The 72089-nt window shown below is 38.8% G+C and overlaps 2 protein-coding genes across 2 annotated transcripts in view; both read right to left on the bottom strand.

The window, feature by feature from the left end:
• Nucleotides 1–17804: 17804 nt before the first annotated feature.
• On the bottom strand, nucleotides 17805–31726 carry dera (deoxyribose-phosphate aldolase (putative)). The gene is made up of 9 exons (XM_026363406.1): nucleotides 31588–31726; nucleotides 28759–28856; nucleotides 26724–26871; nucleotides 24989–25078; nucleotides 24740–24874; nucleotides 23167–23295; nucleotides 19531–19643; nucleotides 18106–18255; nucleotides 17805–18010 (listed from the first exon to the last, which is right to left on the bottom strand). The coding sequence occupies exons 1-9, from the start codon at nucleotides 31616–31618 to the stop codon at nucleotides 17954–17956; spliced, it is 951 nt and encodes a 316-aa protein (XP_026219191.1). The 5' UTR covers nucleotides 31619–31726; the 3' UTR covers nucleotides 17805–17953.
• A 26579-nt stretch (nucleotides 31727–58305) lies between these two features.
• Nucleotides 58306–72089, bottom strand: part of LOC113164892 (protein bicaudal D homolog 1-like) — a 28408-nt gene continuing 14624 nt past the window's right edge. The window contains exons 2-11 of the mRNA XM_026364426.1: nucleotides 70940–71152; nucleotides 70572–70724; nucleotides 69873–70177; nucleotides 67815–67989; nucleotides 65754–66269; nucleotides 65484–65662; nucleotides 64338–64728; nucleotides 63985–64179; nucleotides 62142–62293; nucleotides 58306–60281 (exon numbers count right to left, since the gene is read on the bottom strand). Coding sequence (XP_026220211.1) covers nucleotides 59261–60281; nucleotides 62142–62293; nucleotides 63985–64179; nucleotides 64338–64728; nucleotides 65484–65662; nucleotides 65754–66269; nucleotides 67815–67989; nucleotides 69873–70177; nucleotides 70572–70724; nucleotides 70940–71152 — 3300 coding nt within the window. The 3' untranslated portion in view covers nucleotides 58306–59260. The remainder of the gene's footprint in view (nucleotides 60282–62141; nucleotides 62294–63984; nucleotides 64180–64337; nucleotides 64729–65483; nucleotides 65663–65753; nucleotides 66270–67814; nucleotides 67990–69872; nucleotides 70178–70571; nucleotides 70725–70939; nucleotides 71153–72089) is intronic.

The following is a 72089-nucleotide window of genomic DNA, read 5'->3' on the forward strand; positions in this document are numbered from 1 at the left end:
TTTTCCACTAGTTGTTTCCACTAGTGCATTTGGCTAGGGTCAGTGTCAATACTGGTAGCATGAGGCGATACCTGGACCCTACAGGGGAACAGGCAGTCCAACTCCCCCAGGATAGCACATCAATATGTACCATTGTCAGAGGGTTTGCTGTGTCTCCCAGCACAGTTTCAAGATTGCAAAAGACAGGCAGTTACTCTAGGAGAGCTGGACAGGCCCATAGAAGCTTGAGCTCAATTGGCATTTGCCATAAAACACTAGAATTGGCAGGTCTGCCACTGGCCCTCTGTGCTTTTTTACAGATAAGAGCAGGTTCACCCTAAACACATGTGACAGACATGAAAGGTTCAGAGAAGTCATGGAGAATGTTATGCATGTTATTACATTGTTTTGCATGGCCAGTTTGGTGGTGGGTCAATGATGGTCTGGGCAGGCATACCAATAGGTATAGGACACACAGACCTGTATAGGCTAGACAACAGCATGGCATGGTGCACGACAATGCCTGGCCTCATGTGCGGAGAGTATGCTGGCAGTTCCTGGAGGATGAAGGAATTGATACCATTGACTGACCCCCACACTTGCCTTACCTAAATCCAATAGAACACCTCTAGGATCTTATGTTTTGGTCCAGCCAATGCCGTCAGGTTGCACCTCAGATTGCCCGGAAGCTCTGTGATGCCTTGGACCAGATCTAAGAGAAGATACCCCTGGCATCACCGGTCGTCTCATTAGGAGCATGCCCCAATGTTTTCAGGCATGCATAAAAGCACGTGGGGGCCATGCAAAGTACTGAGTACCATTTTGAGATGCTGGAATAAACTTTAATTAAAATAAACTAACTTGCTGCATCATTTTTGCACTTGGATTTTCAGGGTGTCTTTTAATTCAGCTCTCTGTTAATTGATAATTTTAATTTCCATCAAATGACGTGGAGTTCTTTCATTCCTAACACATCACTCAGGACCATATCAGTATAAATATGCAGCATGATTTTTTTCCTACACTGAATTCTGATGGGTTTTGAGCAGTGTACAACATAAATACCTGTTTTTTAACAGTGCTAGGAGAAAAGTTTATGTCATTATCAGATGGTATCATTAATGTTTGTCCTGTCAAACACGGAATTTGTTTGGTAAGATATGATTTAAGTTGAAGCCTTTCTTTTTCTTCAAGTAAATTGAATTGGTGTATCTGGGATAAACTGTGATGCTGTTTTATGTGCAGAAATCCATAGGTTTCCTCTATACACACACACACACACACACATTCAAGAACCTTTTGAAACTTTATTTCTAAATAGCAAAATAACATATCCCACAGGTCAGCTTCTATAACAAGATATTAACAGCATGTGCAAGACTGTACAAACAGGTACTGACTCCCTATGTTAGGTAATTGAATACATTTTTCAGAATGGTGCCTTTTGCATGGCAGCCACTTATAGTAATCTCATGGTAATCATGCCGATTATCATCTCTTTCTGTGTTGTTTTTGGTAGTTTTAGAAGGTTTTTGTTGGCTATCTTCTCAAACATATGTTGTGTGATTTTCTGAGGTGATGGGTAGAAGTGAATTTACTGGGATTTTTCTTATCCCCTGTGTTTGTCAGAGGACTTCTGGTGACTTTGTTGGGAGGCACACATTACCATAGATACAGCTTTGTTTTTTTACTAGTGCTACCAGGCCATTAAAATAAATGTAATTAATTACCTGTTCTGTCTTTCAGCTCAGACCTCATGAGTTTGCATGGATAAATTGATTTACTTTTAAATGCTTTGCTGAACTGATTACCAAGTGTCGGCCCCAGGTACATCACACGACACCCCTATTTTTTATATATGGCAACAACTAGCCTGCTACTAGGCTACTAGCTATTAGCCCTGGAAAAAGGGCTCGATCCAAGGAGAGAGACATAACATCCCCCAGTCCCCAGCACTTTTAAACACCATCATAAAGACATGTACCAGAACCGTAGCTTTAGCACTAGTCGTTTGATGTAATGTGTAAGACACACATTGGGTATCACCTTCACAACATTACTAGTGAATAAACTGTAATTTGCAAAACACACTTATGCAAGTACAAAAACAATTATGGCCACCAATTCAGGTTCCAGTAGTAATGTGTGGGTAATGAGAAGTGGTTCTGAAAAGGAACATGATGGATTAGTTCAATTGCAATGCCAGACACATGTCCTATGTCTAAATCATTCTTTGCAAATGCATTGATGGCTCTTTGCTCATTCCTTCAGTGATATGCGTCTTAAGCTGTTTGGAAATATGACCAGATCCAAATACCCAGTATTTTTATCAGTTATGGGACAAAATTAGCAAAATTAGTCATAAATAGAATATTAACTCAACTGTTTCTGAAATCCCTGAGCAATTACAAGGTTAGCACATGTCTTGTTAACCAGTAAAAAGCCCACTGCAAGGTCAGAAGCTCTCTACCAATCAGCGCTCATATAACATCACATGGACATCCCCATCATTAACTAACCCTGCACGTCTCACTCTGCTGACTTCTGCAAGCTCTAGCTAGTGAGTGTACTGAGAAGGCTGTGGACTGAGTTGATCCTAACAACCACAGTGAGCTCTACAAATGAGTGGGCTTAGCTGGAATTGTGCGGTGAAAACTGCACAGGGGTTGGCATTAGGTCTCCGTCCTAATAGGTCCTCTAGAGACTGGGGCCAGTGTCTCCTGCCTAACCAAAGTTGTTCTCCCCACACTAAAGGATGTTGACAGGGGCTAGGACCTCACTGTAATTACTGTTCGCCGTCCTGTTACAGTACCTGAGACACCTAATACCCAGTCTGAAAGGCCAAGGTGGCCCACAGAAGCCTACAGAGGATAAGGGAGTTTATTTTCAATTGTAGGATACAGGAACAGAGAAAATGAGTTGGCTTGTGGTGCTGTCATAGAGATAACCTCTATGTCAGAAACTGTGTTTAGCTTTTATTAACACTGAATTCAACTGTTATTTAGTAATAACTATTGTAGCAGTTTGTGATTGTATTCAGAAAGGGGGGGAATCATTCTTTCCATCCTCTCCTCTGTTGCCTAAAGCTTGCTCAGATGTGATTGTTGGGTTTTCTATGTAATTTTCTACACAATTATATACTGTAAGGTCTTAAACCTTACACTGTAAAGTGCCTTTAGATGATGATTAACTAATGATTAACCACAAAATTTGGAATTGAAATTGAAGTTGTTAAAATAAATGGAAATTCTACTAAAATTATCATTTAAATTTACATATAATTACAACCAGACTTTTAACACTAATGTAATACCATAATTGAATAACAATGTAGTTGGGGTAATTTGGACTACACTGTAGTTCTTGCTAGAAAATTCATTAAATGATAATTGTGTATTACAACAAAGTATCCACAGTACAGACCATATTATTATGAAATTCTTCTGGTTATACCATTTTGGAATAACCATGACCTGGATGACTGAGAATCTTCACTCTAGATTCTACTGGTACTCCAGTGGGTCTTCCAGTCTACCAAAATTGGATTCCCTCATGTAATGCTGTACCTTAACTGTGGCATCAGCTATAACATTTTTTGTTCTGTTTTGCACTACATTGTCATCTAGATGATGTCACAGACTGTTGCCTAAATATTAATCTGGTCTCTGTTTCTGCCTAAAACAGAAACAGAGGGTTGTAAGTTACAGTAGTTAAAACACAAACACACATTACTTTGGGTCACAGACTGAGAACATTCACATAAAAGCAGAACATTTGAAAGTAAGCCTCATCACTGCCTCTGCTGCTTTGCTGGGGCTAAAAAAGTGAATGCTAATAAATGGAGGGTCAAGAAGTGTATACAGTGACTGTAGTGTTTGAAGTCTCTCTTTTAACTGCCTCAGATGGTCCGCTATTGAATTGCTGACATGCATTAAAGCATTTCCCACTTTTTCCTCCAGTGATTGAACATTAAAAGAAGTAGAATTACCTTGGAACCAGAAACCCTCTTCTCCTCTGAGAGCTCCACAGTGGCATCATTAAAGCAAGAATTAGAGCAAGAATCTGCAGACACCCAGTAATAATGTCATACTCCACCAATGAGAGGTGATAGGATGTCAGTATGTAGGCTGGCCTAAGCTGCTCCCACAGGTTCTCTGAGGTCAAAAACTCTTCTGTGCACGTGATAGGTGCTGTTCCACTGTGTCTCCACCTCTTGTATTAATTTGAAGTTTGGTCTCCCTATTTACTCCTGTACCTTTGTGAGCCTCTCCTTTAAAAACTCTTTTGACAAAAAGACCGCTGACCACTTAGGAGCTGCTGACTGATGACAAGTTATCAGTTCTAAAAGCAGTTATCTTATCTAAAAGCATCTGAAAAAACATCACATAGAAAAGTTAAGAAAGAGTAAAAGTTCACGAAAAGGAAAAAGTTGTCAAACAGAAGTTCATAAAGATAAAAAGCTCACCACGGACAGACAAAGCGGTACAAAAAGAAAGACAGCGTTAGGAAGAAGTTAAAATAAAAGACATAAACCAGTGAACAACAAAAAGTAAAAATTAAATCATAGAAAAATGAGAAACAAAAATGATTGAGTAACAGGAATTTTGACATTTCATATTCTTTCAGTTTCAAAATTTAGCCTAGTTGACACTGTCATGTAGCACACATCATGTAGCACTAACTGTCACTTTAAGTCTTTTCTTTTAGATTTTAGGAATGAAGGCTTTTGTTGTGGAAACAGGACTCTTACTTTGAAAGTTCACTTTCAGGTGGCGGCATGTATTATCATAAGTGAGTCATGTTTAGGCATAGGTTGAGGAGTCGAGGGGTAGTCCTGACATCTACTGGAGTAGTTGAGGACAAATATAATGGGATGGAGAGAGACAGACACACACTGTTAGTAGAGACACATATGCAACTCATTAAAGGTAAATGTGATTTAAAAACAAAACAATGCAAGATAAGTTGACTAAGATAAAATGTTGATAAAGACAAACAGTGACAAACAGAAAGAATGCAGAAAGCATGAATGAAAAAAAGAAATAGAAAGTTAAAGTTCAAGAGAAGTTAGCATAAAAGGGAGAAAGCTGAAAAGTAAAAAAAACAGCGTAGAGACAAATACAATGGAAAAATATGTATTAGAAGAAACAGTGATTCAGAGTACAGGGGTTTCAGTGTCTTGTCCAAGGACACCTCAGCAAGTAGCCAGGAGGAACCGGGAATCAAAGCACTCACCCTGGGGTTCATAGGCAACTGCTCCACCACCTGAGCTACTGCCGCCCCAGAGCCAGTCCAGAAGTAGATTTCTCCCAGGGTACTCTGAATACTCTGTCATGTAAATGATTAACTGGGTTTCTAATCAGCTTTTTAGGAGCAGAGCTCATGTGCATAACAAATGCTGCAGACACTCGCCACTCTACTACTTTTAGCTGAGAGAAACAGATGGATGAATGGAGAGATCATTACATGGAGCAATGTCGCAGTGTGACTTAACACCTGGTTGACCCTTCTTTGGCAGCAATAACCTCAACCAAACGTTTCCTGTAGTTGCAGATCAGACCTGCACAATGATCTGGAGTAATTTTAGACCACTCCTCTTTACAAAACTGTTTCAGTGTAGCAATATTCTTGGGATGTCTGGTGTGAATGGCTCTCTTAAGGTCATGCCACAGCATTTCAATGCGGTTGAGGTCAGGACTCTGACTGGGCCACTCCAGAAGGCGTATTTTGTTCTGTTGAAGCTATTCTTTTGTTGAATTACTTGTATGCTTTGGATCATTGTCCTGTTGCATCACCCATCCTCTGTGGAGCTTCAGTTGGCGACAGATGGTCTTACGTTTTCCTGCAAAATGTCTTGGATCCGTCCAGGCCCTGAGGCAGTAAAGCAGCCCCAAACCATGATGATCCCTCTGCCATGTTTTACAGTGGGGATGAGGTTTTGATGTTGGTGTGCTGTGCCTTTTTTTCTCCACACATAGTGTTGTGCGTTTTTTCCAAACAACTCAAATTTGGTTTCATCTGTCCACAGAATATTTTGCCAGTAGTGCTGTGGAACATCCAGGTGCTCTTTTGCAAACTTTAAACGTGCTGCAATTTTTTGGACAGCAATGACTTCCTCCGTGGTGTCCTCCCATGTACTCCATTCTTGTTTGATGTTTTCCTTATTGTAGACGTGTCAACAAAAATGTTAGCATGTGCCAGAGATTTCTGTCAGTCTTTAGCTGACACTCTAGGATTCTTCTTTACCTCATTCAGCATTCTGCGCTGTGCTCTTGCAGTCATCTTTACAGGACAACCACGCCTAGGGAGACTAGCAACAGTGCTGCAACAGTAAACCCAAAACTGGTGTGTGTTTTTAAAGGGCAGGACAGCTTTCAGCAACACATCCAATATCATCACACTGATTGGACTCAAGGTTGGCTCACTCCTGGCTCCAATTAGCTCTTGGAGAAGTCATTAGGCTAGGGGTTCACATACATTTTACACCCTGCACTGTGAATGTTTACATGTTATGTTCAATAAAGGCATGAAAACATATAATGTTTGTGTAGTATTATTTTCAGCAGACTGCGTTTTTGTATTGTTGTGAGTTAGATGAAAATCGGAGCACATTTTATGACCAATTCATGCAAAACTCCACGTAATCCCAACTGCAACTGTATACTCAAATTTACAGTGCCCAGGTTTCCTGTGTGCATGTAAACTTGTTCTTCAATTACCTTAGAAACCTGGTTTCTCTCAGTAACTTGGTTACTTGAGTGCATGTAAACGCACTGATTTTTTGTAAGAACGTGAGAAACTCCAGTTGTTTCTGTTCCTCAGTTTGTTTCAAGCCATATGTCTTATTGCCTTTAAACAGAGGGGTATTGTTATCGATGTAATACTTGTAGTGGCTGTGTTATGTTAATGCTTTATGTAGTATGCATGTGATATATTATGTCTCGTTATCATTTATAAAAAGTAAATAAATACATTCATGAGAAAAAAAATTGTTGATGAGTAATAATTAGGGGTGGCTTAATACTACTTCTTAATGTCTGTTACTGATCCTGATACCACAGCCTGAGTATTCTGAGATACCAGTATCAATCCAATATCTTTTTTTCCCCCTCTGAAATGATGAAGATAATAAAAAACACTTTTCTAGTCCATTTACATGGTGGTAGCAAAACCATGACAGGTCCCCTAAACACTGTTTTTGCGTACTCTCATAATCTGGCCGCGCATTACGACATGAGAGCGCGTTTGTTCAAAGGCTGCTACATCATGAACAAGAAGAGAGAAATTCACTATTACCAGAGAGAGGAACTAATCTTCCTCACTTGCAATAGGAGCAATATAGAGGCTAAGCTTAAGGGTTAGTGAGGTCGCAATGAGATGCTGCTGCTGTTATAACTACTCCAACTGCGCTTTCTATTGTTTTACTATTTATTACAGGTGCCACCCAGATGTCATTAGGCAGTAATATTACAGTTTTAACAAAACCTTCAGCAGAACCAGGGTGCCTGTCTGCAGCGAACTGAATCCGTTTGGATTATACTTTCCTTCTCATAACAATATCCAATTCACAAATTTGGTATGGTGGCTGTGGCTCAATAGGTAGAGCAGTTATTTGCTAATCATAGGATCGGTGGTTCAATTCCCAGCTCCTTCTATCACATGCTGAAATTGAGAAGTTGGTGAACTCGGTCATTGGTGTGTAAGTATGCTAGCTAGAAAAGCTCTATATAAGTGCAGACCATTTACAATAATGATAAGTCTGATACTGAATGAGATCAGTGGACCCTTACAATTGCTTCATAATATTACTGTAATTATTATTAGAATGTATTGTTGTAATTGTTGTTAGAATGTAACATCATGTTGAGCCCTGACCCGCATGAGATATGTCAACATGTTTTCATTTTACTGGAGGCCTTTACTTCACAGCCAATCGAAAGTCCACAACCACCGCAGTAGCAACCCTTGTACCTCAATGAAATATGCCAGAGAATAAGTCCAGAGAATATTTAATGTGCTTAGAGGTCTTCACCCAGCATAGACAAAAGGAATAAAACATCCTGGGACTACATTGTTGATATTTCAGAAAACAAGTGTTCTCAACACAGCACCCAGCCAGAAATACAAAAAAATGAGTGGACAGATACTTGAACTAGTTTTTATCAATATGTGTGAACACACCATAAGCACTAAGCAATTTGTACTGCCTGAACTAATCACTCAAACTGAGTTTTAGCAGCCCAGTCTTCCATCTAAGAAAGCCAACAGATGAAATATGGCGGTTGAACCCCCCTACTCAGCTGCTACTGTGGTGTGACCATTGACACAAAGCATAAATTACATTAATAGAATTTAATAAAAAAACACTTTATTCCAAAGGTTTCACTACTTTGATATGTCAAGATGATCTACTGTGCTACCTGGAGAAAATTCTAAAGCTTAAGTTAGAACACTAAAATATTAAAACATGAAATTGTGATTCCTCATGAGGAATGGCAGACCATAATGAAAAATGGAAAATGCACAAATGTGTCTCGCAGGTGGAGTTTTCTCCAATTATTAATTGATCACATACTGAATCTAGTCCTTCATTATGGCTCTGTATAATGAAGAAGATATGAAAAAGATTTGGGAATATTTTAATGAAAGAAATGCCGGTATAATTTTTTTGTCAATTCCACTCTGTAAATTACAGTCGTACTGTCCTTGTTATTTAAAAACACCACAATTCTAATTATGTATGAAATTGGGCTTTTGTGTTAAGGCTGGGTATTAGTAATGATGGTCTATTGAAGAGCTGAATTATCAAAAAATTATTCTAATGGATATATATATGAATAGAAAAAACTGTCTCTGTCCCTCGCCAATCTACTATACACACACACACACACACACACACAGATACAGACACACAGACACACACACACACACACACACACACACACATACACACACACTCAGAGTTCTACCTATCCAGTCAGCTGACTTCTCTTTAAATGTTTAATCTATGGCAGAATATGGCTGTAGTGTAATTTATGCTGCTCCTATTAATTGAAGTGCAGTTGATTGACTAACATTTAACTACCTGCATGCTTTTATTAAACACCATATGCAAGAAAATTTAACCACATAGGTGTAGGTTGCAGTTATTTTTTTTCATTGTGCTCTACTGCTCTTCTCTGCTATTTTTAGCTCCCATCTTTCAACTAAACTAGAGATTCATAATCAACAAAAACTAAACACAATTCAATTCAGTTCAGTTTAAAGTTCAAAAGTAATTTCAATGCACTTTATAATGTAAGGTTTAAGACCTTGCAAAATATAACACTATATACAGTTATGTAGAAAACCTAGCAATCCCACTTGAGCAAGCACTAGGCGACAATGGAGACGAAAAACTCCCTTTAAAGGAAGAAACCTCCAGCAAAACCAGGCTGAGCAGCCATCTGCCTCAGTCGGTTAGAGTGGGTGGGAAGATGATAGAGAAAACACCAGTAACTGCATACTGGAAACATACAGCTTTGAGGCCATCAGAAAAATATAGATAGAGGGAGACAGAGAGATGAGGAAGAACAACTAGAAGAGGAGGAGAGGAGCTTAGTGTATCAAGGGAGGTCCCTCAGCAAACTAGGTCTGTAGCAGCATTACTAAGAGATGCTTTACCTGAGCCAGCTCTAACTATAAGCTTTATCAAAAAGGAAAGTCCTGATTTTTTTTTTTTTCGTTTGTTTTTTTGTTTTCAAATTGTCACACTTATATTAATCAGATAAAAAAAATAAATAGAAAAATAACAAAGAAAACCTGAGTAAATACAAAATGCTGTTTTTAAATGATAGATTAATTTATGATTATCTGAATCATTTAAGTGTCGTAAAAAAAAAGCTGCACTGTATGCAGAGAGGGTGTCTGCTTCTCAAAGCTGAACTGGGAGCTGATTCTTGAGAGGAGTTTGCTATCCAACAGTTCTGCCTTTTACTCTCTATTTGGTAACACTAGAAACTACAAGTAACCCTGCATTCTGAAAGCCAATTGTTCTACTGGGACAAGTTTATATTATAATGTCTTAAAGATAGAGCTGGATTTTATTCTAAATTTTACAGGTAGTCTATGGAGAGAAATGTAATCTCTCTCACTGGTCAAAACTCTGGCTGCAGCATTTTGGATTAACCTAAAGTTTTAAAACATTACATTACAGTCATTTAGCAGATGCTTTTATCCAAAGCGACTTACAAGTCATTACAAGTTACAATGGTAGGCAGGGCAGCGTGAGGAGGTCTTGCCTAAGGACCCATACTGGAGGTAGCCATAGCTGGGATTTGAACCCCAGTCTCCCACATGGGAGGCGGTGATGTTACCACTACACTAACCAGCCGTCAAAAGACTTACTGACAAAAGCTATTAATAGGAAGTTACATTAATCTTGTCAAAAACTATGTTTTCAGCATTGCTTTCAGAAGGAAGGCTTCTAATTTTAGCAATCTTCCTCAGGTGAGAAGGAGATCTAGAGATCTCCTGTGTATGCAAGGTAAACAAGATATCCTGGTCAAAAAATAGTTTTTTAGGTCAATGCTTTCTAAGATAACTAGAATGTCTTTCTTTCTTGTCTAGTGGAAAATTACACGAGATCCAGGCCTTTATATTTTAACTAATTCATTTGTTTTACAAATGACTAGCTAATCTGAGGAATCAGGGTCTCAAACAAATAAGGGCCTATAAAATTCTTGTACTTACAAAAGGAGCAGCATTAGACCTGAAAATATCTTTTCATCTGGCTATGTTATAGCAGACTTATGTTTGATTAGAAATTAAATAAAAGTTGTATTGTGGTAAAATATTTCAGCAAAGGTAATAAAACTAATAGCTTCAGCTAACACACTTAGCTTTTTACTATTATCAGCTGCCCCTGGTACATGAATAACCTCAAATGAAGAGATACTCTGTTGTCTTTTAAAATGCCTCCCTCTAGTGGAAGATTTAACAGCATCACAGTCGAATCTTTTGTGTGCAAACAGACCTTGAACAAATTTTATATGAATTCTCCGACATCTCTGAATGTAGAAAAATGTGTGAAGTAATTAGCACATAAACACCTGTACCTTTAAATTTAAGACCACCCTATTTACATAAAGGAGGGAGCCAAAACATTATAAACATTACTACCCACAGTGGTGGGTCACCTTTCAACCAAAACTAAGATATTAATACCTTGAAAAAGTAGAATTCATGGGGGAGCTACTATATTAGATTGCATTAGATTAGACTGATGGACCTAGTGAGAGTATAGAAAGAGGTCTTACATTTCTCCTAATCCCATGGCTTCATTCTTTGTTTTATTAGTTGGCAGCACATTATTACACATTATTCATTCTGAGCCCCTCAGTATTCAAAATTATGTTTTAGTCAAATTAAATGAATCAAAAAGTTATTACATTATAAAAAGTACAGATAAAACATACTAATTTCTAATAAGATTATATTATTAAACAGAAAATTAATATTTGTCGCCCGAGTGAGCCATCTGCCTCAACTGGCTGGGGCGAGGGGAAAGAGGACAGATACAGCGCCTATAAAAAGTATTCACTCCCTTGGATGTTTCACCTGTTTATTGAAAAGAGGTTTCTACAAAGTAATGTTAATTAAATTAAATTATGTAAGGTGAAATGAGTGTTTGCATTAATATTCACCCCCTTCAGGTCAGTATTTAGTAGATGCACCTTTGGCTGCCTTCACCTTGTTGTCGGTAAACCATATCTGTGTAGCTTTCACCATATGCTTTGGGTCATAGTCTTGCTGGAAAAACAATTCTCCCAAGCCGTAGTTGTCTTGCCAACTGAATAAGATTGTCCTCCAGGACTGTCCTGTATTTTTGACGCATTCATCCTACCATCTATCTTAACAAGCCTTCCAAGGCCGGCTTTCTACTACACCACTTCCACTACTACTACTAGCACCAAATATCTGGACCCCTGTTGGGCTAGGTCAGTCAGAGAATATTAATGCAAACACTGATTTCACCATAAATATTTGTATGTAATTGACATTACTTTGTAGAAAACTATTATCACTTTGACATTAGTGACTTTTTTTCTCAAAGTCGTCAACTTTTATTGACCATGATTGATTTATAATGTCAATAAAAGGATAAAACACCCAGTGGATGGATACTTTTTATAGGCACTGCACCGAATGGCAGGCAAAAGAAACAAACACACACACACAAAAAAAAAAAAAAACAGGCAAACAGCAGATTAATCTATAGCAGCATAACTAAAAGGTGGTTCAGAGTCACCTGATCCAGCTCTGACTATAAGTTTTATCAAAAAGGAAAGTTTTAGGACTAGTCTTGTAGAGAGGGTGTCTGACTCCCAAAACTTAACTGGGAGCTGACTCCACAGGAGAGGAGTTTGATAGCTAAAGGCAAGGCAACAAAAAGATGACAACATGCAGCAAAAACACTGGGCAGGTAGGTAGGGCCACTGCAATCTGGAGATATACAGCTCCAAGGCCAAGATACCTGCAGAGGAGAACAGAGAGAGAGAGACAGAGAGGAGGAAGCACAAATACTGGAGAGAGAAATGACAAAGTCAATGACATGCAATGGTAGCATTTAAACGGATAGAGGAGAGGAGAGGAGAGGAGAGGAGAGGAGAGGAGAGGAGCTCAGTGTATCAGTAGAGGTCCCTCAGCAGAATAATCTATATCAGCATAACTAAGAGATGGTTCAGAGTCACCTGATCCATCTCTAACTATATACTTTAAAAAAAAAGGAAAGTTTTAACCCTAGTCTTAAATATGGAGAGGGTGTCTGCCTCCCGAACCTGAACTGGGAGCTGGTTCCATATTTAAAAACTCTAGGAACCACAAGTAGACCTGCACTCTGAGAGCCAAGTGTTCTGCTGGGAAAGTATGCATTGTGCAGTCTCTGGAAATGACACCAAACTAATATATAAGACCATTGTTCGCAGTTTTATCTCAAATTCCCCCATAGTTTTTATAGTAGTCTAACATAAACATCAGGAGATATGGTGTTTAAATCTTTAGATTAAGTCTTTTTATTATCATGGTGCTTTGGTAAGGAGCTTTTTCTAATTTCCTGAGTATCCTTAATTGTTTATTTTGGTAATACTTGATGTTTTGAGTTGGGACTCTTCAGGAAACTCAAAAACAATCTCCACTCTCATTCCTTTTTCTCACCCTCTATTTCAAGTAAGCGCATTGGTTGAGGCCCAGTGGCAGGTTGCCACACTTTGCTATTTTATACAGGGGCAGAGAGCATTTACACAAGAGAAACCGTTTAGTTGTCATTTTTCTTCCATTACAGGTATGTAGGTTTACACATCGTTCTGTTTTGTTGTTGTATTGTATTATTTCTTTGTGAAAGACAATTATTTATTTATTTATTTTTTAAGTTATTCTACTCTTTTGTGTATAATATTAAATAGGCATTTCCATGCTCCTTGAATATGCACTACCAACTAAAAAGGGGCTGAGAGCATTTATGCAAGAGAAACCCTATAAATGTTTAATTTTCCGCCATTACAGGTGGTGTCAGGAATGAATTGTTCAAAGACAGTATTGGAAGGTGTGTGTCTCATTTTCTCTTTCTTTTCACACTGCGAAGAAAAGCAACATAGATGTCCCTAACACCAATCCACAGTTCTGGTAAAACAATCCTCTTCACAAACAGAGAAGTCATGAAAGTCAGGAATCCAGAATGCAGGAAGGCATGGTCCTAACACTGAGCAGTGCCACAGAGGGAAGTCAGAGATCCATAAGAACGAGATTAGAGGTTTGGAACCAGAGCAGGAGAATAATCAGAATTAGACATGTTAGTCTGAATGGGCTTCAGACAGAGGAGGGCCAGAATGAGCAGGAGTCGCCCGCCTAGAGATAACCACACCCAACTCCCCAGGAGAAAGAGGAGCAGTCACTGGTGCCAGAGCAGACATACCCCAGGGAAGGGAGGAGCAAACACTCCCCCCAGTGCAAGGACCAACTCCAATGATCTGAGCCTGTGCACCCACAGCCCTGGGTCCAAGGTCCATTTGTAGGACCTACTCACTGCCTTTTTGGTTGGATTGTTGTTTTGAGCGGCCCCATTCTTCTGGAAAATACAAATGCCTGATTGTCATTTGAAATTAGAACGTAAGCTTCTATTCTGAGTTGCGTGTACCCCCCAGTGGGGGATGTGGAACTGAGAAAAACCTGCTCTAATTCTGTCATTGTCAAACTTTGACATAAGCAGTTGTTCTTGCCTTTGTTGAGTGATACAATGGGTGACAGTGTCCCAGTTCCTCAATATTAATTTTTTAAAGAAAGTGCAAGACATGTATTCCTTGAAGAAATGTTAGGCACTGCTTATGTTAAATATTAACATCCAGACAGTGATGTCTTTTGTTTTTCTCTTTAATATCCTCTTTTCCACAGGAGCCTTTTACCTTTGCTATTGGGCCCCTGCGAAAGCATCTTAGGAATTATTTAAGTAGCCTTTAAAAAAATAAATAATAATAATAATAAGACAATTCAGATTCAAGATCAAAGTGTGCAGTTTCTCTGCAGCAAGAGCAAGGGCTGACTTTCTCCAGATTCTTCTCCGACAGCACATAGTCAAATACACAGTTTTATTCAAAGGCTTGTCCTGGATTCCACATTACATATACAATTGCAAGAAATGTATGTGAACCCATTGGAATTTCATGGTTTTCTGCATGAATTGGTCATAAAATAAATCTGATCTGTTCTTCATCTAAGTCGAGTGTATTGACAAATTCAGATTTTATGACCAATTAATGCAGAAAACCATGAACTTCCAAAGGGTTCACACACTTTTTATTTTAGCATATTTACCAGCATGCGTGCAAACAGACACTTGTTAAGTTGAATCACATTACCTGATGACAGAAGCCATACTATTACACTATCACAGTGAGTTCTGCCACAGCGCTATGGCAGATTTGCTATATAGTAGTATCAAATGATCATTTGTTGGCATGTAACCACTTTTTTAAATTTATGTTAAAATTGACTTCTGTTGGACCATCTACATTGTGTAGCTGAGACGAGGATGCTCTCCAAACTCCTCTTTCAATCCTGGACAATCCCTCCCACCCACTACACAGTGTGCTGGCTGGACAAAAGAGCATGTTCAGCCAGAAACTGAACATTAAGTGCTTCACAGAACATCACAGGAGATCCTTTCTACCTGTGGCTATAAATCTTTACAATTCCCCCCTCTGTAAGGGGAAGGGGAACTGACAATTTCTTTTCATGTATCTGTTGTCATTCCACCCTGTACTACAATTATTGACATATTTTTATGCATCTTATATATTCTGTATATAAGTACTTTTGAGTTTTCTGTATTGATGTTTTTCTGTATTTGTATTGGTGCTGATCTTTTCTGGTTTTTCTTCTTTCTGACTTGAATTTCCTGGAAGATGACATGCTGGAATCATATTGCTTGTTACAGTCAAGCAAGTCACAACTAAATTTACAATGCTCAAAAAAAAATTATGTGAACATTTGAATGACACGTTGGCTCTTGATGAACAGATTATAGGAAATTCTGCTGGGTTGTGTCTTTGCACCGACTCTTTTCATTCTATATATAAATCCCCCTATACTTTGTATATTTCTATTGCTATGCAAATGATGCCAGCTATTTATTTATGAAACCAGAAGAAACACATCAATTAATCAAACCAAAATCAAATCACTCCTCTTTCTCTTTTTTTTCCAACAGTTAACTGAGTAAAATGGATTGGTCTGCATCTCTGCTGATGGTGCTGGCATGTTATCTGGCTCAGGTATGGTGCACATATTCATCCCCTCCAAAAATAAAATAGAGACTTTTTTCTTCAGCATGATCATCCACCAAACCATACACCACCGCATGATTTTGTCTCCCCTAATTTTGAATTCGAGTCCAAAAGTAAACTGAGAAAAGGAGAGGGGATGTGTGCCAGCAAGTGAGACAGCAGCCCTTGTCATGCGTTCCCCTGACTTCTATCATCTTAATTACTACCCGAATCTTCGATTGGCCCTAATGACCTGCCCAGAGTTTTTGCTGCTTGTTATTGTTTTTTGTTGCCTGTTGTTCTTTTCTCTTACCTCTTTCCATTCACTCCAACCAGTTGAAGCAGATGGCCGTCCACCCTGAGCCTGATTTGGCTGGAGGCTTCTTCTGAGTTTTTTTTCTCTCCACTGATGCCCAGAGCTTACTCAAGGAGTTTTGGGGTTTTTTATACTATACTAATTCTGTATATTTATATTTTGAAAGGTCTTAAACCTTACACTGTAAAGTGCCTTGAAATTACATCTAAATGTATACAATTTTAATTATATTATTTGTTATTGTTGTTTTTTGTTCCCTGCTGTATATTGTTATAATATAGCAGCAAATTACAACAGAAGTCACCTGAAGGCACAAAATAAAAAATTTAAATGGAACTTGGCAAAACAATATCCATGTTATATGTCTTCTTTGTAGCACACCCTTGATTTTCAGTTTACGTGATATAGTGAAAGTAGAGATCATTAGAGGTATAGTAGGATAGAGACAAATGTACAGCATGTTGAAGAGTATGCCTCCAAAAGCAGGATTAATAAAACACTGACATACAACACCATTCATTTTGTGCAACTGTAGGGCACTGTATCTTCTTTATTTAAAGTGCACTATCATGTTTTCTTACTTGTGGGAGTGTTTTTCAGGGCCTGCAATATTTTAGGAAGACTTTATGCAAAAGGACTTAATGTTTGCTTTGTCGTAGGCACTTCAAGGTACTTCATCAAGTTTGCTTTACTGTGAGGGCACCTTAGAAGGCAATCTCCCTTACTCTCCCTTTGAGTCCATGAACTCTGTATTAACTATTTGATAGTTAACTAATGGAGTGTGTTTTTGATCACTCACCTGTTTTTTGTGGTCTTCCAGGCCTTTTGACGTTCTTGAAGTAAACAGTGTGGTATATCTTTTGAATAATGTATCAAAAGTTTCATTTGACCACACCAAATACTTTTACTATCAATTTATTTAATTTGGTATTTCATCATAATGGCAGCTGCCCTTTTGATTTCATATTGACAATCAACAACAACATTAATTAACAAAACAAATAACAAATAGCAAAACTCAACTCTAGACCCATTATGTGCTTACTTTTGAATGAATTAATGAGAAAATACACACTTGGGCCATGGAACTCCCAAGCAGCTGCCTGTCGAAATAAATTTGTATAACTAAAATTAGGACTTGAGCTCTTTCAATAAAAAATACCTGTAATACGTACACAGTTTATCTAATATTGGGTGGCATGGTGGTGTAGTGGTTAGCAATGAGGCCTCACAGCAAGAAGAAACCCAGTCTGCATGTGGTCCTGTGTCTGTGTAGGTTTTCTCCAGGCTTCCTCCAACCATCCACAGACATGCATGTTAGATTAATTAATTGTGAATGTGATTGTGTATGTTTGTTTGTCTGTGTATGTCAGCTCTGTGATAATCTGGCAACCTGTCCAGGGTTTACCCCCGTGTAAACCCTTAAGAGGACAAACGGTTATGTCTGAATGGAAAAGTTGTCACTGTCCAAATATATAGAGATCTGACTGTACATATTGTCTTTTGTTTTCTGTAATCATCTTGTGATGTTAGGCTGGAGGCTGGTGTATCACAATTTGATGATGTCAATGCTGATGTATTTTTTCATTTGTTTATGGGAAATGTGTTTTCTGAAAACTGAATTGCATCTTAATTAACATAAACTGTGTCTAAACAATATTTTATATTTTTTGCAACCATTTGCATTTCTTCATATGCACAGTACACCAACGTGCTATCGTGTGCTTTATTAATCAGTGTTTTAAATTATACAGAGTAATATAAACAGTCTTCTTTCTGTCACACTTAATGGTCCCAGTCTTCAAATTATAGATATAAGTGTGCTGTATTAATGATCACTGTTCACAGGAAGTCCATAACTTCAGGCAATGGGCAGCTCATTATAGGCTGCATATTGTCCAGTGACATAATGGTAGATCTGTACACAGAAAAACAAATACAATTAATATAACCACTGCAACAAAAAGGTAAGACATGGAAACATTACTGTATGTATTTATGATGACCCCTCACCTGTCTCTCAATGTCAGCCAATAGGCTGCTGGCTCCCAGACGGAACAGATGAGGACTAAGCCAGTCGTTGCCCAGCTCTTCTTTAATCAGAGCAAGCCACACCAGGCATTCTTGAGCTGTACGGATTCCCCCTGCTGGTTTAAAGCCCACCTATGGGAAAACACAAGCCTCTATTAAGTGGACATACACTTTACTTAAAGCATAATGAAACTGCTTGAAACTGTAAGTTTAATAGTTAAGTTGCTGTGAATAGAATAGATTTTTGTTTGCTCAATGTACTTCATATGATGGCATGTTAGGCAAAGTCACCCAGTTGGGCGACCTAAAGAAGCATTTTTGCAAACACAGCGTGAAACCATGCACTAATCAAACACAGCTCAAATAGCGACTAACTAAATAAATATCAAACTTCTTACCACCCTGCATTTCATTTGTGCTTTGTGCCATCTTTATTTACTCTTCCCCCATAACACATATACTCATATTTATACATCTTAACAAATCTCACAAGTGTTCCCTTTACTATGTTACCAAAATTATTCAAATAGACCTTGTGGTTGCAGAGATATATACTCGTTTTATTATGGGTACGTGATTTTCAAACTAATAAGCTTTGGCTTTAAAAGGTTAAAATTAACCATATAAATGTGACTTAATAACCTTTGTGGCTCAGCTCTCACAAAGAGCTGCTCTGCACAACCTAAGCCTTGAACAATCGCTCCCACTATCTTGCACGCTTTTGGCATTACAGTGTGCTACAAAATTGGAAACTGGAGAAGTTAAATTCCGGTAGATGCACCAGTTACCTTTTACATTAAAGGTAAAATATAAAGCCACATTAAAGCTGCAATAACTAATATTTTACACATTTCTAGGAAATGAAGCGATAATGAGACAAGACGAGTTGCCTCTCAGCTGTTGTAGTCTAATGGGTTTCTGCTAACTTGAAGACAAGCAGATTAAATATGTCGCACAAGTAAGCGAGTTTTGCTACCCATTCTGCGTGACTAAAATGTTCTGCCAGTTGTCACCTACCAGATGCAAATATAACACTAAGAACATCCTCCAGGCCTCTCATCCGCTTAATTAGTCATGGAGAAACATGCCACTCTTGGCCATACAACTGCTTGTCAGCCATTTGTTTTATTATTTATAAGCCCTCCAAAATAGTGTGACAGACTGTGTGTCTGAAAATAGTTGGATGGTTAATGCCACAGTTTTGTCAAACCCCAGGAATTGAATTACATTATTTCAAATTCAATGTGGTGGAGTGCAGAGGACATATTTTAAAAGATGTATCTTTATTCCATTACTTATTGGCCTACCTGTAGTTAATGTACCATGTAGTAAATCTGTAGTGTACAGGACACTTTCCATTGTCTTTATTAAGACAACGTAAACAAAGACAGGTGTTAATTACTGTACCTTGTGGCCTGTGCGCAAGAAGTAGTTACGGATGGCTCTTGCCATCACTATGGCAACTGGGTAAGTAGCATTGACAGCCTCCTTTCCTGTGGACGTTTTGATGAAGTCTGATCCTGTCGGATTTAAAAGAAACATACAGCAACATATATATGTTTATAATACAGCTTAGAAAACATAGATTCTATACAACTGCTTCACAGTCTGACCTGTGAAGCTTTAACATGTCATAAGCTGCTAATAAAAGGACACAGAGTAAGTGACAATGTATTGCTAAACGGTGAATACAGAAGATGAACACAGAATGTTACTCTGACCTGTCCTGCAAAGACAATAATATACACTCCCCTGTATTGGAACACTGAGGCCAGTTCCTTTATGTTTTCTGGAGACTGAAAACAATTGCCAAATGACTAAATGTAAATGTAAACCCTGTAAGGCCTAAGGACCCCTAGTGGAGGTAATTAGGCAGTTTAGAGGTGTAACCAACATGAAAACCAGAGAGCTCTCTATGGGTGAAAAACAAGCAATTGTGAAGCTAAGAGAAGATGAAAAATCAATCAGAGCCATTGCACAAACATTGGCCATAGCCAGTGCAACCATTTGGAAAAACCCTGAAGAAGAACAAAACCACTGGTGTGCTAAGTAATAGACGTCAAACAAGTAGACTAAAAAAACAAAAGATGATTGATAACAAAAAACATTGTAAGACCTGTAAAGATCATAAACAAATGACATCAGAAGCAGAAACCATCATTCCTGCCCTGTGAAGTCTTCCGTGAAATATAGATGGTGATCTATATTTCACGGAAGACTTCATAAACAAAGTACAGACACCATAGTATGCAAACCACTCATTAGCCAGATGGCTGGATTTAGCCAAAACCTACAGAGATAAGCCTCAACAATTTCCAAAAAAATCTGTGCAATGTCATGGCTTGGGCTTGCATAGCTTCAGTCTTCAATGATGCTGTAACACATGGTGGCAGCAGCAAAATGAACACAGAAGTCTTCCATAACATTTTGCCTGCCAATTTAAAGAAAGATGCAACAAAACTGATTGGGAGATCCTTTATCGTGCAGCAAGACAATGACTGAAAACACACTGCCAAAACAACAAAGGAGTTCATCGGGAGCAAGAAGTGGAAGGTTTTATACGGACCATGTCAGGCTCTACACTTAAACTTTATAGAGCATGCATTTCACCTGAAGAGGAGATTGTAGGGCGTAACCACCCAAAACAAACAACTGAAATAGGCTGCAGTGAAAGCCAAAAAAAGCATCACAAAAGTAGAATGCAAGTTTGGTGTTGTCAGTGGGTCATCTATTCCAATACTTTTGATCACATGAAAACTGAGGTCAAACAAAAGGTACTATCTTTTAGGTTGTGTATCTGATCCAGATGTAAACACCTGGAAATAAAAGCTGAAATGTTGAACTGGCTTCACTGTTCCAATACTTTTGGAGGGGAGTGTATGCTTGATGGCTACTGGGGATTTAGTTACATGCTTATCAATAAAATTCTTAATATTTCTTCCATCATACTCTACTTTATGAGCATTAACGATAAAAATAGAACAAGAAATTAAGCTCTTTAATAGATTGCCCACATTCTGGAGACTAAAAGAAAGGAAAAAATCACCCCTTCTGTCTTCATGGTGTATTATGACTTTTCATTACTGAAGAGAACAAGATGAACATTTTCTAGTTCATTAAAGACATGTTCTATGTATTGTATGTCTTCCAGTCAGTTCTTTTTTCAGCCTCTCTCCCCTCTTCCTCAAACTGGCATAATCCTTGGGAGTCTTTATGGTGAGTCTTAATTACGTGATAACGGATAATGGTTATTAAATGTGGGTGGCAGTAATGAAGCTTTATTCATTTGCATTGGCACGGGAATACTAGTGAGGGAACAGCAGGGTAAAATAGACTGCAACAGAGACTAATGGGTGAAATTGTCATGCAATTTCAGGAATCTCATATGCAATTCATGTGAACAAGGGGAGATTAAGAGGGAGTGTGGCGACAAAAGCAATGCATTTTATTAATGACCTCTATCAGAGCCCATGACAATTTGGTTCTGTAATCAGCTTAATATATGATGGCTAGTTAAGCATACATATGTGTATGTATAAATCTGCTCATGAGGGGCTGAGAGGTCAATTGTACAAGACTGCCTTTTCAAAAGGCAAAAGGAAATGCTAAGCAGCAGCGCCACAAGCAGGGTGACAGCAGGAATTACATCATCTGGCCAACTTCTACTTTGAATTCAAACACCTTTAGCAACATAGACTATAGGCAAATGAAACAGAGAAAAAAAAAGTCACCAGATTTTTCTGTTTTTCTGTTCAGAGAACAATACACATCACTGAATTACTTACTGTACACCTTACTGTACACCTATTATGATTAAAAAATGAGCCATTGTATGATCCGTGTGGACAGCTCCATAATGACTGCTCTGTCAGATATGACACCACATTAGGAACATTAAGAATCTTATATAAGCTATTCTGATTGGGTGGGGTTTATACACACCACACCCAACTCGGTGTGTGTAGTTCTGTAAATGCATGAGTGTGGAGAAAGGTCACAGTGACTTGGCTAATAACCGGAGAGGATAGTGTGACTTCATTACAATCCATGCAACATAAACAACAACAAGGTTTTGGAAGAAGTTTTGTCTGCTTTTAGAAGTAATTGATGTAAACTAAATGTTCTGAATAGAGATGTTCAGCCAGTGTGGTAAATTGATAAGAACAGGTAATAAAAAGATAGGATAAAGACTCAGGAAAAGGTTTGAAAAAGGGGATAAGGAGTCAGAAATCAGAGAGAAGGGAAGGCACGCTTGCCAGACTGCGAGCTCCACACACACACTCATTAAAACTCACTTTTCTGCAGAAAAGATGACTTTGCAACCTGCCCGAGTTAACTGTAATTAACATAATATATTTTTAAAAAGCCCCCCGTAAAGCTAGAACTACATATTATTCCTCATTAATAAAGTAATAGCCAGGTTGACAGAGTCATAGTTCTGTCAAGCTTAGTATCCCCTTAACTCTCAGCAGCAATGACTATATGAATTTCTTTTTCTAATAAAATCATAACTATTAGAGAACGAATTGATTAGATCCTCCCTGCAACTGGCAAGGTTGGTCTTGCATCTACAGCAGCTCTAGATTCATTTGTCAGACCACACTCGCACTAGCTTGTTCCCAGTAGATCATGATGAGTTGATTTCAATAATTAATCTAAACCACCAACATGTCTCTCAGACCCTATCCCGATTAGGTTGCTCCACAATGTTATACGTTTGATTAGCACGTCCATATTAGATCAATCTATCTTTACAGGCTACATACCACAGGCTTTTAAGGTTGCTCTCATGCAGGAGTAGCCAACCCCGGTCCCCTGTCATCTAGTGCTTGCTCAACTGGGTTTGCTATATAATGCTGTATACAGATATATTCTGTAGGGTTTTAAACCTTACACTATATAGTGCCTTTAGATGACTTGTGTTGCAATTGGGCGCTATACAAAGAAAATAGAATAGAATTGAAACAACTACTTTCTAGGCAGAAAGAAATAACTGTGATTGTACCAGACAGACATGTTAAATAAGGCTATGATATGACTGACCAGCCATCATAGCGACCATGCTGGCCTTGTACACATTGGTGAAAGTGCCTAGCTCTCCAACAGCCAGGATGGTCTTCATGTGGGCATCACCACAGGCCTCCCGAAACTGACGAATCTCATCAAACATAGCTGTAGAGGGAGACAGAAAAATAGATATACTTTATCATTACCAAATAGACCAAAAAGATCACCCTATCTCCAACATTCAAAACACAAAATGGAACCTACTGCATTGCCTAAATCTTTTGTCTTTGAATTGACAAACCTTTGTTGTGGTTATTAGAGAAATACAGAAAAAAAGTTAGTCATAATCATAACTAGAACTACACTATAATAACAAAAGTAATCTTGACTAATTCATATATTTCAATAAATCACATTTATCACCCTCACACTTTAATGTCTAAATTAAAAAATATTCAATTTCACAACTGACACACCTTCAGTTAAAAACCACACCACTCGAAATTCAACTTATCATACTTTATCCACTTGTATGGACTATATGAAACCCCTTACATGCTTGACTTACAGCACAACCAAAAAAGTTAGTGAGAAGGTACTGTCAGTCATTTCAAAGGTGAAGAATAACAGAAACAGAAAGGTTTGAACATCAATCAGACTGCGTTATGCTGTTGAAAGGCAATACATCTCAACTCAAAAACACAACTGGAAACAATAAAAATATGAAGTCCTTCTATATTGAAAAATCTATTTTTTTTTATAGTGATGTGAAAAGAGTCCACCTTGATTTATTTTCTCTTTTTGTGTATACTAAACTGATACTAAACTGTTAACAAAGACAATACAAGTTTGAAGCTGCAACATTATGCAATACCAAAATCGCCAATGTAAAACAGTATTTTAAAAAGAAAATATTATAATTCTAAGACTTTTCTTATAATTTAATCTCTAGGAGCAACATTAGGCTTAGGAAGTTTTGTGAATATGACAACTGACGTCCCTCTTTAGGATTATCTGGTACAGAGTGGAATTCACATTTCCCTTATTATGGTAAGTCGCCCTGAAGCAATAAAGCATGCATCCAATATTACACCGTCACCTCTATAGCTTAGGTACAGTGTTCTATTTGTAGAATTCTGTTGTACATCAGATGTAGCTAAATCTCAGTCATCCAAGCAGTTCAGGTTTTGACTGATCCCTACAACATTATCCCAAAAGGAAAGGGTCATCTAAGAGTGTTATATTTCAGACAATGCTCAATGTATTTTAGCATTAGCAATAGCAGGAAAAATGCCAATGCAAATGCCTGCTACAGATGCCATTTCTACTGATTGTCTATAGAGTCACGATAACTGGGCTTTATTGAGGTTGCATCTTTGTAACAACCTCAATGAGGCATGATGCTATCTCTAATTTGAAAGTGGACCAATTCTGGGAGGGGAAGTCTTTTTATTCTGTAGTTAGCGTCTCTCATTGTGGACCTGCTGAGTCCTTAAGCCTTACAAATAACTTTGTATCAACTTTGTAACCCTTCCCAGATTGATCAACACAGATTTTGATTTAAGATCTGAAACAGTTTTGAATGGGACACAAAAAGATTACAGCAAACCTTTCCACTGTCCTGTAAGGGCAAGTGTTCTGTTAATGACAATGTCAATCTCAGTGGCACCATCAGCCACTGCCCTACGAACTTCCTGCAGGCGTGTCTCCAGAGGTGTTTGGCCTGCTGGGAAACCAGTGGCCACTGGGAGAGGAGAGAAAAGAAAATGTCAAACACAAGTCAATTGTGCAGTAAAGAGTTAATATACTGTAAGCTTGTTTCAGTAAAGACATGTTCTATGTATTGTATCTCACCAACCTGAGGCAACAGGAAGGTTGGAGTTTTTCAGTAACATGACAGCATCAGCTACTCGGGATGGATAAACACACACAGCTGCTGTAGTCACTCCTGATAAAACACAAAACATAGGGACCAGAAAGGAAAATGTGAACAACTGGTAAAAATCATCTTGCTTGCCCAAACAGCTATTCCCAAATGCTTCAATTCAAGATTCAAATAACTTTATTGGTTTGCTTTGTTACAGGTGCTCTCTCCCTTGAAAAGAAGGGAAATGGAAAAGTATCACAATAAACAACCATTTCAACAGAAATACAAAAAAAAACAAAACATTTTTTTACATTTAGTCATTTAGCAAACGCTTTTATCTGAGGCGACTTACAAGTGAGATACAAGGTGCAAGAACAAGGCAGAGTAAGCATAAGGAATGAAGGTGTTGTTAAAGGACCCCTAATGCCTCCAAAACCCGAGCTGGGAGCTAGTTCCACAGGAGAGGAGCTTGACAGCTAAAGGCACTGCCTCCCATTCTACATTTGGAAATATTAGGAAATCTTGATATCCACCAGAAGGTGGTACTTTGTTCACAAAAACACACATAAACCACTGCATGACCGGTAGCAATACAGTGTATTGTAGACACAGCACACTTCTATATGTTTTTATATGATAAAGCAAGATCGTCATAGTTGTTGGAACCTTAATGATATCACTAACCCATTCAGTTATCATTCATATAATACACACATAACAGTGAAAACTGAATTTTATCTTGGGCAATCTATTTCTTAGTTACACAAAAAGTTGCAACAACTTTAAATACTAATAAATACTGCCATGATTTCTTTGGCCAAGATAAAGATTCGTGAGTAAGTAAGTATATTATAACAGAGGATATGACAAGCTATTTGACTTTTGAACTGGAAACAGTGACAATCAGTGCTGGCTAAAAATGGAAAGCTGCTACACCAAGCTGTGCTAACAACAGTGTCAGAATTCAACACAAACTGATGCACCCAAAATAATTTCACATTCACACATTATAAATATCATTGACAATTGTCAAAAGAAGTGCAAGTTGATGTAATGCAATGCAGAATATTCACACAAGAATAGCCATTTTATGCATTTGTGATTATTATGCATTAACACACCAACTAGCTGATGTTTACAATAAGCAATAATAACTTTGAGCTTAAAAGTAGACCCTCCCAGGTGCTTTTAGTGTTAGGGTTGAGATGAAACGGCATTATAATTTAATAGCACAATTATGTTGTCAGTATTATGACGGAATTTTTGAAACATGCTAAAAATTAAAATAACATTAGTTATATATTAAACAACATTAGTATATAAAAATGTTAAACTAAATTAAAGTATGAGTAAAAAAATGTACATTAACTAGTTACCTCAACCAAACTGCAAAGCAGTGTCTAGCATGTACGTCTTGGTAACCCTAGGTAGGTAACCCTTTACCTGATGTAGGGGAGTAAACCACCGTTTAAATTAACCATTCCATTCCTAGTTTTTATTTTTAAATACCATTCACATGGATGACCTTTGTGAACACAATGATGTGAATGTGAAAGTGATCATGTGTTGCAGACTTTGTATAATTTCACTCAAACTATAACTGTGCCCCAGTCCTCATTGCCTGCGTCTCAATAAATTAATAACTCTTATCACCTGTGAACAGTATGTTGACAGTGGAACCCAGCTGCAGTGGCCTAAACGGCAGAAACAGGCAGACAAAACAAACCTTTGTTATGCATATCCATCTTCTTAAGTAGGTCATATCGGACAGGTTGTATGGCTTTCAGACAGAGCCGATGTACATTCGACGGTGTGTCATCTCCAGCCAGTGTTGTAAGGTCAATACATGTTACACCCTTCAGCAGCCAGGCGGCCTGTAAACAAAGAAATGTCATGCAACGTCACAGCAAATACTTTTAGTTTGACTCCATCTTCATAGATAATTCTAAAACAGACTGGACATTAGTGTGACATCTGTCTCAACAAATTATCTGTAGACTTGGATGATACAATTTTAAATCATTAACTTTTAACAGAATCTTTGTCTTACTGTTAATACTGTATCACAGGTCAATGTAGGAAAAATTAAGATTCAGATTCTCATTTTCAGACCACATTTTCAGTGATTTTTTTCTTTTTTAGTTGCCACAGTTGGACAAATAGAGGCAAACAGACTTTTACATACGTACAGCATGTGCACTTACAAAATCTGTGATATAATAATAATCAGAAATTCCAACTGCTACTCATCTGCAACTGCTAATAAAAAGCAGCAATTGGCATCTTGATCAGATATTAGCATAGAGGCTCAAGTGATGAGCTACCATGGTCAAATGTAGACAACACTGAATCATGTTTGAAACTCATGTCTACAGACAAACGTAAATACAGTAAGACTATAATTCAAACAGTAGTGAATGACTCCCAATACAATCTCAGACACTAGTTTTCTCTGAAACTGCTAATCTAAAGACTGATGACACGTATTGCATGGCCACATAACATTTAACCACTGGATGTTTTTATTTAAGTCCTTATCTAAAAGAAAAACATAAAGAAAAGTTGAAAGGGTAAAAAGTCGTCATGAAAGGGTAAAAATCTGTCAAAAAAAACCTGATGGACAGAGGTAAGGCCAAAAATATATGGCAGGAAAACAAGAAAATAAGGTGCAAGGAAGGTGAAAATATAATAATATGAAGGACAGAAAAACTGTCAGAAAAGAAGTCTAAATAAAAGAGACATAGGTCAATTAAAAACAAGAAGTAGACAGTAAATAATAAAAGGAGAAATGAAAACGACAGACTTTTTGAGAGAGTAAGCACTTTTAACATTTTGTATGCTTTTAGTTTCAAATTTCTAGCGCAGTTCAGACGTCATATATTATCATATTGCTAATAATGCTAATATTTTGAATAATCAAGCCACTTTGCGCCTTTCCTTTTAGGTTTTTAGGTATGAGGGCTTTTATTGTGAAAACAGGACTCTTATTGTGGAAGCTGACTTTCAGCTGGTGAACTGCATGCCTGTATGAAGTGATTAACAGACAATTTGGAGTGGATCACAGACAATTTTAATGACCTCAGTTTGAGTACCTAGATGTCTGTAAATCAAAGGTTGTGATGAGCAGCATTGGTGCACTTCAATGCACTTCAAAGACTCTGACTTTTGCTACAGCTCCTACAGCAACAAGTGATTGGACAAGTGGACTTCAGAAAGTAGAAGATCCCAGTGCCACTCACCATCCCACAGACTGTGGAAAGATATATTAGAGTCCACATCAACAAAAACCTGGACTGAACAATTCACACAGGCCTTAGGAGGCTTCTTTTTTTATGTGTGCAACATCTTAGTGATGATTAACAGTCTAAAGCTGCGAGTGCCCTGTTGTTTGTGGTTGTGTGCTAGGGATGTGGCATCAAGGTTGGTGAGGCAACAGGCTGAACAAGAAGGTAACATCTGTGGTTTGACTGGAACTGGATAGTCAGGAGAGAGTGTGTTAGAGATAAATAATGCTGGACAGGATCACCTTCTATTACAATTTATAAACTGTATATATTTTGTCAACTCTGTGTAATAAACTAATTATTATTTTTTAATATTTGATTGTAAATTTTACTTACCTTTAACCTTCTTCACCTTGGTTACTTTATTACTTTAGATACTGACTATTCTTTCATATCTATATGAACTTACTTTATGTACCTTATTGTTTTACTGGGTAAAAAGTGCCACACTTGATGCAAGTGAAACAAAACATCTACCTGCCACTGGTTCCTGCAGATCTTCTGTCCTTGGATGTGCTGAGCTCGCTTCAGGACAGCTTGTGTGTTCACTCTAATGTTGGATATCCACTCCAGGTCTAGTGCCCACATTGAAAGAAAAACAAAACTTAGTAAATATATATACATAAACATCATTTAAGCCAGGGTTTGGGTTTGTTTTTAAAGCTGTTGTCTGACATACTGCATCGATGGACTGATACAGAGTGTTTATTATTGAAAATGATAATTAGTAGTGGTCGACCAACTGATCAGTTGACTGAACGATCTAGGCGATGTGTGACTCTTTTAATTAATCGGCGATGTCTGTGCTCGTGCCAGCCAATTAACAAAAAATGTCTGCAGGCACATCTACAGCCTACAATGAGAGCATTTAACACACACATATGCAACAAAAAATTAAATCATATGAATGTAAAAAAAGGTTTGGTGAACCAGTGTGAGTAACTCAATGGGATTAGTGAGTGAAGTAAGCAGATATGAAAATACAGTTACAGTGTTTATGCTGCAGCCTTTCCTCTGTGTTTGTAATTAAAGTAATTAAAAGCCAATAAAATAATTTTACTGAAACAATTTAAACAAGCAAATCCTTAGATCAACAAGAATCCCACATCCTCCGGAAGTTATGGGCGTATAGCTCATTTTAATAGCAGCTCTCTCATGAGATTTAGCCCATATTCCAGTCTGTAGAAGGTGGTAAACAAACTAGTGCATGTGATCCAGTATATTACACTGTTCAAAAAAATATTAGGGAACATCTCAGATTTCAATGAGTATAATTAATACTGATATGGTCTGGGTGATGTGTTAAGAAAGAATATCATTTGACGGAAAACTAAATTATCAACACACAGGGCAGAATTTAAAGACATCCTAAAAATCTAAGTGGAAAAATGGTGCAGCAGTTTAGTTAATTTTACAGAAATTTAATTCCAACAACTCAAAAAAGCCTGACAACGTCGCGGCATGCTCCTAATGAGACAACGGATGATGCTCAGGGGTATCTCCTCCCAGATTTGGTGCAAGGCATCACTAAGGCTCCTGGGCAGTCTGAGGTGCAACCTGGCGGCATTTGATCGGCGGGCTATCACTGACCCACCACCAAACTGGTCATGCAAAACGATGCAACAGGCAGGATAACGGCTTCTCTAGACCTTTCATGTCTGTCACGTGTGTTCAGAGTGAACCTGCTCTCATCTGTGAAAAGCCCAGTGGGAGACCTGCCAAGCTTCCTTCACCTCCCTGATGCTGACAGACAGCAGTCTCTGTACCCTCTTAGCAGCCTTCCTGTCCCCTGACCTGAATGCCTTTTTTTGTCATTAAGGATGGCTTTAATGTCTTGAGTGCAGTCTATCAGTCCATCAATGTCCTCACCATGAGTTTCACAAAGAGACTTCCGGTCTGCATCTGCAGGGCAATGTCAGCCACCTCTGTCCACCTTTTTACAGTTTGCAGGCTGCCTCTGAACAAAAGGTGTGGGAAGAGATGTACCAGGTTGTGATCTGATTTTCCCAGATGGTAAACATTAGCATACATCAGGTTCACTGTCCTCTCCCTGCTGATGGTAAACCTCAAATACAGGTTAATGTAAAAAGTGTCTTAGTGAGGTTGGAGTGATTAAAGTCTCCAGAGATTATATAGAAGGTGTCAGGGTGTCTGGTCTGCAGACTGGCGGTGAGCGTCTGAATGACATCACACGCAGCAGTGGAGTTAGCAGATGGAGGAATGTAAACAATTAATACGGTGTAGGAAAACTAGGCAAATAATATAGAGCCAATAAAAGCCAGACAGTCAGCAGTTCAATGTCAGGGCTGCAGACAAACTATATCATAGTTATATGATCAAGAGGGCACCAGCTGTTGTTAATGAGAACAGCAAGCCTCATCATCCATCTGTGCATCGCTCTTCTCTGTTCTTTATTTCCGCCTCTACGTTTTCTGCATTCCCTCGTTGACCTCCTTCTGATCTCCTCAGGGGCGTTTAAAGTCCTGGACAAAGTTAGATCTTTTACGCCAGCCGTCCTCAGTAGGATCAGCTGATCCTGGGTGTAAACAAAAGAGCAGCACTCCAGTCTTTGGATGAGTGAAAGTATGAATCCAAGAGTAATCAGAGGGTATAACTTAATTTCCAAAACTAGTTGCTTACACATTTAACTGATTTGATGTTTCCCTGATTAAAAAGTGTTCCTTTCTATATTTTGAGCAGTGTATTGACATGTATATACAACTAGTTCTTGCAGAAGTAATGCATACAGTATGACCACTTAAAAAACCTGTGTTAAATCAGTTTAAGGCCGTTAGATGTGTAACTTAGTTAAGTTAGTTACACTGTCACGAGGTGACTGCAGTTAAAGCGGTCATGCCATAATAGTTAACAGTATGCTGCACGTTACAGTAAGTTAATAAGTAAATTCTAGTGCATTATAGTAATTTGTCATTTAAACACAACATATAGTGTTAAACAGCAGTTCGAAATCTGTGATTTTTGTACTTTTATTTTGACACTAACTGTATGTTGTTTATGGGCTGTGACGTTTGTCATTTCGATGTTCTGCAGGTCAGTTACCTCTAAGTCGCGTGTAAGCTCTCAGGAGTTACAGCTAAACTCAACTGACGTCGCTTGTTTTAGTTAAACATGGGTAAAAGACAAACCACACAATCATCCATCTGCATACGTTAACTTTGCATAACGGAATAAAAAGCTGTAAATGGAAAAAAAAAAATCACAAAAAACAAGGCACGTGTCCGCATGGGTTCGTAACAGACGTGACATTGTTACAGTTTAACGGAGGGAGAAAAGAGTTTTCCTTACCGAACGTGGTTCCAGGGTTTCTAGCAGACATGCTAATGAAGAAATAGTATTTATTAATCTAAAAATGCTGAAACGAACAACACATCAAACAACTTCAGCTGATCTGACATGGGGCTTTTTCCGCTTTCTTCTTCTTCTTTTCTTCATTTCCGACAGTGTAGGTGCATCTGGGTGTATTGCTGCCCCCTAATGGTAGTCATAATTAAGTGGGTTTTCTCTAGTAACTCTTCTCATCATAATTCTGTCCGGTGAAAACTGAATAATTATCTTTGCCTGAATAATTATCTTTGCCATCAGCTGATGATTCTCATTTTGGTCCAGTAGATTTTTGCCTAAATGTATTATTCTTCTGTATCTTCTACGTGTTTCAAGGCACTTTACAGTGCAAGGTTTAAGACGTTACAGAGTATAATTGTATAAATGATTATATAGAAAACCCAACAAACCCATTTGAGCAAGCTTTAGGCAACAGTGGAGAGGAAAAACATTATGTTTCAATTCATCTGATTTCACCAGCTAGCACCTAAGACTGTGCGGGAGCTCAGTGATGCCCTGGTCCAGGTTTAGGAGGAGATACCCCAGGACACCATGCCCATACATTGTTTCAGGGTGTCATTGACTTCAGCGCTCTGTAGGCTGATAATTTAAATTTCCATCAAACACTGTGGCATCCTTTCATTCTTAAAACAAAAGCCAATTATAATGGGAATAGTGCAGCAGGATTCAATCTTCTGGGTGGAAAAGTTACATGTTGGATTGATGTGCACAGCTCAGTCACTAATGTCATGTTTTCTAATGTTTTGGCTACTGCAGCGGTACACAGCAGTGCGTCACGGGCAGGAGCAGGATAGGAGAAAATGACGTTAGAAATTTTTCACGAAAACTCAAGCAACAGCGCCACCAAAGGACATTACCATAATCAAACGTTTATAACTACTGGGTGATTTTTATTATATTTTTGATTAACTGTTGTGTAGTCAAATATTGCTGCTCCTGACCTTGCGCCAAATAAAGGATGGCTTGCACTCAGGCCAATCTCCAGAGGATTAGGTCTGGACCTGATTATGTGTACATTGTGTGGAGTTGTGCATTCACGCATGCAGCAAACAGCAGAAGAAAGTCTGGGTGATATACCTTCTCAGTCCATTTTAGGGGTGGGTGGGTGGTTACTGTGTTTAGCGTGCAGAAGACATGATGTGACAGAGAAAATACACTGCGGAAATCAGTTGAATTTTTATTATAGGATGTGACAATTATGTGGCTTCATATACTGAATTATGCTAATGGTTATTTGCTTTCATTTGACTTGATGATCTCTGTGTGCCAGGCATTGTCAGTTTGAGGTGATGTTAATGAATCACTTTCATCAGAAAGTTTCTGCAGGAACTGGAGCAAGGGAAATTGTTTCACAATTGAGAAATGTAAAGCACAGACATTTCTTTCATTTATCTCCCTATAGAATTATAATACTAATACATTTAGTATCACCTCTAAAGTGTTTTTAGCAATTTTGGTTATGTAATAGCAGAAGTGTTATGTTATCTCAGTCTTATAATGTTTTCTTTTAAGTGCTTTTGGTGCAGATAAAACTGAACCAGGGATGGGGGAAGCAACTCGTGCAACCCATTCCCAAGAAGCATTTCTCTGGTAACAGGTCAGGGCCCACATTCCTGTCCTGCAAAAAGAAAAGTTTCAGAGTAACTGAAGTTTGATTATCACTGGAAAGTGCATTTGGGGGAACACAAGATATGATATCCAACTGCCAGTCTACCCAGGTTGAATATGGGACCAAAGATCAACATTTCTGCTTCTATCTGCAGCTTCTATCGTCATTTTTCATGCAAGAAGTATTGGAAAATGTAGACTTGATATAGATTAAGGTGAGTAAGACTTAATATTTAAATATAAATTCTTTGCTTGCAATAACCAAATTAAGCCGGTGAACCCCTGACATCACTAAACTTTTGCATTCCTTTTTTATGATGCTTTTCCAGGCTTTCACTGCAGCCTTTTTCAGTTGTTTGTGTTAAGTAGTTAATCCTTTCCGTCTCCTCTTAGCACTTAAAATGAATGCTCTATGGGGTTTGTGTGAGGACTGACTTGGCCAGTCTAAAACCTTCCACTACTTGCCTCTAATTCAATTCAATTCAATTCAATTTTATTTGTAGAGCGCTTTTTACAATTGACATTGTCACAAAGCAGCTTTACACAACCAAAGAACAGTACATGAACAGTGTATGTGTATGAGTCATAATTCAATTCAATTCAATTTTATTTGTAGAGCGCTTTTTACAATTGACATTGTCACAAAGCAGCTTTACACAACCAAAGAACAGTACATGAACAGTGTACGTGTATGAGTCATAATAATGTGATTGTCCCTGATGAGCAAGCCGAGGGCGACAGTGGCAAGGAAAAACTCCCTGAGAAGGCAACAGGAAGAAACCTTGAGAGGAACCAGACTCAACAGGGAACCCATCCTCATATGGGTGATTACATGCTGTGTAGGCAGCAGGCAGTCCAGTATAACAGTTAATGTCTTTTAAGTTAATATGGAGTCCAGTTAGTTATTGCAGGCAGACTTGTTCCATTCCTTGACTATCGAGCGTTGAGTCGAGACCTCCAAGAAACAGCTTCCGACGTCCGCCGAGGCCGGGACCGACATCATAGTAGCTTGTGACCAATCCAGTCTCCAAACGCATCCCAAAGGGCAAACGGTGGATCCAGGCGACGAGATCTCCAGCCAGAAGTTGGGCATCAGGACGAGTCAGACAGGTCCAGAGGGCAAAGGGTGGAATGACGTGTAGCTCGACAGAGAGACAGGAAGAGGGAAAAGAGAGAGGGAGAGGGAAAGAGAGAGAAGAGGAGAGATTGCAGTTAGTTGTATTCACAGTCAGATAAAGTTTGAGGTGAATGTATATTTAGTGTAGTGCAGCAGGGACTCCGGCAGGACTAATTATGACAGCCTAACTAAAAGGGTGGGTTCAGAAGAAAACACAGACATGAGGGCGCACTGGGATGTAGAGCAACCAAACACTTCACCATCAACAAACCCGAGTGATCAGTGAGAGTTGGGAAGACAGCATCTAAACATACCAGTTCACCATAATGCTCTACGTCCATGAGTCCTTCCCAGATCTATTTACTCAAATGCTTGACTAAATAGGTAGGTTTTCAGCCTAGACTTAAACACTGAGACTGTGTCTGAGTCCCGAACGCTATTTGGAAGGCTATTCCATAACTTTGGGGCTTTGTAAGAAAAAGCTCTGCCCCCAGCTGTAGTTTTTAGGATACGAGGTACTGACAGGCAGCCAGCATCCTTTGAGCGAAGTAGGCGTGGTGGATCATAAGACACTAGCAGTTCACTTAGATAATGCGGCGCAAGACCATTTAATGCTTTAAATGTCAAAAGTAGTATTTTAAAATCAATGCGAAATTTCACGGGGAGCCAATGAAGTGTAGATAAGATAGGCGAGATGTGATCGTATCTTCTGGTTCGAGTGAGGACTCTCGCTGCTGCATTCTGAACTAACTGAAGCTTGTTTATGCACCTGGTTGAACAGCCAGACAGTAAGGCATTACAGTAGTCCAACCTAGAGGTGATGAAAGCATAATAATGTGATTGTGATCTAATGAACTCCTTTGTTGTTCTGGCAGTGTATTTTGGTTAATTATCTTGCTGCATGATGAAGGATCCCCCAATCAGTCTTGTTGTATTCTTCAAATTAGCAGACAAAATGTTTCGGTAGATTTCTGAGTTCATCATGTGTTACATCATCAATGAAAATGAATGACCCTAAAATAACCCTAGAATAAATCAGGCAAAAACAATATATGGCATTACCTCTACTGTGTTTCACAGATGAGCAGTTAAGGGCCCACTTTAAGGGATAGGAGGGGTTTGCAAAAGTATGACTAGTACATCTTTTCACACCCTTCCCTTCCAATGTTTCACCTAATGAGATCATTCAGGGAAACCAACCTTGAATTAAATTTTTTTGTCTTTAACCAATTATTCTCAGCCTGCAGAAGCTACTTGGATGAGTAGTGTGAGCAGTTGCTATGACTCAACTCCCAGATCCATCTTGAAATCATCATAATAGTCAACTTACAAATACAAAGACAATTAACTCTTAACCTTAGCTGGTTATTCTACTTCACAACAAAAACAGTCCATATAAGTATCATGTTTAAATATTGCATAGCAGACAAAGAATAAAAAATCAGAGTCAAATTTTAATTGTCATCACACAAATCAAGGGTAATCCCTTGCAAATCTTCTACATTACAGCTTAGTTCACAACATTTCACTTCACTGCAAGTTCAGTCGAACTGTGTTCAATTGTTAAAGTATTAGGTAGTGCAGAAGGATGGGCATGCAGCTTGGCTTTACGTCATGCAAGTTAGCTTTAGTCCATCCACATTTCAGCTGGATTCATAAAGGCGAGGGTGGTTAAAATGACACTTCAGTTTACACAAAACATTGCGTCCAAGAATATTTTGTTAGTCTGTTCCAATATCAACACTGAGGGTTAGGACTTATCTGAGGGCTTCAGGGAGTATGCAGATTTTCATTTCTTTCGTTTGTTCTCTAAAAACATGCTGTCTGATTAATTGAGGATAAACGTGGAGATGTGAGAAGGTGAAGTGCCTCACAGACACCAGGTCTGATGTAACGTAATAAACTATAATCAAAATATGGAACTATGAGGTCTTTAAGATAAGACTGAGCCTACACATAAGAGGAGAGTTCGTTCCTGTATAATTTGACATGACTCATTTTAGTTCACTTGGATTTTTCTCAGCGTGAAAAGAAACTGAACCAAGAAGAAAACGCTCCAAGTTTACAAAATCATCCACTGATTCAGACCAAAGCAAACCCACTAGGGTGTAAAGCAACCTAAGATTAGTTGTTTCAGGATATATCACACAATGATCACACAGTCCTTTCTGTGTAGTCTCTGTTTTATGGACTTGACTGGACCTTTGGCTGGGGCATTGCAGGTCATACAACACAGAGTGAATTTAAAAATGCTATTGTCTGTTTCCAGTTCATGCTCCATAAGACTGTGAAGGTCACGGCAAATGTCAGAGACAAAGTCCACATTTTTTGGCTTTGTCTGAAAACTGAGGGAGGAGACGTTGGGATGTAATAAAGGCATGGATTACTGTTTCAAAGTGCTGCCATGTAATGAAAGGCTTTACCTTAGCCAGCTGCCTAAGGTGGAAAAGACCAGACTTTACAACTGCACTAATCTGCGGATCCAATTTAAAATCACAGTTCATCTTAAAACCTAAGTTTGACACAATCTGCGTCTCAAACTGTGCCAAAGGGCCAAGGTCAACCAGGGAGGGTTTACCGGAACCATTTGGACCGATCACTATCACCTCGTTTTTTTTATTGTTAAATTTTAAAAAATGTAGGACCATCCACTCCTTAATGTCAACAAGGCAAGACAGAAGTGATTTTATACAGAAGTCATCCCTTTTTGGCATATAAATTTGACTTTCATCAGCATAACAATGAAAAGAAATACCATGCTTCCTCAGGATGGAACCCAGAGGAAGTAGGTAAAGGGAAAAAAGGAGAGGTCCTAAAATTGACCCTTGAGGAACTCCATATAACAGGGGAGCTGAAGATGATTCAGAACCAGCATGGTTCACACTTATGGTTCTGTCCGCCAGATAGGACCTAAACCATTCCAAAGCAGTACCATGAATGCCCACCAGATGCTGCTGCCGAGATAATAAAATTTTATGGTCCACAGTATCAAAGATTCCAGGCAGCACGATTTTGTTGAGGCATTAAAAACAAAGTCAATTGTCTTGAGTAACACACGTGGATTTTGGCTATTTGGCTGACGAGAGCAAGGGTGGGGAGGCTGGAAGGCTGAGGAGAAAAAAAGGGAGCGAGCAAGATTAGTTAAAATTGTTAAAAACGCTTCCAGAATGTTAGCTTACATTTATACAATGTCTCAATACGCTTCCGGAATGTTGGCTTACAGTGATACAATGTCTCAATACGCTTCTGGAATGTTGGGTTATAGATATACAATGCCTGAATACGCTTCCGGAATGTTGGATTACATTTATACAATGTCTTTATACGTTTCCGGAATGGTGACTTACAGTTATACTATGTTTGAATACGTTTCCGGAATAATGGCTTATGGTTATACTGTCTGAATGCGGTTCCACAATTTTGGTTTACAGTTCTAGAATGTTTGAATACGCTTCCAAAATGTTGGCTTACATTTAAACAATGTCTTCATACGTTTCTGGAATGTTGGCTTACAGTTCTAGAATGTGTGGATACGCTTCCGGAATGTTGGGATACAGTTCTAGAATGTTTGAATACGCTTCCGGTATGTTGGCTTCAGTTATACTATGTCTAAATATGGTTCCGGAATGTTGGGATACAGTTCTAGAATGTTTGAATACGCTTCCGGAATGTTGGCTTACAGTTATACTATGTTTGAATACGATTCCGGAATGTTGGCTTACAGTTATACTATGTTTGAATACGCTTCCGGAATGTTGGCTTACAGTTATACTATGTTTGAATACGATTCCGAAATGTTGGCTTAAAGTTATACTATGTCTAAATACGGTTCCGGAATGTTGCGTTACAGTTCTAGAATGTTTGAGTACGCTTCCGGAATGTTGGCTTACGTTTATACTATGTCTTAATACGCTTCTGGAATGTTGGGATACAGTTCTAGAATGTTTGAATACGCTTCCGGAATGTTTGCTTACAGTTATACTATGTTTGAATACGCTTCCGGAATTTTGAGTTACAGTTCTAGAATGTTTGAATACGGTTCCGGAATGTTGAGTTACAGTTCTAGAAGGTTTGAAAACGATTCCGGAATGTTGGCTTACAGTTATACTATGTCTGAATACGGTTCCGGAATGTTGAGTTACAGTTGTAGAATGTTTGAATACGCTTCCGGAATGTTGGCTTACAGTTATACAATGCCTGAATAAGCTTCCGGAATGTTGGGTTACAGTTCTAGAATATTTGAGTACGCTTCCGAAATGTTGGCTTACAGTTCTAGAATGTTTGAGTACGCTTCCGGAATGTTGGCTTAGAGTTCTAGAATGTTTGAATACGATTCCGGAATGTTGGATTACATTTCTAGAATGTTTGAATACGCCTCCGGAATGTTGGATTACAGTTCTAGAATGTTTGAATACGATTCCGGAATGTTGGATTACAGTTTTAGAATGTTTGTATACGATTTCTGAATGTTGGGTTACAGTTCTAGAATGTTTGAATACGATTCCGGAATGTTGGGTTACAGTTCTAGAATGTTTGAATACGATTCCGGAATGTTGGGTTACAGTTCTAGAATGTTTGAATACGATTCCGGAATGTTGGGTTACAGTTCTAGAATGTTTGAATACGATTTCGGAATGTTGGGTTACAGTTCTAGAATGTTTGAATACGATTCCGGAATGTTGGCTTACAGTTATACTATGCATGAATACGGTTCCGGAATGTTGAGTTACAGTTTTAGAATGTTTGAATACACTTCCGGAATGTTGGCTTACAGTTATAAAATGCCTGAATAAGCTTCCGGAATGTTGGGCTACAGTTCTAGAATGTTTGAATACGATTTCGGAATGTTGCGTTACAGTTCTAGAATGTTTGAGTACGCTTCCGGAATGTTGGCTTACATTTATACAATGTCTTAATACGCTTCTGGAATGTTGGGATACAGTTCTAGAATGTTTGAATACGCTTCCGGAATATTTGCTTACAGTTATGTGATGTTTGAATATGATTCCGGAATGTTGAGTTACAGTTCTAGAATGTTTGAATACGGTTCCGGAATGTTGGGTTACAGTTCTAGAAGGTTTGAAAACGATTCCGGAATGTTGGCATACAGTTATACTATGTCTGAATACGGTTCCGGAATGTTGAGTTACAGTTCTAGAATGTTTGAATACGCTTCCGGAATGTTGGGTTACAGTTCTAGAATGTTTGAATACGATTTCGGAATGTTCGGTTACAGTTCTAGAATGTTTGAATACGCTTCCGGAATGTTGGCTTACAGTTATACAATGCCTAAATAAGCTTCCGGAATATTGGGTTACAGTTCTAGAATGTTTGAATACGATTCCGGAATGTTGGGTTACAGTTCTAGAATGTTTGAATACGATTCCGGAATGTTGGGTTACAGTTCTAGAATGTTTGAATACGATTTCGGAATGTTGGGTTACAGTTCTAGAATGTTTGAATACGATTCCGGAATGTTGGGTTACAGTTCTAGAATGTTTGAATACGGTTTCGGAATGTTGGGATACAGTTCTAGAATGTTTGAATACGATTCCGGAATGTTGGCTTACAGTTATACTATGTCTGAATACAATTCCGGAATGTTGGGTTACAGTTCTAGAATGTTTGAATACGATTCTGGAATGTTGGCTTACAGTTATACTATGTCTGAATACGGTTCCAGAATGTTGAGTTAAAGTTCTAGAATGTTTGAATACGCTTCCGGAATGTTGGCTTACAGTTATACAATGCCTGAATAAGCTTCCGGAATGTTGGCTTACAGTTCTAGAATGTTTGAATACGATTCCGGAATGTTGGATTACAGTTCTAGAATGTTTAAATACGATTCCGGAATGTTGGATTACAGTTCTAGAATGTTTGAATACGATTCCGGAATGTTGGATTACAGTTCTAGAATGTTTGAATACGCCTCCGGAATGTTGGATTACTGTTCTAGAATGTTTGAATATGATTCCGGAATGTTGGATTACAGTTTTAGAATGTTTGTATACGCCTCCGGAATGTTGGGTTACAGTTCTAGAATGTTTAAATACAAATCCGCAATGTTGGATTACAGTTTTAGAATGTTTGAATACGATTCCGGAATGTTGGGATACAGTTCTAGAATGTTTGAATACGCTTCCGGAATGTTGGCTTACAGTTATACTATGTTTGAATACGGTTCCGGAATGTTGGATTACATTTCTAGAATGTTTGAATACGATTCCGGAATGTTGGGTTACAGTTCTAGAATGTTTGAATACGATTCCGGAATGTTGGATTACATTTCTAGAATGTTTGAATACGCCTCCGGAATGTTGGATTACTGTTCTAGAATGTTTGAATATGATTCCGGAATGTTGGATTACAGTTTTAGAATGTTTGTATACGCCTCCGGAATGTTGGGTTACAGTTCTAGAATGTTTAAATACAAATCCGCAATGTTGGATTACAGTTTTAGAATGTTTGAATACGATTCCGGAATGTTGGGATACAGTTCTAGAATGTTTGAATACGCTTCCGGAATGTTGGCTTACAGTTATACTATGTTTGAATACGGTTCCGGAATGTTGGGTTACAGTTCTAGAATGTTTGAATACGCTTCCGGAATGTTGGCTTACAGTTATACAATGCCTGAATAAGCTTCCGGAATGTTGGGTTACAGTTCTAGAATGTTTGAATACGATTCCGGAATGTTGGGTTACAGTTCTAGAATGTTTGAATACGATTCCGGAATGTTGGGTTACAGTTCTAGAATGTTTGAATACGATTCCGGAATGTTGGCTTACAGTTATACTATGTCTGAATACAATTCCGGAATGTTGGATTACAGTTTTAGAATGTTTGAATACGATTCCGGAATGTTGGGATACAGTTCTAGAATGTTTGAATACGCTTCCGGAATGTTGGCTTACAGTTATACTATGTCTGAATACGGTTTTGGAATGTTGAGTTACAGTTCTAGAATGTTTGAATACGCTTCCGGAATGTTGGGTAACATTTATACAATGTCTTAATACACTTCCGGAATGTTGGGATACAGTTATGTGATGTTTGAATACGATTCTGGAATGTTGGCTTACAGTTATACAATGTATGAATACTCTTCCGGAATGTTGGTTACACTTATATAATGTTTGAATACGCTTACGGATTGTTGGGTTACAGTTCTATAATGTTTGAATACGCTTCCGGAATGTTGGGTTACAGTACTAGAATGTTTGAATACACTTCCGGAATGTTGGGTTACAGTTCTAGAATGTTTGAATACGATTTCGGAATGTTGGGTTACAGTTCTAGAATGTTTGAATACGATTCCGGAATGTTGGGTTACAGTTCTAGAATGTTTGAATACGATTCCGGAATGTTGGCTTACAGTTATACTATGTCTGAATACGGTTCCGGAATGTTGAGTTACAGTTCTAGAATGTTTGAATACGCTTCCGGAATGTTGGCTTACAGTTATACAATGCCTGAATAAGCTTCCGGAATGTTGGGTTACAGTTCTAGAATGTTTGAATACGATTCCGGAATGTTGGCTTACAGTTATACTATGTCTGAATACAATTCCGGAATGTTGGGATACAGTTCTAGAATGTTTGTATACGATTTCGGAATTTTGGTTTACAGTTATACAATGCCTGAATAAGCTTCTGAAATGTTGGGTTACAGTTCTAGAATGTTTGAATATGATTCCGGATTGTTGGGTTACAGGTCTAGAATGTTTGAATACGCTTCCGGAATGTTGGCTTACAGTTATACTATGTCTGAATACGGTTCCGGAATGTTGAGTTACAGTTCTAGAATGTTTGAATACGCTTCCGGAATGTTGGCTTACAGTTATACTATGTCTGAATACGGTTCCAGAATGTTGAGTTACACTTCTAGAATGTTTGAATACGCTCCCAGAATGTTGGCTTACAGTTATACAATGCCTGAATAAGCTTCCGGAATGTTGGGTTACAGTTCTAGAATGTTTGAATACGATTCCGGAATGTTGGGTTACAGTTCTAGAATGTTTGAATACGAATTCGGAATGTTGGGTTACAGTTCTAGAATGTTTGAATACGATTCCGGAATGTTGGCTTACAGTTATACTATGTCTTAATACACTTCCGGAATGTTGGGATACAGTTATGTGATGTTTGAATACGATTCTGGAATGTTGGCTTACAGTTATACAATGTATGAATACTCTTCCGGAATGTTGGTTACACTTATATAATGTTTGAATACGCTTACGGATTGTTGGGTTACAGTTCTATAATGTTTGAATACGCTTCCGGAATGTTGGGTTACAGTACTAGAATGTTTGAATACACTTCCGGAATGTTGGGTTACAGTTCTAGAATGTTTGAATACGATTCCGGAATGTTGGGTTACAGTTCTAGAATGTTTGAATACGATTTCGGAATGTTGGGTTACAGTTCTAGAATGTTTGAATACGATTCCGGAATGTTGGCTTACAGTTATACTATGTCTGAATACGGTTCCGGAATGTTGAGTTACAGTTCTAGAATGTTTGAATACTCTTCCGGAATGTTGGCTTACAGTTATACTATGTCTGAATACGGTTCCGGAATGTTGAGTTACAGTTCTAGAATGTTTGAATACGCTTCCGGAATTTTGGCTTACAGTTATACAATGCCTGAATAAGCTTCCGGAATGTTGGGTTACAGTTCTAGAATGTTTGAATACGATTCCGGAATGTTGGCTTACAGTTATACTATGTCTGAATACAATTCCGGAATGTTGGGATACAGTTCTAGAATGTTTGTATACGATTTCGGAATTTTGGTTTACAGTTATACAATGCCTGAATAACCTTCTGAAATGTTGGGTTACAGTTCTAGAATGTTTAAATACGATTTTGGAATGTTGGGTTACAGTTCTAGAATGTTTGAATACGCTTCCGGAATGTTGGCTTACAGTTATACTATGTCTGAATACGGTTCCGGAATGTTGAGTTACAGTTCTAGAATGTTTGAATACGCTTCCGGAATGTTGGCTTACAGTTATACTATGTCTGAATACGGTTCCAGAATGTTGAGTTACACTTCTAGAATGTTTGAATACGCTCCCAGAATGTTGGCTTACAGTTATACAATGCCTGAATAAGCTTCCGGAATGTTGGGTTACAGTTCTAGAATGTTTGAATACGATTCCGGAATGTTGGGTTACAGTTCTAGAATGTTTGAATACGATTCCGGAATGTTGGGTTACAGTTCTAGAATGTTTGAATACGATTCCGGAATGTTGGCTTACAGTTATACTATGTCTGAATACAATTCCGGAATGTTGGGTTACAGTTCTAGAATGTTTGAATACGATTCTGGAATGTTGGCTTACAGTTATACTATGTCTGAATACGGTTCCAGAATGTTGAGTTAAAGTTCTAGAATGTTTGAATACGCTTCCGGAATGTTGGCTTACAGTTATACAATGCCTGAATAAGCTTCCGGAATGTTGGATTACAGTTCTAGAATGTTTGAATACGATTCCGGAATGTTGGATTACAGTTCTAGAATGTTTGAATACGCCTCCGGAATGTTGGATCACAGTTCTAGAATGTTTGAATACGATTCCGGAATGTTGGATTACAGTTTTAGAATGTTTGTATACGATTTCTGAATGTTGAGTTACAGTGCTAGAATGTTTGAATACGATTCCGGAATGTTGGGTTACAGTTCTAGAATGTTTGAATACGATTTCGGAATGTTCGGTTACAGTTCTAGAATGTTTGAATACGATTCCGGAATGTTGGATTACATTTCTAGAATGTTTGAATACGCCTCCTGAATGTTGGATTACTGTTCTAGAATGTTTAAATATGATTCCGGAATGTTGGATTACAGTTTTAGAATGTTTGTATACGCCTCCGGAATGTTGGGTTACAGTTCTAGAATGTTTAAATACAAATCCGCAATGTTGGATTACAGTTTTAGAATGTTTGAATACGATTCCGGAATGTTTGGATACAGTTCTAGAATGTTTGAATACGCTTCCGGAATGTTGGCTTACAGTTATACTATGTTTGAATACGGTTCCGGAATGTTGAGTTACAGTTCTAGAATGTTTGAATACGCTTCCGGAATGTTGGCTTACAGTTATACAATGCCTGAATAAGCTTCCGGAATGTTGGGTTACAGTTCTAGAATGTTTGAATACGATTTCGGAATGTTCGGTTACAGTTCTAGAATGTTTGAATACGATTCCGGAATGTTGGATTACATTTCTAGAATGTTTGAATACGCCTCCGGAATGTTGGGTTACAGTTCTAGAATGTTTGAATATGATTCCGGAATGTTGGATTACAGTTTTAGAATGTTTGTATACGCCTCCGGAATGTTGGGTTACAGTTCTAGAATGTTTAAATACAAATCCGCAATGTTGGATTACAGTTTTAGAATGTTTGAATACGATTCCGGAATGTTGGGATACAGTTCTAGAATGTTTGAATACGCTTCCGGAATGTTGGGTTACAGTTATACTATGTCTGAATACGGTTCCGGAATGTTGAGTTACAGTTCTAGAATGTTTGAATACGCTTCCGGAATGTTGGCTTACAGTTATACAATGCCTGAATAAGCTTCCGGAATGTTGGGTTACAGTTCTAGAATGTTTGAATACGATTCCGGAATGTTGGGTTACAGTTCTAGAATGTTTGAATACGATTCCGGAATGTTGGGTTACAGTTCTAGAATGTTTGAATACGATTCCGGAATGTTGGCTTACAGTTATACTATGTCTGAATACAATTCCGGAATGTTGGATTACAGTTTTAGAATGTTTGAATACGATTCCGGAATGTTGGGTAACATTTATACAATGTCTTAATACACTTCGGGAATGTTGGGATACAGTTATGTGATGTTTGAATACGATTCTGGAGTGTTGGCTTACAGTTATACAATGTATGAATACTCTTCCGGAATGTTGGTTACACTTATATAATGTTTGAATACGCTTACAGATTGTTGGGTTACAGTTCTAGAATGTTTGAATACGCTTCCGGAATGTTGGGTTACAGTACTAGAATGTTTGAATACGCTTCCGGAATGTTGGGTTACAGTTCTAGAATGTTTGAATACGATTTCGGAATGTTGGGTTACAGTTTTAGAATGTTTGAATACGATTTCGGAATGTTGGGTTACAGTTATACAATGTATGAATACTCTTCCGGAATGTTGGTTACACTTATATAATGTTTGAATACGCTTACAGATTGTTGGGTTACAGTTCTAGAATGTTTGAATACGCTTCCGGAATGTTGGGTTACAGTACTAGAATGTTTGAATACGCTTCCGGAATGTTGGGTTACAGTTCTAGAATGTTTGAATACGATTTCGGAATGTTGGGTTACAGTTCTAGAATGTTTGAATACGATTCCGGAATGTTGGGTTACAGTTCTAGAATGTTTGAATACGCTTCCGGAATGTTGGTTTACAGTTATACAATGCCTGAATAAGCTTCTGAAATGTTGGGTTACAGTTCTAGAATGTTTGAATATGATTCTGGATTGTTGGGTTACAGGTCTAGAATGTTTGAATACGCTTCCGGAATGTTGGCTTACAGTTATACTATGTCTGAATACGGTTCCGGAATGTTGAGTTACAGTTCTAGAATGTTTGAATACGCTTCCGGAATGTTGGCTTACAGTTATACTATGTCTGAATACGGTTCCAGAATGTTGAGTTACACTTCTAGAATGTTTGAATACGCTCCCAGAATGTTGGCTTACAGTTATACAATGCCTGAATAAGCTTCAGGAATGTTGGGTTACAGTTCTAGAATGTTTGAATACGATTCCGGAATGTTGGGTTACAGTTCTAGAATGTTTGAATACGAATTCGGAAAGTTGGGTTACAGTTCTAGAATGTTTGAATACGATTCCGGAATGTTGGCTTACAGTTATACTATGTCTGAATACGGTTCCGGAATGTTGAGTTACAGTTCTAGAATGTTTGAATACGCTTCCGGAATGTTGGGTTACAGTTCTAGAATGTTTGAATACGATTCCGGAATGTTGGGTTACAGTTCTACAATGTTTGAATACGATTTCGGAATGTTCGGTTACAGTTCTAGAATGTTTGAATACGCTTCCGGAATGTTGGCTTACAGTTATACAATGCCTGAATAAGCTTCCGGAATGTTGGGTTACAGTTCTAGAATGTATGAGTACGCTTCCGGAATGTTGGCTTAAAGTTCTAGAATGTTTGAATACGCCTCCGGAATGTTGGATTACAGTTCTAGAATGTTTGAATACGCCTCCGGAATGTTGGATTACAGTTCTAGAATGTTTGAATACGATTCCGGAATGTTGGCTTACAGTTATACTATGTCTGAATAAGGTTCCGGAATGTTGGGTTACAGTTCTAGAATGTTTGAATACGCTTCCGGAATGTTGGCTTACAGTTATACAATGCCTGAATAAGCTTCCGGAATGTTGGGTTACAGTTCTAGAATGTTTGAATACGATTCCGGAATGTTGGGTTACAGTTCTAGAATGTTTGAATACGATTCCGGAATGTTGGGTTACAGTTCTAGAATGTTTGAATACGATTCCTTAAAACTTATAACACAAGCTTCTCAAACAAGAATGCTAGCCTACAAATACAGTGTAATGAACACCAACCTTTCATACTGGTTCTGGAAGTAAGAATAAGATTCTATTGTTTTTGAAGTCAACATAGTAACAGAATTAGACATTTGCATCCCAAATATATAATATAAACTTACCAAAAGACTGATCCAACCTCTAAAACCAATACTTGTGAAAATAACTTTCATGTTAAATGTATTACATAATGTAAACAATGTGTGGTAGCCATGCTATACAGCGTGGTTTCACCATTTCAGTTTATTTCTTCATAAAAATCAAACAAAGAGGCAGTAAATTGTATTCAAAAGTGAGGTTAAGTTTATTGACAGAAAGCCAAAACACCAACACCAAGACCCATCACTGTTTAAATACATTCTTGGGCTGTGGCCCTCCAGTAGCAAAGTTCAAGTTGTCTTTTTTGCTTCAAGTGTTCTTATTTGCTTGTCCAATCTGCTACCTGCAACATTTTCCGCTCTATAATGCCATTCAGCTGTGTGCTGCTACAATGACTTGCTGGATGTCTTGTTTGACCTTGGTTTGCTGGAAAGACACACACAAACTCTTAAGTCGCTTTTTTATGCTGTAGAATAGATACTCTTCTGACCTCTCCTTCAACTCTCTCTCTGTATACTACATAATAGGATCTACAAGGGCGTATATATTCATGTGAATTAGAGCACATTTTCCAACAATAATAATTTAACAACAACAGTTCATATGGTTAACTTTATGAAACGAAAACTTTCATCATGTGAACCTGAGATATGTGCATTTTTATTATCTATAATCTATTTTTTTACATGAATGAGGAGAGGCTATAATAAACCAATATTAACTACAAGTAACGCAAGAAAGCTTTTACTTTAACTGCAGATGTTGTACTTTATTTAGCAAATGCAAAAGCTAACAGCACACAATACGAGTGCTGTTCTGGTTGTAAAAAAACATCTTGATGAAAACTGCAAGAGACAGACTCTCCCCCAACAGCTGAAGAATCCACACCAACCAGCAAAAACCTAGGGTTTATATACTCTTTTCCCTTCACTAGGTAAAGCTTTCTCTACAGTTTTGACTAATCAAATATGTATTTCCATTATGTGAGATTGGCAGTTACCATGCAGACTTAGTAATCTCAGCTGGCGTGATTTAAGCATGACTAATATTTACGATGTATATAAATCATTGGATCACTTTACCCAAATCAAGACTTAATTTTGCCAATTTTAATTCTATATTAATTCAGTTACTGAATATATTATATTATATTATCTGTTCACTCTGTATTTCTGGTACTTTTTCATCAACTTTTGCATCTCTATCCGCTGTTTTGTGCACTCAATACCTATTTTAATCACAGATTGACTTCTTACGCACATTTCACATTGATCTCTTTTTATAAAACACATTCTTATATACTGTAATCACATTTCTTTACCATATGTCATGTAATCAACTACAATGACTATCACAAAACCATAACTTTGTTACATGTCTTGACAAACATGTCTTGATAAACATTTCATAATCAGTTTTCTATCTGTCCTCAATCTCCGCTTACTGCTTGTTCCATGATTTTCTTCCTCCTTTGGTGGTGATGCCTCTGTAATTTCAGACATGCAGGTATAATCAACCGCCAGCTCTGGTTCTTCTACCTGATCCTGATTCTGTTCAGGGTCCTCTCTCAATTGGTGCTCTGGAGAATCTCCCCTAGGTTGGCTTCTTCCCTGCTGTTGCCACCTGAGGCCTCCATGGCCTCTCCGCTTGAGATTTGACCAGCTTCCTGGTTTTTCATTCCACTCTCTGTCTGAGGCCCATGTAGTATCTTCTCATTCCATCTACCTCAAGACCCATAAGGTCTTGTTCCATTCCACCTACCCATTTGTCAGTAGGGCCTATACTGCATAATCCCTCTTTCACAGGGTTCTTCCTCATATCTTTCCCTCTATTCAAGTTTACCATTGACGGTAACATTGATACTACAGATAAACACAGACGAACAGTCAGTGTGACATTGACATTTGACCTTTGGCCACCAAAATATAATCAGTACATCAGTGTGTCCATATTAACAGTTGTGGCAAGGTACTATCCAGGGTGTTTAAATTGTGGGATAAGATACAAATATTTTTGGAAGAAATTTCTTAAGAAATCTGCAGACCTCAGTCACATGTTTCAGAAGCTCAATGAACTAAATGAGATCCATGGTGCCAACACACACATTCTATTGTTTGCAGATATAATCACATAATTCAAAAGAAAACTGGAGATGTAGGAGCAGTTAAGTGAAAAAGAGGAGTACTGACTCATTTGATTGTCTGAAATCTTTCATTGGTGTGAACAAGCTGCAGAACACCATGATTCCATGAATGGTAATGCACCTATCTACCTTATAAAAACCATTTCTTTAGATATTTCCTAGTGCAGGATACTCACTGGATTTGAGACCCCTTCAGTACATCAAAAGCTGCAGATTTCAGCACTGCATAAGAGTTCATTGATCACAACTCTGATTTACAACCTCAACTGCACTTTGGATTGGAGTTGAAAAGGACTGTCCACTGCTAGGCCAGAAGCCCCTGGCTATACTCTTACCTTTTGCCACAGCCTACCTATGTCAGATATGACATTTTTGCTGTTTCCTCAATCAAGTCAAAATACATAACAACGCAGCTTCATCGAGAGGTTTTCCATGTCATCTTTTTCATATTCACTGGGCAATCAGTACAGTGGTCCAAAATAGAGAGGTAACAAAAACTCCCACTTTTCTGTGATAGACTAGTCTTTTAAGGGTCAACCCCTCCTGTTGCCAAGTAACAGCAGGGAATGGCTCAAGCAGACAATGTAAAGTGGGAAAGGCACTAAACTAGAAACATGTAATTACATACAGGAATTTTATATTCTGTGCTACTCGGTTTTCATTGTTGCTCTTGTAGTATTTTAGCATTCATCAACTGTACTTATAAAACAGTTTATCAAGTTGGAGGATACTTTTACCTCACAACTATAATGTGCTTTTGTCACCACACTACATAAATACATTTCAGACTTCTTGTCTTTTTACTCCCTAAATGGATTTAGGAATAAGAATATGCTCTGCATTAATAATATTCCCAACTTTTTATTTAGTATCTGTTTGTGCAAATGAGCTCCACGCTTGGGGCCTTTAGAGGTTTCAAGATTAACAAACAAATGGCTTCTATCAGCCCCTCAGCTGAAATTGCGACAATTTTGTGTCAAATTGTTAAAATTACATTTTCAACTGAACTGGATATTTTTTTCCATCTGAAGGGCTACAGTAAGTAGTAAGTCCATGAGGATTTGGGAAATACTACAGAATTTGGGTGTTATAAAACAACTCTGTGGAGTCGCCATGTGCTGCTTTTTAGGGTATCCAGAGAGTTAGCACCATGATTAGAATGTAGGTGATACTGTACATGAGAGGCACAAGCTGGGACTCATCATATTCATGCTATAGTTACTAAGGTAAACACATTTGCATTAGTGGTCAAAATATATCAAAGTTATAGTTAAAAAGTTATTTGCACACTTGTTCAAGGATGAGCCCAGTATGTTTTGATAACTCTGTTACCTTTCTCTTAATGCTACAGCCTGACAGCCTCCCAAAATCATATTTTTCATCATGTTTTTCTTTGACAACAACAGGTAGACATGTAAGTATCGACAGTTTATTTCTCTTTGGAAAGGTAGGGTTTTACGGAGGAAATGTTTGAAACAATCATGTTGTACCAGTATTGCTCATCAATGCTGATTAATCTTGTTCACAGGGTCATATAAATAAAGGCAACATCTTAGCAGTTGAATACAGACCTAAAACCATAGAAATTTAAATAGAATTCATTTCCACTCTTCTTTGTGAGTCCATCGTTACAGTAAAAGCCTCCATTTGGATTCTCAGAGAGAAAGTGGAATTGAGAAGTAATACAGGTAAACACCATTTACACAGTGTGTTAAAGAAAGTAAAAGTAAACCCCTCACTGTGTGTGTCCTGTCCAGAAATCCACTCATCAGCGTTGTGCCATCAGTCTGACTAGACAATAAAGACCCAGATTAGAGCTTGATGATTTTGTCACTGTCAAAAGATACAGATAATGTGTGTCTCTCCAGATTCCAGTTGGGTCCTGCTGGCTTTAGCTTTTGGCAGTGGCAGTGCTGTGAGACTAAACCAGCACTTGTGGATTGATAACAATAAGTTCCATGTCGGAGCACAGAGGAGCCTGACTGATCTGATTTCACATCCAAGCTCAACTAAGCAGAGAGAACATATTGATTAAATTGAATATTAACGCATTGTGAGCAGCATTTGCAGCAGTTGATTCTTTCAAGTTATGGAATGCATTGCTTCAGTTTGTGCTCATTCTGCTGGGGGATTATCTTTTTGTTTGATGAAGAGGTAGGTGTAGTTTATGTAAAAGGGGAAAAAAACAGAAATTAATGCAGTGTAATGCTTTCTATATGTTTTAAAGCTGTAATAGTTGAAGCATCCAACGCTAAAATCTATACAGCTGCACGTGCTTAATGATATATATTGATAGATGTACTTGTATGGTGTCGTACTGTTTGTGATACACAGAAATACACATTGTGCGACACACAATAACCACTGTGGATGATACAATAATGTGATTTGATGTCTCAAAACACTCAAACTGAATGAATGAAAGAATGAATAAATATTTAGATAAATGACTACCATAGTTCTGACTGTGTCAGTACGGTTGTGTTGCTCCGCTGGCAGGAGCAAGTGTCACAGTATCACTCATAGCAGTATATTGTAGCAATATACTGTAATTGTGATCCAGGCACTTCCTGTAGAGGTATTGTTTGATGGTTGTCAAGTGGGCGATTTCCTCTGGGCAAATTGCTGGGAGATTCTTGTGGGGACAGGAGGCACTCATCGCCGGCGTCTACTAAGTGGGCTGAGAGCGTACTGAGGGTCATTGATCCAAGAGTTGGTGCACTGGTGCTGAGAATAAAAGTTGGAGATCATCGTTGAGCTGTTGCGTGTCCAGTCGCTGTTAGACCATAATACCTTGCAGCCAGTGGGGTTTGGAATATGCAAAGGAATGCTATGTCTTTATGGCAAACAAATGAGAAAAGTATAAATACAGTCATTGAAAATGTGTCTCACGTCTGACCTGTCATCCTATGGCAAAGTCCATGAAAAGAAAAGAGTACTTTATATGTGAAAATGTCCTCATCTTTAATCATTAAACATGAACAGCTCAGAGGTAAAACATGCCAACATGTTTTAGAAAATTGTCTACTTCCCAAGAAAACAAATCCAATGCACAACCAAAGTTTCCAGCCAACTGTCGCCACACTAATGAAGCTATTTGGATAAGTAGTGAAACGTTTGCCAAACAGTTGCCATGTCTTACATAACATAACACATAACTTAGTGTTACCTGTGAACAGAGCTGAGAAGTCCAAACTGTCAGCTGTTGGGAGGGTACGAAGAACGACACTGTGGCAGAAGGCTACTGATGATCTGCAAGAGACTGACACTGTTAGACTGACACACAGCACAAACATACACAGTATATGCTGCATAGATTTAAAGGCTTAACATAATCAAGGGTTATCAAAGAAAGAAAGGACTTAACACTTACCCACACATCAGTAAGGTTATGGTTTCAATTCAAGAAAAAAAAAAAAAACATGTTGTCTAGCATCGAACTCTGAGACTTGAATGTATGTAATATGTGAGAGACGCTGGGGCAAGGTTGGAGTAAGTCTGGGGTCAAGTTAAGCATAATAGCACACCATGCTATGTCATTAAAGAACTTACTTCTTAACCTGCCTTCATCCAACGATGTACCTGTTAAATGACTACAAATGGGAATCATGGGGATGACTAATGTCCTAATTGTGTATGCAATTGATCACAAAATACAACAAAGTATCAATTCATAGATATTTTCAGTCTATATTAACATAATGCTGTACAGTTAAAGCATTAAAATACTCGGTACATGTATGTACACGTGCATATAAAGTGGTCGAAAGGAAACAGGCTTTGGACACATTCAGTGATAAGACATTTAACAGTCTGGATGTTTGAAAAGCGGGGCATTAGCTCAGAGGTGCTGCTTACAGTATCGTAGACCATGACTCCCAGTAAGACCAAGAAAGATTTGATCACAAAACTATAAAACTGTGATTCTCCCTAAAAAGATGATGTAGCAACAGATTTGGGTTTTAGCTAGACAGACATTTCTGGGAAAGGAGCTGATTTTAAACACCCTTTTTCTGACTGAAGAAATTACATATGACATAACAAATGTCACAAACAAGATCTATTTTAATGCCACTGATAGATAATTATATTTTTTGCCCATATTTGACACTTTTAGAGAAATGGCAGCTTTAGCTCCTGTCACTAAAAGACCAAGCTTGACCAGAAATTATTATTATTACATAAAAACAATTTGGTACCAAGAACACATTAGGTTCCCTGTGTGGCGACTGTAGTCCTGGTGTGTAAGATTTCTTTGTTATCTCGTTATTGTAGCTGCCTTTTGAAAGATATTGGACACTGTCAAATCAAGAACTTACTGAGAACATGCCAGACATTTATGCCAGAGCTTGGCCTATATTGCAGACTTGCACCTCTTTCCCAACTTGCACTCTGAAAATCTATTGTTCTTAGGTTCTGCCAAATACAGTTATAGATGTTTTTTTCTCCCAAGACCAGCTTTGTATAGTTTTATGAAATGTCTGTATGGCAAAACACTATCTATATAACCTTATTAATTTCAATGTGTTGAAGAAGCTGACAATTTGCTTTAATGCAGTAATGGAAAATTTATTTTTTGTAGTTAGTATTTTTGCTAAATCACATAAAATGTTGAAAATAATACTATAACCAATATGCTGTAGGGAAAACACCTCAAGATCATATAGACCTTTCCATCATATTTCTCTATAACCCGACTTTAGTAACACATAGAGAATTTTTTATCTCCAGTGATAGATTAGTAAACCAATCAAACTAAAGCCAGGCCAACCAAGCAATCAGCTTCAACATGTATCAGTTGCATGGCACCATCTGAGAAAAAGCCCACAGGCATTTCTCTGAAACAGCATATACGTGAACATAATATTCCAGCAGGTGTACCATGGGGCAGAAAACAACACTTGACAGACTTCGCGAAGTTTCATTAGTTAAGACTCACTGGCATGAAAATAAAGCATTTGTTGGTTGGAGAACAGGGAGATGTGTTTTGAGCTGTACATACTGTATGTGTTTAAACAGAGTGGGGTGTCACAGAGAGGGGATCACATTGGGTTCCTTTTACCTTAGCCAACATCCATTTTTAAATCACTAAACGAATGTTACATGTAAGAGAATGCAAATACACCAAGGCGTAGTAAAGTTAGTTTGCCTGAGTAATACTGTTGTTTTGCTGATAGTAACGGCAGACAGACTATGACATGCACCAACAGCATGTTCTCATGATTTAACTGAAACTAATATCACTTATATAGTTCTTAATAACACATTGGCTTTCAAGCTTATTTAGCTATTGTTTCTACTAAGGCCATTTTTATTTTTACTTAGTTAACTAAGGTAAACTGCAATACTACTCAACAAAAATGAAAATGACAAAAAAATGAATGCTGACATTATGTTGTTTGTCCCTTGTTCCTGGAATGTGGTCATTTCAGTCAATGAGCTGTTCCAAAACTCTGTTAGGTAAGAATGATGAAACAATGTTAATTCACTTTATATCTAATCATATTGGGTTGTTTTAAATCATTTTACTATTAAGCATTTAACAACTTTATAAATAATACATGTTATTTATTTTTTGGAACCAGGGCTTGACATTAACATGTGCCATCAGTCAATTTGTGTACATGCGTAATGCACTCCAAGCAGACAGAGGTTCCCTGGTAATAAAACATCATTAACACCGAGTGAGTTAGGGAAGACTAAGACTTGTCCCATAAACAGAAATGAAGTTGGGCTTCTTTTTGTGGGGAGGAAAGAAACCTCTTTCCATTTAATGACTCTATTATTTTAGACATAAACTCGCATCATCTGTCATAACAAAAAACTCTCTAAAAGCACACTGCTTTCTGTCTATAGACTTAGACATCTCTCTTACATACTGCTTTGTAATAATTTCTTTATTCTCTGATACCATTTACCTCTTTACTTAAGTGATAAAAGTATTGTAGTTTGAAATTATTGTGGAATTTTGTTATTTTTTTCAGGGTCTGTGCAGCAGGCGTGAATTTACGGAGGGCAATAAGGGCAGCTGCTCACCGTACTGTAAGGCAGTGGGGCAATCTTAACCTCAGCCCAGTTCTTTTTAAAGTTGTACTGGGACGATAAAATTATACATTTTATAAAGAAGTTGAGTCATTGCAACTGGACTTTCTTCTTGTTAGAAGAAGCAGTTTTAAATAATTAGCCATGATTAGATATTTTGAGGTATCAGAGAAAGATTAGGGCTGCTGAACATGCCATTCAAGCTTGTTGTGCAGATGATGATGATTATGTCATGTCCAACCTCACATATGTAGATCAGTGGATTGGGGCATCTGCTTCTGCCCACCAGTTTATGTCCCTTCAAATATAGTGTATATAGTAGAGACCATTTTTTCTGTCTTCTTTCCTCTTGTGTTGTTTAGTTCTCTTGGTTCTTATTTGAAATGTTATTAAATATTTGATTTACAAACTGCTGCCCAGTGACTGAAATGCCAAAATTCTGGGAAACAGAGAAGCAGAAACTTTAAGTGTAGTGTGATGATCTAGATTAAGACAGCTCTACACCAGGAAAATGGTCCGGGTAAAGTATAGGATCTGTACTACGTTGTGTAAGCAAACAAACACCAGTATGGCCATGTAAGGGAAGTAATTTATTACTATTACCTACATACTACTGTATATGATTTACATATCTAGGCCACGCTTTTAGAGAATCAGCTCTGCTGTTGACTGCAAGTGCAGTAAAAATCAACATGGGAAGTAATGTAAATGACCATTCAGCACAACAAGTGCATCTAAAATATTTAGTAGTTATCCATTGTACCATTATAAATTGTTCATCAACCAAGAGAATACAACAAATGCAAGGAGGACTCCTCCTCAACAATCTGGTTGCCCCTTAAAAATGACAAATAGGTTCAATGATTAAGATAGAAAAAAGTAAGATGTGGGCCCATCACTGCAAAAAAAAAAAAAAAAAAACTTTCAAAGGAAATCTAATGTATTAAGGTGCCTGTCAAATGAGTTTTTGCCCCATGTTGCATATAGAAAAACTTGTGTATTTCAGGCATGAATGTGCATCCATTACGGTATAAGATAGTCAACAGTCAACAAACAGTGATAAGATCAAGGAATAGATAAGGAACAAAATAACAAGAGTGGCATTTAAAGGTTCCAGTGATGGAGAGGAAAAGATTACACTGCAGAAGTAATATGGGCAAGTATTTGCCAGGTCTATATTCTGGACTGCATCCTGGCAAAAAATATCTACTGGTACTTACATGTATTATTTGACAGATATGAGTCATTATTCACCCTGGAGAAAGTAATCCAAGCTAGAAACACTTACACAGTGTTTTAGGCTGAGGTGGAGTCGTTGAAATGAAAAGAAAGGAAAGCACATGAAGAAGGTAACCAGACAACAGACAATCAGCCAGAGAAGGTATTTGTTATTAGGCTACACTGTGTACAGTAGGTACTGTTTAATAGGTTCTGTAAGGCACACACAGACACAGGAACTACGGTATCATGTGTGCTGAGGTGGTACCATCTAAGATATGATGTTGGCCTATATTTCAAAGTATATCACAAACCTTAACAGATATGTTTGCTGTCAACTCGCATCAAATGATATCAACATCTAGTGTACATATACAGTATAATAATGTATTGATGTCTTGCTTGCTAGTTAACCACATATTGTGTAATGGATGGTTACTGCTCCCAATTAGGCTCTGAACAATCCACATAGTGCCCCTAATTATGAACATCAGAGTGTAAGAAACTGTTTACGTTGCCTTGTAAATGTGAATAAAAGATATTAAGTTAAAGATATCAGTAATGTCAGACACAGACATACAAATAAGCCAGTGTTAAAATGGATGCAAAGGCATCAGTGGCATTTACATTGAAATAAAATCTAAAATGGACACAATTCCAGTCAAGAGAAGACAAATCAGTGAAAACAAACAAAAAATGCTAATAGCCTTTTCTGGTGTTATACATTATAGCACCAACCAACACAGGTTTGCTCTTATTCGTCTTCTGCTGACATTGTGTGGATGCAGCATAAGGTACCAATTTTCCCCCTGCAGAGAGTCTTTATGCTAAGCTAAGCTAGATCCCTCAGAGACATATCCCTGTACAAAACATGCAGTATAACTGATATCAGATGCCTTGTGTAATGCTAGCTAAGATGGAATAAAAGCATGTTTCTGAAAAGTTAAGACTGTTCTATTTAGCTTTGAGTAGAGTACTCTTTAGGTGCAGTCTAATCTGGGAAAGCTGTTCTCCCTGACAAAATGATCCAATGATGCTTCTAGTAATTCTGTTTTGGTTTACTTCCCTGAGTTTGGTGCAATGACATGAACAAACCTTCCTATAACCTAAATTCGTTAAATCTGTGTTATCTCTGCAGATGACCTCAGAGGCTCAACAGAGTGCCACATTGATAAAGTACCAGCATAACTGAAGTCAGCCATGATGGTGAGTTAGAAATGTCTATGACCACCCTCAAAGTTAGGTCTAACCCAATACACATATTGTGCACATTCAGAATGTTCTGGTAGTAGTACAAGTATGTCAAGTCAGAAAAAAATCTTTTAAGACCTTGCTTTAAGATCTTGAAGACATTTCAACTTCCATCTAGAAGCACTGGATGGTCATCTGTCACCACATTACTGCAAAATCCGGAATGACAAGGCCATTTCATCTTTTATTTTCTTGTCTGTCAGTTGCAGTTGAGTTCTGATCACTCCTAGTTTGTGTTTAGGAGGGTGGTGAGAGTCAAAGAATAAGTGGGTGTGTGTGTTTCTTTTCCAGCCAGTCAGATGACTGATGAAGGCTTCTGGATGGAGGTGAAATATCTTAAAGTCCAGTTGCCACTGAACAGCCTTTTTGGGATAACCATGACCTGGATGACTGAGAATCTTTACAGACAGCATGTATATGGTTATGTCAGAATATTTTATATATTTTATATAATATTTATTATTAATTAATTTGAGAAATCTATAGTGTAACCTTTATTTAATTTTATTTAGTTTATTAAGATTTATTAATTTGGTAAGCTAACAGTAACAGTGAAATACACTTTACTGCTACTACTAATTTCCTTAGTAGAGGATTTCTGTGTTTTGCTTTGTTTAGTTTGTTGTAAGATAGTCTCTTTATCAGTGCTTTCAACATTGATACCTTCTATTCATCTTGCAGCTCTATCGATCACTTTTTTCACATGGAAGGGGATTATTCAAATGTGATCATGCATAGCTGAGTACAAGTTTATACAAGAACAAAGCTCCGGGTAGTGGGTGGAAAAAGAATTCTTAAAGGCTGAGCTGTCAATGGCAACAATGCAACATATTAGGATGCTGACCTAGTCATGTGTCAGTGTATAGGATGAAATTCAAGTTGAAACGATAAACGAGTCAGTAAGCTTCAAACAAAGTTCCTCCAGGTAGGCTGAACAATGATTAACCTGAACCTTTAGACATCCAAGTAGTATATCACAAATGAAAAATGCCAGCATTAAAATATATCTGGTTTACAGTGTTTATGTATGCAGTATATGAGAGTCAGAGTATGAGATATTACACTGAATATAGAGGAAGGACTGTGTTTAATAATGTGGCCCCTGCTTGACCTTATAAAGGTGTGGTCAATTGTCCAGCCATTGTCTGGATGTCTCCGTCTCTCCTTTAATGATCATGCATGTGATATCTCAACCTGAAGTACTTAAGAACTCCCAATAAAAGTCTATTTAACACACTCCTGTGGACCAGTCAGCAATCTCAAAGACAGTCTCAAAGAAAAGAGAAAGGTGGGGCTGCATGTGCTCCTTATGTCAAATCCCTGAGCAAAGTCACTGAACATTCAAAACCAAACGGCCAAGGCTTAGGCACAGGAAAACAGAAAACCACTCTGTCCTCCTCTCTGTGAGCCCCCACTCTTTCAGTTGATGAAAAGAGAGGGATGATGGGTGCTACTGTTTTAATTTCAGTAAGGAGCATGGTGGAACAGTCTGTAAGAGCTTTATGGTATGTATGGTATGGGGTCAGTGCCAGTGCCGGTAAGAACTGCAGTATCTGGGGTAGAGGGGCGCATAGTGGGTGGAGTGACTGTAGGAGGTGGGGGTGCCAATATTGAGGTATGAGTTGGAGGGGATAAAAGCAGGAGAGGAACTGTAGAAAGAGGAATAGCTATGGGATGAAGAAGCAAACTGGGAAGAGGAATAAGGGGAAGATGAGGAAGGAGTGCAAAGCACAGAAGAGTGCGTCAGGCTAGACAGGGGCCGAGTTCGGGGTGACGGGCTCCAAGTGGAGCGCCTGAGCCCCAGAACAGGGGACCTGTAGGGAGAAGATGGGGCAGATCCTGGCTGGTTGGGCCTGGTGATGGTGGTGGATGTGGTAGATGTGTGAGTGTCTGGGGTGCAGTGTCTGGAAAGGCCCGAGCCTCTGGGCAGAGCAGGGGAGATGTTAACACCAAAACTGTGGGAGTCAACCGCAAACGTCTGAACCCCTGAAGTCCACTGGGAATGAGCAAGTCTGAGAAAGGTTGAGGGAGGTGTCTGTGTTGAGAGAGAGGAGGGGGCCTCCAGAGATGGGGGGCACTCTGACACTGGAGGGCCAGCTAATGGGGTGACCACAGTTGATGTTGGACTGCAAGGGGGTATGTGTGAGGTGGGTGAGTTGAGATCTGATACTAAAGCTGCAGCAGCTGCACTGACCACAGATGGGCTTAGGGGCATGGTGGCATCAGGAATAACCGATGTAGGACTAGTAAGGCCAAGAGGAGGGCGAGGAGCCAAAGCTGAAGTGGAGCCTTGGGCTAGTTTGGAGGCTGAAGCTGAAGCTGAAGGACTTACTTTAGGGGTGCTGGTCTTGCCACGAGTCAGCCTGCCCCCACGTGTTCGGTGGGTCTGCTCTTGATCGAAGGCCAAATCCTCCAGGCGCTGGGTGAGGGCCAGTTTCTGCTGGATGGCCATCCGCAGGAGCGAATTCAGAGTTTTCTTCTCATCCTCAGCTGCCGCCAGCTGCCTCTGCATGTCATCCAGCTGGGTCAAATACTCATCACACCTGATCAGAGCAAGGTTTAAGAAATTTGGAACAAGAAACAATATGAACAAGTCATATGAGATATTGAGGTATAGTCTGCACAGCAAACATTAAGCTATTATGAGTCACCAGTTAACAAATATAGACTAGAAACTAAAGATGTACTAATCGATTAGGCGGGTTTTAAGCCTGATACAGCATTACCAGTGACTGGCTGATCAGGCTAAGATAACCACTTCTGTGTCTGTCAGATTCTTACATGTGTGAGTGTAAAAATCTGCAAGCCAGCATGCTAGTTTTTCAGACGGAGAATTCTAGTCTTGCTCAATGTTCTTGAAGATATTTCACTTTTCATGTGAAAGGCTGCTTCAATTGCTTAGTACGCCAAGGTATTTAACCACAGTTAACACCTTGAGGGTTGTTGAGGTTACATGGATCATGAATGTCCTATTCACCATCACGGGTGTCATTAGGTTCATCTGTCAACGTATGAGCGGCTTTTAAATTGCCTTGTACGGGATGCGACGGGTGGTGTCATTGAGTACCAGAGGTCTCTAGATGACCACCCCTCTCAAATACAGGTGGTCATCTAGAGACCTCTGGTACTCAATGACACCACCCGTCGCATCCCTCTGGTGCGAATCTGATACGAATCATCAAGCAATTCTTGAGCATACAAACCAAAACAGGACCAAAAGCTATGAATTGCTTCTGAGATCACTGGACAATATGTTGATTTAAATGTATTTAATTTGTACATCCAAAACATGCTTCACCATGAGAATGGGCAGTGCGTCACAGACATCTGGTAGAATGACTCTGACTTGCCGCAAGTGATTAAAATTATAATTACCTCTGGAGTGACCAACCCGTATTTATATCTAAAAATCTATAATTTTTCCTAAACACATGTCCTCTAAAGTGTTGCAGGAGTGCTGGAGCCTATCCCAGCTGTCATTGAGTAAGAGGCAGGGTACACCCTGGACCAGTCAGGCATACAGAGACAGACAACCATTTACACTCACTTTTCCACCCTATGGCCCAAGAGCAATTTAGAGTGACCAGTTCATCCAGCATGCATCACTTTGAACAGCAGGAGGAAGCTGGAGTACCTAGAGCAAACCCATTCAGACACAGGGAGGCACCCAGCCAACCTGTGGATTTGAATTCAAGTCCTGCTTGCTATGAGGTAACAATGCTAACCACTACACCTCTGCCCCCTGTGTTAACATACATTATGTAATTGTCTAACCCACAGAAACATGCAGTAATCCACAACATAGGACCTTCTTCCTGGATTTACTTTTTTGGTCCCATAGCAGACACATCTGACCAATAAGGAGAGAGGAAGTTCTTGAGGAGTTTGAAGTGACGCATTGTGGTACACTTAGATTTTTCCACTGTGTGAAAGAAACTAAACCGAAGGAAAAATACTACAAGTTTACAAACTCATTGAGTGATTCAAACCAGAGCAAATGCGCTAAGGGGTGACCACATTTTTAACAGAGCAGGTGGTCTATGGCTCTCACTTAAAACACCATCTTGCCATCACTCCACACGTAGTTTGAAAGCCATTCACACTCTGATAAATGTAACTCTAACAACACACATGATGGCTGGGTGACACACTGTTGTGTGTTGAGGTTTAAATAGTCCCATCCAGTCAGTTAAAACTAATGAAGCAGTTTAGAGGAGAGTTAAAAGGCACGACTGAAATTCTCCACAAACTAAAAAAAAAATTTAAAAAATGTGTGTTTGTTGCTGCAACCAGAATGTTTCACATTGCATGCAGTAATTTTATTATTGCAGTCAATGTTTCATGGTAATTATATGAAAATGTTGAGCATTAGAGCTTTATATTTTTTGCAAATGGTCTCTGACCTGGTAGCAAACATGGCTCGCAGGGAAGAAAAAGTGGCAGCATCCTCCTTCAGGGCCTTCAGCTCATTCCTCAGTTTCATCATGGTGTCAGTCACCATTGACTTCTCTGCCTCATACTTACTCTTCAGGTTAGCTAGAGCCACCTCTGCCGTCTGGATAATCACAAACACATATATATCATAAATTCATGTGTTTTCTTAATTTACATTCACTTTCCCCACCACCAGTTGAATGTTCCACTATCCCTTTAACAATATGAAGACTGCCGATATAAACTTTTTTACTTTACTTCTACTATATTGCATCTCCTATGGCCCCATACAGTATAAAGCTGGTTTCTTTAACTAACCAGCACTGAATCCTACCTCTGTTGAGCCTAGTATCCCACTCAGTAGTGACAACTTTATGAATTTCTTTACAATTGAAATCATACCTATTAAAGAAAAAACTTAACCACTAGTATGGTTCAGTAGATCGTGCTGAGTTAATTTCAATAATTAATTCATCTAAACCATGAACATTTCTCTTAGATCACGTTCCGACTAGACTGCTTAAAGATGTTTTACCTTCTATCAATACGTCCATATTAGATCAGATCAATCTATCTTTACAAACAGGCTACGTACGTAGACTTTTAAGGTTGCTGTAGTCAAACCTCTACTCAAAAAGCCTACTCATGACTTGATTTCAACCAATTATAGACCCATATCCAATCTTCCCTTTATCTTTAAAATCCTTAAAAGTTAAGTTTCAAAGCAAATATGTGACCTTATGTGCAGGAATAACCACTAATGTCACTAATGATCTTCTCATAGTATCAGACAACAGACTTCTCTCTATACTCATCTTGTTAGATCACAGCACTGGACACTATAGATCACAACAATTTTATTACACAGACTGTAACATGACACTGGGATTAAGGAAACAGCACTAGGCTAGTATAATTCTCACATTCCAGTTTTGTTTATGTTAATGATGAGTCTTCCATGCACACAGTGCTTGGACTGGTTCTTTCTACTTTATGAATGTCCCTCTTAGACAATATAATAATAATAATAATATAATAATGATTATTATTAATAATAATATATATTTCCATTGGTATACAGATGACACCTAGCTATATTTACTGATAAAACAAATGAATTTGTCAAACTTCAAACATGCTTAAAACACATACAGTACTGGATGTCCTTTTCTACTAAAAGGATTACTGAAAAACTACTTCATGCATTTGTGGACTACTGTAATTAACTATTAACTGGATGTCCTTATAGCTCCTTAAAAAGCCTCTAGTTTGCATACATTTTTCCTTCCTTAATCTCACTGAGGACTTTTGGTAGCGTCACTTGTGGGTTCCTGATTACCTTCCTAAACCAAGACTCTTCTTGCCCTATTCACAGTGTAATCACGAAACTAGCTCTAGAAAGTCCTGCTGGTTTCAAGGTTCTTCCATTTCACAACTAGAAACCACCCCTGAAAATAGCTTTAGAAATGGTTTTATAGTCTTGTCCTCTAGGGGTAATATCATTCCATGCAGCACATCTTCTATAACTTGATGATGTATTCTGATTGATGGGTTTGCAGACATTGGTCATAGTAAAGTCACATAGTGAGAATTAAGTTGACCACTGTTCTTGACTGAAGAATGCACCATGTTTCTGTCATTAATGTCATCTGTTATCTTGGACAGCCCTAACACTGTGTGAGAGGCTTTGTAATCATATGTTATTATGTGAATGTTCAGTATATTGCCCATAGTCCAAAATACAGTTACCTTTATCAGTATCATTCAGCCCCACACTAACAATAATAACAAATCACATCCACGCTCTCTCACCTGTTTGTTAGCCTTAAGCACCAGTCTGAGGGTGGCTATTTGCTCTCTCTTAGTGCTGAGAAGAGACTTAAGCTTCAAGATCTCCTCCATGCAGCTCTCTCTGTCCTTGTCCAACAGAGGGGCCAGTTCTCTGGCGGCAGCTCTCTGTCTGGACAGCTGCAAAGACCTGTCTACTGCTCGCTGTAGGTGCTTCACCTAAGCAACAAAAGGAGAAGGGGAGTGGAGGAGAGGGTGAGGACAAGAGGATACAAAGTGAATGGAATGTAAAAGAGAGAGGGCAGACATAGAGAGTAAGTGAACAGAAAGTATTGAGAGGAGAAAGAACTGACATCCAAAACAGCACTATGTTTTACCTGGTCTCTGATGATGGCATTAAGATTGTAGATGTTCATAGGCTCCCTGCGCAGCTCACCAGCTGGCTCCAGGGCGGGTGATGATGATGACGATGATGACGAAGAGGCACTGATGCTAGGTGAACGGGTCGGAGGTGTGCAGGGTGTTAGAGACTGCTCAGATGGAACCTGGGGCCCTTCCCTGCTCCCCACTTTTTCCTCCCCCCGACCGTCTCCAGAAAGGGGCTGTTTGGATGGAGACTCTGAGGGGCTCCGTGACTCCCCAGACACTGAGGTTGTCGAAGCGACAGCAGCCAGCCGCCTGGCAAGGCGCGGTGTGAGGAGAACTTTGCTGTTGTCCGAAGACATGGCTTTGAGACTGGCGCTGAGGCCCCTGAGCCCTCTGCCTTGTCTAGAAGAAAAAACAATTATTGTGTTGGTGGGCGTCTGCCCTGTCTTTACCCTTTCTGTTCAAGACAATTTCTACAGATTTTACCACCCTGCTGCCAGGGTGTATGGTGAAGTGTAGTCTCTTAGCCTATGTTATCCTACTGTGGGTGGCCTGAAAACATATTCAAACACAGTGCTTTTAAAAACATCCTAAAATGTTTCCTAAACACATGAATTTGCCAATGGTGATTTATGAGGCTTTTGTCTTTTCTGGACTCCTAAAGCAATGCAGTTGTAGTTCACTAAGCACATTTTGCTGGAGAAACAACAGTGCAAATGGCATGGCCTGACTCAGCAGGCAGTCAGCAAGCAGCTATATTATTCAATCAAATACACTTGATCACACACTCCCACATGTAACATCTCTGCGAATCACTTTGTCCAAACTGGGTGTTGGGATTTGACGGGGGACTGCTGCTTAGAGCTGTGGCTCTTAATAGGGGTCTTGCAAGATTAGCTGGCCTAAAATGCAGCTTTTATAGAAGGTTAAGCAAAATTTTTGTAAGAGCAATAGGTCTCTATGTTCACATTCTGGGTAAGTCAAGCAAGAATATGAGAACAGTACAGTCAGCGCTGTAAAATATAAAATAAATAGACACTGAGCACCTCTAAATTTAGATTTCATGGCCAATATAGGGTCAATATTATTTTGAAATCTTGAAATCCTGTTCCACTCTTCTATTTCTGTAAATGTCCCACTGACAAAACAGTGACAACCTGTAGTAGTCCAGCATGACACGGTTGGGCGTCTCATTGTTGCACAAACAGACGTGATGGTAGAGCTGGGCAAGCTCCTCACTCAGTGTCACCAGCTCATCCTGAGCTGCATTTAACGTCCCCTGGTTCTCGTTGGATGCTGACCGAGCAGCCTGCAACTCCCTTTCCAGACTAGAAATCTGAGACAGGAGAAAAAGGTAAAGAAATTATTTATTTGTCTAATGATCACTTATTACATTGTAGCAGATGCTTTCAGTTTATCATGGTTACCTTCTCAAGTCTTTCCTGGCAGCTCTTCTCCAATGAGGCAACTTGCCTCTCCAGTTTCTGAAGCTCACCATTTCGTCTTGGTTTCACCTCTGCTTCTCCCTCCTCAAACTGAGTAAGCCTCTCACGGAGGGCTTTCACCTCCGCCTTTAACTCCACCAACTCTGTCACAGCCACACGGTACTTGCACTGCAGGATCTCCAGACCTGGCGTTTGGTAAGAAAACACCTGACTTTTGTTCAGCGTTTCATTCTTCTCTTCCTCAGTTCCTCCTTCCTCTTCAGTATCTTCCTCATATTTGTACAACTCCATGAAGGCCTCAGAGCTATACTGAGCGGTAACACTGCTGTGGTCTTCTCTGCTGGTCCGTGCTCTTTGATTCAGGCGGCGGAGCACAGTGACTTTCTGGTTAAGACGGAGGGCCTTTTCATGCTGCTCAGTCAAAGCGCCCTGGGTGTGTTGGAGCTGAGTCTGGGATTCCTGCAAGCTGATTATCAATGCTGCTTTCTCCCGTTCAACCTCAGGGGGGCAGCAGCAGAAAAACAGCAAATATTATGAATCAGTTATTTTTATAATCATTCTTAAATAACCTTTTTACAGGTTTATTAACACATCCACTACAGAAATAAACTTGCAGCCCTCGTTAAACAGCCACAAACTGGGGTCCAAATCACATTCTGCAGCTTCATCTACAAATATTGTAGTAGGCAGAATGAGACATTTAGACATTTACATTTAGTAATTTGACACTTATATCTAAAGCAACTTACAAGTGTAGTACAAGGCAAGCAACATATCTAAGCCAAGGGAAAAAAAAAGTAAAGTGACATAGGAAGATTTGTCTCTGTTTTATGAGGTGAAAAGGGATAAATTAGGTCTAAGTAGTTTGATGCTTCAGTTTTGCCGGAGCAGTGTTTAGAAGCAAGGAAGCTTGCACTGGTTTCCAGTGGACTGTGCCCAATTAATTTATCACAATATTTAAAGAGAAAAAGCAAGGTTCATAAGTAATAGAACAAATATATGTCTTGAAATGTATTCTCTGTCTACCACTGCACTAGATTTGTAATGAAACACTGATATGATTGAAGTCAACACCAAATGACAAAAGTCTTGCTTTAACCATTTAGGGAATACAGACATTTTTACCAACTGTTGTGTTGCCTCATGTCACCTTCATCTGGTGGCACTAGGAAAGTACTCTTTACAGGCAGTTGGCAGAGGTCAACAATAACAGATAAATACTTAAAGAATACTAAATGCTTTAATTGAGTGTTAAGAAACAACACTACAGTACATTTCAAAGTGGCCTTGATAATAGTGGAAGTAGCACTGAAAGCCACCATGAACAGTAGAGTGGTCAATGGTGTAGTGTGTCAGATAAAAATAAACTCTTCCTGCACCTCAGCCTATCACAGAGGTTTCATGGACCAGAGATAGATGGGATTACACCTACAGGAAAGCAGATACACACACATGCAGATTTGTGAATGCACAAATTCAGCTTCTTTGTGATCTAAGCAGGATTTAATACACAGTAATTAGTCATAAGGGTCGGGAAATGCCCTGAGATGTTGGTATGGTGTGGGAGAGGGATGTTAAGAGAGAAAACAAGAAGGACTGTCTGAAAGGAGGAGACAAAGGGTTAAAATGAAAGTGGCACACAGTGGTTTTACAATAAATTATTAAAGAGCCTTGTTTTTTCAAAGAGGGGAGCGTCTGAGAGTCTGGATTATAAACCCAGTATGAACTGAAAATTAAAAAATATCACTGTTCTTATTTCTCTCAAACTGCTCAAAAGCCATCAAAAGATCAAAAGCCATGGAGCCCACTGAGGCACGTTTCATGTTTCACATTTTGTAAGGTTTAAGTGTTATATATTATATATAAATGTATAAAAAATACACCTGACATTAGTCTGAAGCACAGCTTCACATGAAACTGTAATTTTAGTTCAAGCTCTAAAGGCTCTAATTTAAGAAACTGATCAATACGTTGTTTGTTCTAACACTGTCATACTGTAATCCAAGCTTCCATTTTCCATGTGTGACCACAGCACAGACTCACTGTCATTATCTGCTGCTTGAGCTTCTGGATCTCTGTCAGGTTCATCTCACTGTAGAGATTAGATGTCGCCACTCCTTCTGCTTTTCGACTGTGCCCTTGATGCTCTCCGTTAGCCTTGGGCACTGACCCCGTGGGTGTGCCCGCTCCCGGTCCAACATGGAGGTGACCATTACACCTGACAGATCACAACAGGATAAAAACAACACATTTAAATTCCAATAAATTTAAATCAAAATTACAGATTTATAATCAGCACAATAAACAATCAATTCTTACAACCATCATTTAAAATAACTAGACCAGTACCACAAATACAGTCTCATTACACGCCGGGCCATGAAAAATAATATATAATGATGTTTTTTCGTATCAGTTGATATCAAGATGTCTCAATAAAAGGTAAATTACTTTTTCTGTCAAGCTTAAAGTTGAATTTTTTCTCATCTCTGTGTTTCCTTCTGAACCCACCCTTTTAGTTAGGCTGTCATAATTAGTCCTGCCGGAGTCCCTGCTGCACTATACTAAATATACATTCACCTCAAACTTTATCTGACTGTGAATACAAATAACTGCAATCTCTCCTCTTCTCTCTCTTTCCCTCTCCCTCTCTCTTTTCCCTCTTCCTGTCTCTCTGTTGAGCTACACGTCATTCCACCCTTTGCCCTCTGGACCTGTCTGACTCGTCCTGATGCCCAACTTCTGGCTGGAGATCTCGTCGCCTGGATCCACCGTTTGCCCTATGGGATGCGTTTGGAGACTGGATTGGTCACAAGCTACTATGATGTCGGTCCTGGCCTCGGCAGACGTCGGAAGCTGTTTCTTGGAGGTCTCGACTCAACGCTCGATAGTCAAGGAATGGAACAAGTCTGCCTGCAATAACTAACTGGACTCCACATTAACTTAAAGACATTAACTGTTATACTGGACTGCCTGCTGCCTACACAGCATGTAATCACCCATATGAGGATGGGTTCCCTGTTGAGTCTGGTTCCTCTCAAGGTTTCTTCCTGTTGCCTTCTCAGGGAGTTTTTCCTTGCCACTGTCGCCCTTGGCTTGCTCATCAGGGACAATCTGATTATTATGATTCTTACACATTCACTGTTCATGTACTGTTCTTTGGTTGTGTAAAGCTGCTTTGTGACAATGTCAATTGTAAAAAGCGCTCTACAAATAAAATTGAATTGAATTGAATTGAATTGAATTATTTCTTTTGCAATTAAGTAGGCTATTAGATGTGTGATATCACTGTATCTGTTCTTCAAGCACTTGCTTGGGTCTGGGACTGTAAAGTCTCACATTGTGCGTGCGCTAAAGGATGGTACTGCTTGTAATTTGCCAGAATATCTCCACACTTATGAAGTTCTCACTTTCTTCTTTAAAATATTATCTACTTCTTTTGAGCCCTGTGTCCTTTGGGATGTTCTCTTCAGTTAGGCTTTTACTTGAATTTCCTTAAACATTTTCTGTCTTCATTATCTCGTACCTCACTCCAGCCCCTGATACACTGCTGCAGTAGCCAAAACATTATCAAGTCTACATTTACCAGCTAAGGCTAAGGTCTTTGCCGTGGGCATCAACCAACCTGAACTGGCTGTAACTTTCCCCGCCACATGATTTGTTTGCACGGTGCTATTCTCATTATGAATGGTGCCAAAACATGTATGGAATGCGTTCTATCGAAGTTATATCAACCAGTCTAAAAGTTACATTGAGGACATTTTTTTTTTTGTGATAAATATTGTTGTTTTGTTGCCCATCTCTTAATACAGGATCTTCCCAATGTGATATGTTAAAAAGTGAAAAGTTTGGGTAACTGGCACTGTGAACCAAAATTAAATGTTTGTATTCATTGTCAGTGTTTTCTATTAGTAAGTCCATTCTGTTGCCTTGTACATCTTTTCAGAAAGAGATTTCAAACCAGTCTAACCCTCCACCTTTCTATAACCTTAATAAACTCAGAATGTGTGCATCAGTCTGGATGATTTTTTGCAAGTGAACATTTATAACACAGCACTTTCTTCTCATTTGTCACATTGGTTTGATTTGTGCACTATCCACCTTAGTGGCTCTTCTGCGTTGGGGGAAAGCAGGGTTGTAGGAGTGACAGTGCCACTGGACGGAGCAGAGCTGAATGTCAAGTGGACGCTGCCGGTGTAGGCCACGTCACACATGCTGAGGTGGTGGACCAGCTCCCTGCGCAGGTGGTTCTTCTGCTCGCGCTCACTTTTCAGAGACTCCAGAGACTCCTCCAGCTGAGCGTCGGAGATGTCCTTCAAACGCAGTGCGTCCTGCAGCTGGCTGTTTAGGAGCTCTGTCTCCTCCTCCAGGACCTTGATCTCATGCTTCAGGCCTTCATATTCCACCTGCATCAACACAATACAATATTTAACAGAACTGGCTTTATCAAACAAACTTCATCACTAAAATGTCAAAATTGTGGGTCCAAATAGAAACACAATTATGTCAAAAACCACATTAAAAAGACATTTTATCATTGTAAAGTTGTTGCAATCTCAGACCACTATCTGCATTCAGCTCTACATGCTGGAAATTTAGCTGATAAAACAAGGATGGTTCCTACAGGCATCTGAACTAACCCATGTTAGATGTTAAAGGTAAATTACTTTCACTAATACACTATGATTTAATCATTTCAAATTAAATCATTTAAACTGTGCAAGATCCACCTCTGGACAACAAAAATCAGTCGGTCAGGTCCATGGTCTTTATGTGCATGTGTGTCTAAATCATTTGTACCTGATTCTGTTTCAGTGTCGACACCAGCTTCTGCAGAGAGATGTTCTCCTCCTCCAGCTCAGTATAGTCCTGGAGCAGCCGAGACTCTCGGAACTTGTATTCCCTGATCTCCTCTCTCATCCGGGTGCGCTGCAGCTCTAACATCTCATTACTCTGCTGAGACAAATCAGTAAGAGAGCTGAGAGTAGAAAGATGCACCATAATTCTGTTCCACAAGAAACCAACTGAAACAGAATCCCTGCTTCTGCCTCTTTACAGAAAGTTGGAATGTTCCTTTAAATTCAAAACCTGAAACCCCCTGTACATCAGCAGTTTACTCTCGTATGGTTTTGTATGACATCCCCAACCCTATAGGCACTGTGCTGTACCTCCCTCAGCTCCTGCAGCAGGCTGCTGATATGCTCATTGTCGGCCTGGGCGCTGGAGGCAGTCGCACGGCTTCGCTTCAACTCCGACTGGAGTTCCAGGAGGCGGCCCATGTAGTAGGCCTCCTTATTGGCTGACTCCTGCAACAATGTCTCCTCATTGGTCTCCCCATCCTCTGCCACCTTACGCTGAGTGGAGTAGGCCTGGCCAAATGCCTGGAACAGGAGCAGGAGAAGAAAAGTTGAGGGCAATCCCTTTATACTGTAAATACACAGATGCGAAACGAAAAATCAATGAGATGGTCCAAACATGAAGAGAATCACAGGAGTGGATAGGGGTAGAGAGAGAACATGTGGGAAAACACCCTCCCTCCATTTAAGCCCTTGCGCTTATGTTATGTGTCGGTTGTGTGATGCTTCTTATAGACACAGCAGCAGGAATTGCTGTGCATAGACTTGCAGAATGTAAAGCTGTGCATTGTCCCACAGGAGCCTAAGTGTAAGTACAGTTTAACACTGTCAGCTGGGAGTCTGTTCTTTGTCCCACCGCTCAATGAGCCATGCATTTAGAACTGTGTACATGTGTCAGAGAATAATTACCTCCACCATATACACGGAAGTTTTATCTAACAACTACAAACATAAAGTCAAGATATCTTCTATGTATGCTGTTTATATGCAAAGGCAAACATTGAGAAGAGAGAACAGTACAACACATGTCCAGGGCAAAGCAAATGCATTGCAAGTGACTGCAGTCACTCTACGTTCTTTAAAATATTCTGTATATTGAATAACAAAACGTAAATAATTCATATAGCACCTATTAAAATACAGTAACCAAATATTTCATATTAAACATTTTGCCCAGGGGCCAAGTTTAGCATAATATTCATTAATCCATGAAGTAGACAACATTTAGATGATCAGTGAAAAAGTAAGCATCCCTTACTACACACCATTAGCATGTATGCAGAAAGGGTTATTATATCTCAGGTTATAAATGTTTGTCTTTAAACTGATCTACTGCTTATTGGCATAAAGCAAGTCCCATCTAATTTTTGATTAATTTAAAACAGTGTGACAAAGCCAGGAGCGCTATTAGAAATGTTCGGCCCTTTCACCACAGTTCAACAACCACACTTTTTTCTTTTTC

The sequence above is a fragment of the Anabas testudineus genome, chromosome 23 (assembly GCF_900324465.2).
Source record: "Anabas testudineus chromosome 23, fAnaTes1.2, whole genome shotgun sequence".
Taxonomy (NCBI): Eukaryota; Metazoa; Chordata; class Actinopteri; order Anabantiformes; family Anabantidae; genus Anabas; species Anabas testudineus.

What these genes read in the sequence shown, in the direction of transcription:
- dera (XM_026363406.1), bottom strand. Translation starts at nt 31,618, where the DNA reads ATGTCTGCTAGAAACCCTGGAACCACGTTCG. An exon ending in AAACCCTGGAACCACGTTCG is followed by an intron (nt 28,857 to 31,587) that starts GTAAGGAAAACT and finishes TGTGGGCACTAG; the next exon opens with ACCTGGAGTGGATATCCAAC. An exon ending in TCTGCAGGAACCAGTGGCAG is followed by an intron (nt 26,872 to 28,758) that starts GTAGATGTTTTG and finishes CTTTGTTTACAG; the next exon opens with GCCGCCTGGCTGCTGAAGGG.